Here is a 66,254-nt window from a genome sequence, read left to right on the forward strand (position 1 = left end):
TCTTCTCTCCCTTCCCCCCAAGATGGCATGTAATCCTATATAGGTTCTACATATACCTTCACATTAAACTTATTTACATAATAGTCAAGTTGTAAAGAAGAATGGAATTAATCATGGAATTAATCATGAGAAAGAAGAAACAAAACCAAAAAAGAAGGAAAAAAAAGAGAAAGCAAATAGTTTGCCTCAATCTGCATTCAGACTCCGTAATTCTTTCTCTGGAAGTGGATAGCTTTGTCTGTCATGAGTCTTTTGGAGCTGTCTTTGAACCTTGTTTTGCTGAGAAGAGCCAAGTCTATCAAAGTTTGGTCCTTACAGATACCACGTGTCTGTAATCGTGTATAGTGATCTCCTGGTTCTGCTCCCTTCACTCAGCATCAGTTCATATAAGCCTTTCTAGGTTATTATGAAGTCCATCTGCTCCTCATTTCTTACAGCACAATATTATTCCATTATATTCATATATCACAACTTGTTCAGCCATTCCCCAATTGATGGGCATCCCCATGATTTCCAATTCTTTGCCACCACAAAAAGAGCTGCTATAAATATTTTTGTACGTACTAGTCCATTTCCCACTTGTGTGATCTCTTTGGGATACATCCCTAGAAGTGGTATTGCTGGGTCAAAGGGTAGGCACATTTTTATAGCCCTTTGGACATAGTTCCAAATTGCTCTCCAGCATGGCTGGGTCAGTTCACAACTCCACCAACAATGTAACAATGTTCCAATTTTCCCACATCCTCTCTAGCATTTGTGATTTTCCTGTTTTGTCATGTTAGCCAATCTGACAGGAGAGATGTGGTACCTAAGAGTTGTTTTGATTTGCTTTTCTCTAATCAATAGTGATTTAGAGCATTTTTTCATATGACTACAGATATCTTTAATTTCTTCCTCTGAAAAACTGCCTGTTCATTTCCTTTGACCGTTTCTCAATTGGGGAATGACTTGTATTCCTATAAATTTGACTCAGTTTCCTGTATATTTTAGAGATGAGGCCTTTATCAGAGATACTGGTCGTAAAGATTCTTTCCCAATTTTCTGCTTCCCTCCTAATCTTTGTTGCATTGGCTTTGTTTGTACAAAAACTTTTCAATTTGACATAATCAAAATTATCCATTTTGCATTTTGTAATGTTCTCTATCTGTTGTTTGGTCATGAATTCTTCCCTTCTCCATAAATCTCACAGGTAAACTATTCCTTGCTCTCCCAAATTGCTTATAGTATCAGCCTTTATACCTAAATCATGAACCATTTTGATTTTATTTCGGTATACGGTGTAAGATATTGGTCTATGCCCAGTTTCTGCCATACTACTTTCCAGTTTTCCCAGCAGTTTTTGTGAGATAGTGAATTCTTAATCCAGAAGCTGGACTCTTTGGCTTTATCAAAGAGTAGATTGCTATATCATTGACTACAATGTTTTGTGTACCTAACCTATTCCACTTATCTACCACTCTATTTCTTAGCCAGTACCAAGTAGTTTTGATAACTGCTGCTTTATAATACAGTTTAACATCTGGTATGGCTAGGCTACCTTCCCTAGCATTTCTTTTCATTAATTTCCTTAAAATTCTGGACCTTTTGTTCTTCCAGATGAATTTTGTTATTATTTTATCCAGCTCTGTAAAATATTTTTTTGGTGGTTTGATTGGTATGGCACCAAATAAGTAAGTTAATTTAGGTAAAATGGTCATCTTTATTATACTAGCTCAGCCTAACCATGAGCAACTGATGTTTTCCCCTTTATTTAGATCTGACTTTATTTGTGTGAAAAGTGTTTTGTAATTGTGTTCGTATAGGCCTTGGGTTTGTCTTGGCAGGTAGACTCCCAAATATTTTATAGTGTCTACAGTAACTTTAAATGGCATTTTTCTCTCTGTCTCTTGCTTTGGGGCTTTGTTAGTAATATATAGGAATGCATAGGATTTATGTGGGTTTATTTTATATCCTGCAACTTTGCTAAAGTTATTCACTATTTCAAGTAGTTTTTCACTTGATTCTCTAAGTAAATCATCGTATCATCTGCAAAGAATGACAACTTAGTTTCTTCTTTGCCTGTTCTAATTTCTTCAATTTCTTTTTCTTCTGAGCAATTTAGTCTTTATCATTTAGGTCACGGAAATCAATTAAAGGTTTGTTACCAAACAGATGATATATGCAAAGCAGCATTTTGAGGCAATGAATCTGACAGCATCATGTAAGATAGATTGGAGAGGAGGAAGAGAGATGAGAGTAAGGGAGACCAGTGAGGCTCAGGGTCAATAACATTACAACTAGAAGGAGTCACAAAGATCTAAGTCTGACACCATCATTTTTACAGGTGATTAAACTGAGGCTAAGAGAAATGAAGTGACCTACTAAAGATTACTTCATTGTGACAGAGCCAGGAAGAAAATCCAAGTTGCCCAGCTCTGAGTCCAGTATTCTTTTCAGAATTACCATACTGGCCCTTCAGATAGAAGACAATTGCAACAGTTCAGGAGCGAACTGATGAAGGCCAATGCCAGGGTGGTAGCACTGGAAAAGGAAAGAAGGTAATAAATAAGGAAATGGTAGGAAAGAAGACTAGTCAGTGCTTGATGACTATCTATCTATATTTTGGAGGAAACAGAAAGACAGGGACAGAGCCTTGTGCAGCTTTTCATCTCAGTGCTTAGCAAAGTGTTTTGCATACAATGAGTGGTTAATAAATATTGAATTTAATTTATTGAGTGATCTCCCTGGGTTGAACTCAGTTGTGGATCTGTGGAACAGTGGAAAAAATACTGGATTTTGAATCAGAGGATTTGGATTCAAAACCTACTGCCAACTTCTACTTGTGTGAACTCAGGCAAGGCACATCACTTCCCTAGAGTTCTGATGCCTCATCTGTAAAATGAGAAGGTGATCACTAACGTTCCTTCTGGCTCAAAATCTATGATCCTGTGATAATTCTACTGTGGAAGTTCCCTATGTGATGGAAAGAATAATGGTACCACAGACAGAAACAGGGAAGTCGGGAGTACACCGGAAAGTCTGACATAGAAACACTGAATGATAACCCCTTGAACTAGAGTCTTATTAATAAAAAATATATAGCATTTTTATATCACTTTAATGTTTGCAAAGTGTTTTACATATAAGTCATTTGATCCTCACAATAACCCTATGAGGTAGAGACAATTATAATACTCATTTTACCAATGAGGCAACTGACGCTGAGAGGTTAAGTGATTTGGCAAGAGTCATACAGTTTGTAAGTAACTGAGAAGGATTTGAACTTAGTTCTTCCTTATTTCAAGCCCACTGTTCTATTCACTACAGAATACTTCATTCTTCACTGCCCTTCCCCCCCAATTGAAAAATGCAGATCATGAGATCTAAGGGTCATGCTGCAATGATGGTTAGTTAATCCCAGATGTGGAGGGCTATACAATTTCCTCTTTACTAAACCTGGAAATTATTTTTTTTGCCCCCAAATCACACAGTTCCTTATGTCATTTTGGATACTAGGCAAGAACAAGACAGAAACCAGAAGAAATTGTTGAAACTCTTAGAACAAAGAGTGGCGCCACAGCGGCAAACATTGCTTTGGTTTGGTTTTATCATTCCAGAAAGCTGTTACCATCCTGGTCTTTGGGTGATGGTTGCTATTCCTGGAATGGCTTCCCTGAAGAGCTCCCCTTGATATTCATGGTTTTTTCCCCTTTCAGGGTGCTCAACCCACTTTAGGAGCAAAGGGAATGTCAAGCAAGAAAGAAATTCAGGAAAGGGATGAGAATTTGTCTCCTGTGAATCCTGTTTGGCAGATGATGTGGTAGAGGAGTTGGCCAAACCAACAGAGATGTCGAACCTCTATTGAGTAACAGGGAAAATGTGACATGCACCGTGTCAGAGTGGGAACCTAACCAAGTAGTACTCTTCAAGTGCCAATGATAATAAAGAGCTTGAATCTGTAATGTTATTTGCTGACTGTGGCTCTTCCCCATAGGAAAACACTGGAGTAATTAAAATGTACAGAAACATGAAACACCAACATAGTGGGCTTTCCCCTGGGAAGACTGGAGTGGGAAGTTAATTTTACTTCTTGGTACCAACCTTACAGGAATTTTCGGATTGATTCCCTAAAGACCAATTTGGATACCTTCACTTTTTCTCCAGAGTGGCTAAGATCATAAATCAAACAAGGGAGAAGAATTTGTCTCTCCCTTTACTCTGGGTGGAATCTGGGGGATTCTCCTATTTCCCACTAGTCATAGCCTCTATGTGAGCCCCCTCCTACACCTGGAATTTCCCAGGAACTGAAATGATGGCCCATAAATTTTTTGCTATAGGGAGAAATAAATAGGATAGCTGCAGAACGAGCTTTTTTCTTGAAGCCAGATGAACACAATTCAGAATCTTAGAAGGAAGAAGAAGACTGTTTTCCTTTCTATGATCTATGGTACACAAAGGAAAGATTGAGTAGATTACTAATCCTAAAAGGGGAACTAATATCTTCAACCACATTAAAAAAATTATTCTTCCTACTTGTATGAATAGCTCTTGGGCATCTGAGAGATGAATCGATGGTTTTAACTACTTAAACAGTCAGAAGACAGGGGTTCAAATCCTCCATCTGAAACTTTAATAATAATAGCCAAATTGATATAGCACCTACTACGTGCCAGGCACTGTGCTAAGCACCTTACAATTATTATCTCAGTTGCTCCTCACAACAACCCCGGGAGGTATGTGCTATTATTATCTCCATCTTACCAATGAGGAAACGGAGACAAACCAGGGTTAAATGACTTGCCCAGGGTCATAAAGCTAATAAGTGTTAGATAGCAGATTTAGTGCACTATCCACTTGGCCATCTAACACTTATCTAGCACTTAACTCATCAGTCTAACACTTACCCATGTGCCCTTTGGAAAGACACTTAATTTCTCTGGGCCTTATCTATAAAATGAGGAGGTTGAACTGGCCAGACTCTGAGCTTCCTTCCAGCATTAGGGCTGAGATTTACTTAGGAATAATAGACCCCAGAAGGCGTTCCCTTTTCTGTTCAGATACCTGTAGGATTTTTCCCCCTTTATTCAACTCAGAATCACAGGTGGCTAGAAGCCTACGTGTCCATGTAGCTTCCAAATTAGGGGAAATGGGGAGAAAGGAGGTCATCAGATGGTCACTTATACCTTTAGGGAAGTTTGAGATCCTTAAGAGAAACTACACTCTAACTACAAAGGGCAGTCATAGTCATTTATCTGTCCCTTTGTTCTGTTATCTGCCATCCCTCAGGAAGTCTGGTTTCACTTAATTCTGAAAAGTCAACTTTACTGTTTAATAAATGAAGGCTGTTCATTTTGAGTGATAACTGTTATTGTGGTTTAGAAGGTTGAGATTGCAAAACACATATTTGGATGAAAGCAGATAAAAAGTTCAATCATCTAGATAATGATGTAATCCAGATGTTTGGCATTGTGCAAATCATTCTCAAACCCTTCAATATTACCCCAAACATGCAAACTCACCTATTTCACTGACCCTCTCTTAGTCACTCCTAACTAAAAAACCCCCTTTATCAGAATTGAAGTTTTGAACTCAGTGCTAATGCTTTTGATGGAGGTGCCAGTGGAACTATGGCAAGTAAAGGTGAACCAATAATTGCTTGGACTCATTCGAACAAGTATTGCTAAGTTATATATTTAGTCAATTTCAAGACTTCATCTCAGTAATACAAAATTTATTAGAAAATAAATTAGAAACCTAACACAATTATGAAAGGATCCACACAAAAGGAATTTTTCTTTTTAAAAAAAATTATAAACTATTAACAACCACATGAAAAAATGCTCCAAATCAACAAATAGTAAGAGAAATATAAAATCAAAACAACTCTGAAGCTCTGCCTTATACTCTGGAAATTTATGAACATGACAAAATATAGGTGTAGTCTGTGTTGGAGGGGTTGTGGGAAGACAGACACGCTGGCACATTGTTGGCTGAGCTGTGAATCAGTCTATTCATTTTGGAAAGCCATTTTGAATTATGTGAATAGAATGACTAAAATGCCATATCTTGGCAGAGCCAAGATGGTGGGTGGAAAGCAGGGATTTGTTTAAGCTCTCCCCCAAATCCCTCCAAACATCTGTAAAAAATGGCTCTGAACAAATTCTAGAGCTGTGGAACCCATGAAATAGCAGAGGGAAACAGGTCTCCAGCCCAGGAGAGCCTGGATGGTCACTGGGAAGGGTTTATTGCAAGGTGCTGGGAGCAGAGTGTAACCCAGCAAGGGCTGAGCCAGGTCAGACCAGACCCAAAATCAGCCAGTTGGAACAGGCCTTAGGGCCATGAATCATTGAGCTGCAGCAGTTACCAGACTTCTCAACCCACAAACACCAAAGAACAGGTTAGTGGGAAACCACGGGATCAAGGTGAGAGTAGTCAGGCCCCATTCCTGGGGGTGGCAAAGGTGGTGCCGTGGTGGTGGTGGCAGCAGCAGGAACCTCCTGAGGCTGCTTCCAGAGCTCCAGTGTCAGCTGCTTCCCGAGTCCCTGGCTCACATGGTGGGAGGAATCTAGAAGTGGATCAGAGCAGGAGTGCAATGGACGCTTGGTGGGCACAGAGGCAGGTTCTCTTGCTGTGCCCTGCTTGGATCTAGATTGTAGTTCTGGTTGGCAGCTCTTGGGGGAAGAGGAGAGCTGCTGTGACAGAGCCTGCAGTGACAGTGGAGTAGAAGTAGCTCTGAAAACAGCAGTGTTTGGACCCTAAAGCTTGGGACAAAGTACTCTCTACTCTACAAGCAGTCATACCCTGACAGAAAGCTCAAGCGTCAAGCAGTTGGCTGGGAACATGAACAGGCAGCAAAAATGAACTCAAACTTAAACTCAGACTCAAACTCAAACTAGATTCCTTTTTTGGTGACAAAGATCAAAACATACAGCCAGAAGAAGTCAACAAAGTCAAAGAGTCTACATCAAAAGTCTCCAAGAAAAATATGAATCTGTCTCAGGCCATGGAAGAGCTCAAAAAGGAGTTGGAAAAGCAAGTTAGAGAAGGAGAGGAAAAATTGGGAAGAGAAATGAGAGGGATGCAAGAAAACCATGAAAAACAAATCAGCGACTTGCTGAAGGAAATCCAAAAAATACTGAAGAAAATAACACCTTAAAAAATAGACTAACACAAATGTCAAAAGAGCTCCAAAAAGCCAATGAGGAGAAGAATGCCTTGAAAGGCAGAATTAGCCAAATGGAAAAGGAGGTCCAAAACACCACTGAAGAAAATACCACCTTAAAAATTAGATTGGAGCCAGTGGAAGCTAGTGACTTGATGAGAAATCAAGATATTATAAAACAGAACCAAAGGAATGAAAAAAATGGAAGACAATGTGAAATATCTCATTGGAAAAAACCACTGACCTAGAAAATAGATCCAGGAGAGAGAATTTAAAAATTATTGGACTACCTGAAAGCCATGATCAAAAAAGAGCCTAGACATCATCTTTCAAGAAATTGTCACGGAAAACTGCCCTGATATTCTAGAGCCAGAGGGTAAAATAGAAATTGAAAGAATTCCCTGATCACCTCTCAAAAAAGATCCCCAAAAGAAAACTCCTAGGAATATTGTCACCAAATTCCAGAGTTTCCAGGTCAAGGAGAAAATATTGCAAGCAGCCAGAAAGAAACAATTTGAATATTGTGGAAACACAATCAGGATAATACAAGATCTAGCAGCTTCTACATTAAGAGATCAAAGGGCTCGGCATATGATATTCCAGAGGTCAATGGAGCTAGGATTAAAACCAAGAATCACCTACTCAGCAAAACTGAGTATCATGCTCCAAGGCAAAATATGGATTTTCAATAAAATAGAGGACTTTCGAGCTTTCTCAATAAAAAGACCAGAGCTGAATAGAAAATTTGACTTTTAAATACAAGAATCAAGAGAAGCATGAGAAAGTAAACAAGAAAGAGAATTCATAAGGGATTTACTAAAGTTAAACTGTTTTGTTTACATTCCTACATGGAAAGATGATATGTGTAATTCATGAGACCTTTCTCAGTATTAGGGTAGTTGAAGGGAACATACATATAAATATAGATGGAGGGCACAGGCTGAGTTGAATATGAAGGAATGATATCTAAAAAAATAAAATCAAATTAAGGGATGAGAGATGAATATATTAGAGAGGGAGAAAGGGAGAGATAGAAGGGGGTAAATTATGTCACATAGAAGTGGCAAGAAAAAGCAGTTCTGTTGGAATGAAAGAGGAGGCAGGTGAGAGGGAATGAGTGAATCTTGCTCTCATCAGATTTGACGTGAGGAGGGAATAGCATACACACTCAATTAGGTATCTTTCTCCACAGGAAAGTAAGGGGAAGGGGATAAAAAAGGGGGGACAATAGAAGGGAGGGCAGATAGGGGAAGGAGGTAATCAAAAGCAAATGCTTTTGAAAAGCGACAGGGTCAAGGGAGAAAATTGAATAAAGGGAGACAGGATAGGATGGAAGGAAATATAGTTAGCCTTTCACAACATGATTATTGTGGAAGTATTTTACATAATGATACATGTGTGACCTATGTTGAATTGCTTGCCTTCCTAGGGAGGGTGGGTGGGAAGGGAAGAGGGGAGAGAATTTGAAACTCAAAGTTTTAAAACAGATGCTCAAAAAAAAGTTGTTTTTGCATGCAGCTGGGAAACAAGCTATATAGGGAAAGGGGCATAGAATTCTATCCTGCCCTACAAGAAAGTAAGGGGAAAGGGGACGGGTGGAATGGGATGACAGAAGGAAGGGCTGACTGGGGAATGAGGCAATCAGAATATATGCCATCTTGGAATGGGGGGAGGGTAGAAATGGTGAGAAAATTTGGAACTCAAAATCTTGTGGAAATCAGTGTTGAAAACTAACATATTAAATAAAAATGATAAAATTTTTTTAAAAATGCCATATCTTTAGACCTAGGTTTCCATTACTAGCTTTATACCCCAAGGACATCATTGATAAAAAGGAAGGTCCCCACATACATAAATATACTTATCACATCACTTTTTGTGATGGCAAAGAATTGGAAACAAAGTAGCTGACTACAGACTGGGAAATAAATAATTAAACAAATTTTGGTACTTGAACATAATGGAATATCACTGTGATATAAAAAATGATGCATATGATGAGAGAAGCATGGAAAAATCTACTTGAACTGATGCAGAGTAAAGTAAGCAGAGCCAAGAAAATCAAATACACAATGAATACAATAGTGTAAACAGAAACAATAGGAATTGTTATAAGGAATTATAATATTATAAGGAATCATAAAAAAAATCTAAAGGGATGTATTGGCAACCAAAAATGAGCTCCTTAGCACTTAGTCAACAAGTGCCCTTGACTAGTTTGGCTTTTTCCCCTGAACTGAATGCTGTTTGTATGTTGGACTGGAGTAAGCTTGTCGGCCCCTTCACCTTGCTTCCCTTGCTTAAGCTGATGGAAAGAACCTGTGCTTTCCCGGTCAACCCCTTCACCTTGCTTAAGCAGATTGAAAGAACCTGTGCTTTCCCCGGCGTACCTTACACCCCCCCCCCACCCCCCCCCCCCCCCCCCCCCCCCCCCCCCCCCGCAGAAGCTGGATGGTTAAAAGCAGCTCCCGTTGGAGCCAGAGGCAGCCACAGCCACAGCCACAGCCACAGCCACAGCCACAGCCACAGCTGAAGCAGGAGCTGCCAGTAGCAGAGCTGACCTACGGGAGGAAGCTGAACAAAGACTTCAGGCCAGTGGGTAATCTTTTTACCATAGAGGGGGAAGCATGATTTTGCTTTACGCAATCATGCTTCTCTGTAGCCTCCTGGTTACTCTTTCAAGGCGTACTTATTAGGCCTGGAAGCTTTTGATCAATATATCAAAATGGGGTTGCTGGTTCATGGGTTGGTTACTGTGGAGCCTAAATATATGTTTTGATTCTTCTGCCTTCTACTTTGAGAGTTTCTTATATCCGGTGGTTCCGAACCTTTCAGACATGTTTATGATCCTCTTTGAGATTATAAACTCTGCCCTCCTAATACAAGGGAATATTGCAAAATTATAAAAGATAAGCATGTCTTGAAAGGAAAATTATGAGAAGATTCTCCAATCCCATTGCTGTGTAGAAGTGGGAAGCCTACAAATGTTGTATTTTTATGGACATTTTCAGATGTTCGTCTATGTGTTGATAAATTATTCTGATTTTTTTTTCCTTTTTTTGTCTTTTAAAAATACTATATGCTATATATTGGCTCTCTCAGGGGAGGAAGGAGAAAGATACTGAGGGAAACTATGGTGATATAAAAAACATGTCAATAAGGCATTTTAAAATGAAAAAAAAAATAATCTACTAAACACAAGGAAAGTGTATACCATATCATGTAACCAGAAATCACAGCTATGCCTAATCAATGCTAAACATCTGAATTAAAATTCAAAAATATGAACCAATTGTTTTATCTAAGGGAGTGGTTGTAAAAGTGTGGCTAAGGTCAATTGATGCCTATGAAAAGCATCCTGTACTCCATGGACTATTGTACTGATATTCATAACATATTGTCATAATTGTTTGGAACACGCATGAATAATTTACTTAAGACTTTTTTTTTTTCAAAATTAACTTCATCAAACTCTTCACTGAGATTCTACTCATTGTGGCATCAAGGAGACCCTGAGTTCTCTAAGACTTTAGGACTCAAGTATAAGGTCTACTAGGGCCTACCAAGTTGAAGGATTGAATGTATTGTCTGAGCACCAGCCTTTTTTTTTTCAGGTGCAGGATAATTTTGTTACTTAATTCGTTAAACTTTGCCACTGGAATCATTTTAATGCAGCTAAAGCTTTCAGATGGTGGTATCATCTTGGAGCAATGCATACAATTATAGACTCTTCTCTTCCTCATGCCGACAGAAGGTCTATTCATTTGGGGCAGGGGGTGGGGTGGGGTGGGGTGATAAGAGTTAATGAGAATAGCTCAACTTGGCCTTCCTAGCATTCTGGTTAACTTCAAAGTCCCCTCTGTGTTCTGTTTGACTGCTCTGTGTTCTCTCTTGCCTCCTGGAGGAGAAGGAAGAAAAGCCAGTTTAAGTGGCAATGCAATCCCTTTCAATATACTCACACTTATGTATGGAGCCCTTATCAGTATAGTCTTTTTCCATCATAATCTTCTTGCTGACTAAATCTTTACCCATTTTTGTTTTTTTCTTTTCTAGTGGAAAAACTTTGGTTCCTGACTCCTTCCTAATCAATGGCTTAGGTGTGAAAAGTAGTAGACTAGAAGATCCTAGCCCCTTTCCAGCTACAACTTTTTAAAGATGCTGGATTGTACCTTATGAGTGATTCAATGAACTTTCAAGAGTAATTTTAACTATATGATTTCCCCCTTACATGAGAATTTTAGAACATGCCTATATAAGGTGTGACTCCACTGTACATACATCAATTCTTTGATGGATTTGTGATCTTACTCATATGAACATTGGCAGATTACAATTCATCAAGCTTTCTCATCCTGTGCAATTTTTGTCCATGTGCTGTCATGCATCTTCCATAGTGGTTCTTCCCATGCTCTGGAGACCTTCTAGGTCTTTTTACATTTTGTCAGTATCAGTATAGTATTTAGAATGCTGATCTGTCCTACTTTTCTCTCACTACATAATCAGCCTCCCCCTTTCCTAAACATATTCTCGATGATGCCTTATATACTATATGCCTTCTATACGATTTCTAGGCACATCATCATTAGCAATATACTTCATTCTACTTATCCCCACCAAATATCATTTCATCAGCTATCTGCAATGCTTGTCCAAGGGACAAATTCAGTTAGGTTAATTCAATATGTCACCCGTTCAAAGGTGTGCCACAGTCCACATAATGTACATCCTTCATCCACTTTGCTTTTTTGGTGTGGATTATGAGGCCAATCTCTTTTGAGTGAACATAATTTTCATTGAAGCTTCATTCTGACATGGGTTTGAGGTAATCAGCACAATGTTATCTGTAAAAAGGAACACCTGGAGAACCTCATCAGTTATATACATTAAAAAATTTAGTTGTAGTCAAGTATTGTGACATGGGATGTGTCTAATGTGATAGCTGGTGGGTGCAGATGTTTGGTGCACTGCAGCAAGGCAAGCAGCCCAGGTTAGCTGCCTACTGAAAGGCAAGGTGCTACTATTGAAATTATCCAAAGAAAAAGTGTACTAATTAATGAATAAAAAGCATTCAATTCTATGTGCCCAGAACTGTGTAAAGTGCTGGGGATACAGGGAGAAAAAAGAAGACATTCCTTGGTCCAAAAGTGATCGCAGTCTAATTGAGGAAGAAACACACATAGGAGAGTCCAGCCACATGGTGGATGGAAAGGACAAGATGTCAACAGGGTACTTACTGATGGCAAATGTCATTTTACTAAAGTCTCAGTTTCCCTATCTATAATGGGGAATGGTAACATTTGTGCTGTGAGGCCATGTGGCATAGTGGATAAGGCTTCAAGCCAGGAAGGCTTGCCCTGACTCTGGCTAGCTATGTGACCTGGGAGAATCACAATCTCTCAGGGCTCTAGGCAACTCTCTAAGACTATAAGAAACAGAGAAGGTATCAACCTCTATTGGTGGAGAGAGTTTCCTCACCAGTGTGTATCTCTATCCCTAATACTTATGATACCTATTTTATAGGGTGGTCATGAGGAAAACTCTTTGTAAACTGTAAAGGGCTATATAAACATGAACCATTATCATTATTATTACTTCTAGTAGTAATATTAATAGAATGTGGGAATGACAGGGACTTCTCTCGCTGGAGACTGCTTACTGGTTGAGCATGAGTATTTCTTCTAAGCTATCTACCTTCCCAGATTATCAGATCCATCAATTTTTATTGTCTATACTTCATGATTAAAGGAATTGCATATGCTCCCATTTCCTAAAGGCTTCATCACTTTGCAAAATGGCGCCTTCATACAGTAGCTCCTCTAACATTATTACATGGTGGAAAGATGCCTGGGTTCTAGTCCCAATTCTGCATTGAAACCAGTTAGGTCAGTCAATGAGGCATTTAAATCCCCAGGTGCTGCACTAATCATGCAAAGAAATGCAAAAGACAGACTCTGCTCTAAAGGAGCTCACCATCTTTTGGGAGGAGAGAACATGCAAACAACTATGGTTAACAACAGTGTTGTAGATAACAACAATCTATCTTATTCAAAGGATAAATTGGAGATAATCAACCAAGGGAGGACACTAGCATTAAGGGGGATCCAGAAAGATTTTTCACAGAACATGAGATTTTAGCCTGAACTGAAAGAAATTGGGGAAGCCAATAGGCAGAGATGAGGCAGGAGAGCATTCCAGGCTTGGGGGGCAGCCAGAGAAAATGCTCAGAGCCAAGAGATGGTGTCTTATACAAAGAACAGCAAGATGGACAGTGTCTCTGGATCCCAGAGCACTGTGGAGGGAAAGGGGTGGGACAAAGGTATAAGAAAACTGGAAAGGTAAGAAAAGGACAATTTATAAAGGCCTTAAAATATCCCAAAGAGAATTTTATATTTGGTCGTGGAGGTAAAAAGGAGCACTGACATGGTCAGACATTTGTTTTAGGAAAATTAATTTGATGGCTGAGTGGAAGATGGACTAGAGTGGGGAAAGATGAAATAGGAAAGTCAACCAGAAGGCTACAGTGGAGGTCTAGGAGTGAGGAAATGAGGGCCTGCTGTCATTGTCAGAGGAGAGAAGTGAGCATATATGAGGGATATTATGAAAGTAAAATTGACAGAACTTAGAAACAGATTGGATAAAGGGGGTAAGAGAGAGGAGTTGAGGGTGAGCCCAGGTGACATCAGACCTTCCTAGCTGTGTGGACCTGGCACCTCTCTCTACCTCAGTTCCCTCAACTGTAAAATGGGGATAATAATAGCACCTGCCTTCCAAGGTTTATGTTGAGGATCAAATGAGATAACATTTGTTAAAAAAAAGTGCTTAGTGCAGTGGCTGGCACTTAGTAGGCATTAAATAAATGCTTGTTCCCTTTCCCTCTGCCTACCTTTCCAGTCTGATTTCATATTTTTCTTCTCCCACACTTCTTCTTCCAGTCCAACTGGCCTGATGGTTGTTGCCCCTAAGTAACATTCCATCTCCCTGTTGTTGGTGTAGAACAACCTTATTCTCATCTCCTAAATTAGGAGGACCAAGCAAGAGCAGAGGTGACACTAATCCCATCTCCTCATTTGAAACATGGACCAGTCAAGATCATCTTTCTGTTGTATGAAATTGCTTACTCCTATCTATAAAAAGCAGCACAGAGCTTAATTAGAGGCCAGGTCCACCAGTTTGTGCTGCCTTCCTGTGTTGTTAAATTCCTTTGTCTTCCCGAGCTTGCCTTAACTGATCAGGGCAAGGCTCTAACCTAGATTTCTTTCTTCACTGACGCAAGATTCAACCACAACAAGGTGACATTCCATTTGTCATCCTTATGCCTTTGAGCAAGTGGGCAATGTATTTTTGGAACGCGCTACACTCTAAATTCTAACTCACAGAATCCTTGGCTCCCTTGGAGGCATGGTTTCAATGCCACCACCTGCACAAGGCCTAGCCTAATTCCCTTCTCCCCCTCCACCCCAAGTTCTTATCAGTGTTGAAAGAAATCTAGATTAGGGCCTCACCCTGATCAATTAAGGCAAGCTCTGGAAGTAAAACAAAGGAATTTATTAACACACCTTTGTTGTCTTTCAGTCTGATTCTTGGGTTTTCTTGGCAAAAACACTACAGTGGTTTACCATTTCCTTCTCCAGCTCTTTTTACAGATGAGGAAACTGAGGCAAACAGGGTTAAGTGACTGGCACAGAGTCACACAGCTAGTAAGTGTCTGAGGCAAAATTTGAACCCTTTATGCACTGCTCTATCTAAGCTGCCACAAAATGTAAGCTGCTGTTTTTCCTTTTATATCCCTGGGACTTAAGTCCTGTGTCTGGCTCAATGTAGGTACTTAACATATGATACTAGGATTTGATTGTTGAATACACAAAAATTGGATATCAATATGGCTAAGCACCAAAAATGAAGGCTATGTTTGGGCCATGGCCCATGATATTAGAGAAGGAAGAGGTCCTTGTGAGGGAGAAGAGCTGAGGAGGATTTCATGGAAGAAATGGAATGTGAGCTCACCATAGGAAGATGAATGAGATAGGGTCAAGTAGGGAGAAAGGGGGAGGGCTAAGTAGATAAGAGAAGGAAGAAAAACATGTGCAAAATAAAAGAGGACTCATTTGACTGATGATGAAGCAATATGGTATAATGGAGAGAACAATGAGCAAAGTTAACAGATGGTTCCAATTCCCCCTCAATGCTTATGACCTGTGTAAACTTAGGGAAATCACCTAACCTCCTAGGCTTCCATGCCCTTACTGGAAAAATGAAGGCTCCTGAGGTCCCTTCTGACTCTTGTGCCCATGAGCCTTTGAAGTATCCTCCATCTACAATATTCTGCTACAGAATATTTTATATTTATAAGGACACTTTTAAACAAATAGAATTATTACTCATTTATATAGTCGTTGTATAGTTATATGGTTTTTATATATTATTTATACATACTATGGTATGTATACTATATATGTTATAGTTATTATATATTTCTTCATTAATAGTCTGTGACATGGATAGTATAAGGAATAATATCCCCATTTTACAGAAGAGTAAATAGAGGCTGAGGAAAGCACTCAAATAGGCTTTAAGATTTGCAAAAACTTTGCATATGTTACTTCACTTAAGCCTTACAATAACACTGTGAGGTAGTGATCTACAGATACTAGTATCCCCATTCTCCAGGTGAAAAAACTGAGACTCAAGGAGATTAAATGTTTCACCTGGGGTGGAGCCAAGATGGTGGCTGGAAAGCAGGGACTTGCACAAGCTCCCCGCCAGGTCCCTCTAAAAACCTATAAAAAATGGCTCTGAACAAATTCTAGAACTGCAGAACCCACAAAATAGCAGAGGGAAGCAGGGCTCCAGCCCAGGACAGCCTGGATGGCTGCTGGGTGAGGTCTATCACGCACCGAGCTGGGGGCGGAGGAAAGCAGAGCCCAGCGTGGGTGGCAGCAGGACCAACCAGACTCGGAGCCGGGCAGAACGGGCCCTAGCATCCTGAATCAGTGAGCTGTGGCAGTTACCAGACTTCTCAACCCACAAGCACCAAAGACAACAGAGAAGGTTAGTGGGAAAAGCTGCAGGGGACAGAGTGGAAGGAGTTTGAGGTTTGGCCACTGCCCCAGAGGCAGCAGGGGGTGGTGCAGCTACAGAACTATAGCTGCAGTTTCTTCTGGCCCCAGGCCCACCTGGTGGGAGGAATTAAGTGGCGGATCAGAGCAGGAGTGAAGAGCCTGCTGAAGATCTGAGTCAGGACCAGGCTAGTGGTTCTTGAGGAAGGAGGAGTGCTGCTAGAAATAGCTCTGAAATCAATAGTGCATCCCCTCAAGCTTGGAACAAAGTACTCTTTACTCTACAAGCAGTCATATCCCAACAAAAAACTCAAGGGTCAAGTAAGTTGTCTGGGAACATGGCCAGGCAACAAAAATGCACTCAGATTCAGTCTCAGACTTTGGAATCTTTCTTTGGTGACAAAGAAGACCAAAACATACAGCCATAAGAAGTCAACAAAGTCAAAGAGCCTCCAAGAAAAACATGAAGTGGTCTCAGGCCATGGAAGAGCTCGAAAAGGATTTGGAAAAGCAAGTTAGAGAAGTAGAGGAAAAATTGGGACAAGAAATGAGAATGATGCAAGAAAACTATGAAAAACAAGTCAATGACTTGCTAAAGGAGACCCAAAAAAATACTGAAAAAAAATATTGAAGAAAACAACACCTTAAAAAATAGACTAACTTGGGCAGAGCCAAAATTGCAGCTGGAAAGCAGGGACTAGCGTGAGGTCCCTGCCGAGTCCCTCCAAAAACCTATAAAAAATGGCTCTGAACCAATTCTAGAACTGCAAAACCCACAAAACAGCAGAGGGAAGCAGGGCTCCAGCCCAGGACAGCCTGGATGGTCTCTGGGTGAGGTCTATCCCACACGGAGCTGGGAGCAGAGCGGAGCAGAGCCCAGCATGAGCAGCGTGGACCAACCAGACCAGGAGCTGGGCGGAGCATGCCCTAGTGCCCTGAATCAGTGAGCTTCAGCAGTTACCAGACTTCTCAACCCACAAACACCAAAGACAACAGAGAAGGTTAGTGGGAAAAGCTTCGGGAGTGGAAGGAATTCGAGGTTGGGCTACCGCCCCGGGGGTAGCGGAAGTGAGGCAGCTACAGAAGTACAGCTGCAGTTGCTTCCAGCCCCAGGCCCACCTGGTGGGAAGAATTAAGTGGCGGATCAGAGCAGGAGTGAAGAGCCTGCTGAAGATCTAAGCCTAGTCTAGGTTGGGGGTTCTTGGGGAAGGAGGAGTGCTGGTGTGGCAGAGTTGGCACATCCCCCCAAGCATGGAACATAGAACTCTTTAGTCTACAAGCAGTCATACCCCGCTGAAAAACTCAAGGGTCAAGTTAGTTGGTTGGGAATATGGCCAGGCAGCAAAAACACACCCAGATTCAGTCTCAGACTTTGGATTCGTTCTTTGGTGACAAAGAAGACCAAAACATACAGCCTAAAGAAGTCAACAAAGTGCAAGAGCCTACACCAAAAGCCTCCAAGAAAAACATAAACTGGTCCCAGGCCATGGAAGAGCTCAAAAAGGATTGGGAAAAGCAAGTTAGAGAAGTAGAGGAAAAATTGGGAAGAGAAATGAGAATGCAAGAAAACCATGAAAAACAAGTCAATGACTTGCTAAAGGAGACCCAAAAAAATACTGAAAAAATACACTGAAGACAACAACACCTTAAAAAAGGGGGGGGATGATAGAAGGGAGGGAAGATGGGGGTGGAGGTAATAAAAAACAAACACTTTCAAAAAGGGACAGGGTCAAGGGAGAAAACTCAATAAAAGGGGATAGGTTAGGAAGGAGCAAAATATAGTTAGTCTTTTACAACATGAGTGTTGTGGAAGGGTTATACATAATGACACACATGTGGCCTGTGTTGAATTGCTTGACTTCTTAGGGAGGGTGGGTGGGAAGGGAAAAGGGGAGAGAATCTGGAACTCAAAGTTTTAAAAACAGATGTTCAAAAACAAAAAAAAAATTTTTGCGTGCAACTAGAAAATAAGATACACAGGCAATGGGGGGTAGAAATTTATCTTGCCCTACGAGAAAGGAAGGGAAAAGGGGATGGAAGGGGAGTGGGGTGACAGAAGGGAAGGCTGACTGGGGATCAGGGCAACCAGAATATACTTCATCTTGGAGTGGGGGGGAGGGTAGAAATGGGGAGAAAATTTGTAATTCAAACTCTTGTGAAAATCAACGCTGAAAACTAAATATATTAAATAAAAAAATAGACTAACTCAAATGGCAAAAGAGCTCCAAAAAGCCAATGAGGAGAAGAATGCCTTGAAAAGCAGAATTAGCCAAATGGAAAAGGAGGTTCAAAACACCACTGAAGAAAATACTACCTTAAAAATTAGATTGGAGCAAGTGGAAGCTAGTGACTTGATGAGAAATCAAGATATTATAAAACAGAACCAAAGGAATGAAAAAGTGGAAGAAAATGTGAAATATCTCATTGGAAAAACCACTGACCTGGAAAATAGATCCAGGAGAGATAATTTAAAAATTACTGGACTACCTGAAAGCCATGATCAGAAAAAGAGCCTAGATATCATCTTTCAAGAAATTATCAAGGAGAACTGCCCTGATATTCTAGAGCCAGAGGGTAAAATAGAAATTGAAAGAATCTACCAATCACCTCCTGAAAAATATCCCAAAAAGAAAACTCCTAGGAATATTGTTGCCAAATTCCAGAGCTCCCAGATCAAGGAGAAAATACTGCAAACAGCCAGAAAGAAACGATTTGAGTATTGTGGAAAAACAATTAGGATAACACAGGATCTAGCAGCTTCTACATCAAGGGATCGAAGGGCTTGGAATAAGATATTCCAGAGGTCAATGGAACTAGGATTAAAACCAAGAATCACCTACCCAGCAAAACTGAGTATCATGCTCCAAGGCAAAATATGGATTTTCAATAAAATGGAGGACTTTCAAGCTTTCTCAGTGAAAAGACCAGAGCTGAATAGAAAATTTGACTTTCAAACACAAGAATCAAGAGAAGCATGAAAAGGTAAACAAAAAAGAGAAATCATAAGGGACTTACTAAAGTTGAACTGTTTTGTTTACATTCCTACATGGAAAGATGATGGGTATGATTCATGAGACCTCAGTATTAGAGTACCTGAAAGGAATATGCAAATATATATGTGTATATGTACATATATACATATGTTTGTATATGTATGTATATATGTAGGTGTGTGTGTACATAGATATATATATAGAGAGAGAGAGACAGAGGGCACAGGATGAGTTGAATATGAAGGGATGATATCTAAAAAAAAATCAAATTAAGGGATAAGAGAGGAATATATTGTAAGAGGAAGAAAGGGAGAGATAGAATGGGGCAAATTATCTCACATAAAAGTGGCAAGATAAAGCAGTTCTGTAGGAAGGGAAGAGGGGGCAGGTGAGGAGGAATTAGTAAATCTTGTTCTCATCAGATCTGACCTGAGGAGTGAATGCTATACACACTCAATTGGGTATCTTACCCCACAGGAAAGAAGGAGGAAGAAGATAAAAAAGGGGGGACAATAGAAGGGAGGGCAGATGGGGGGTGGAGGTAATCAAAAACAAACACTTTCGAAAAGGGACAGGGTCAAGGGAGAAAATTCAATAAAGGGGGATAGGTTAGGAAGGAGCAAAACATAGTTAGTCTTTCATAACATGAGTATTATGGAAGGGTTTTACATAATGATACGCATGTGGCCTATGTTGAATTGCTTGCCTTCTTAGGGAGGGTGGGTGGGGAGGGAAGAGGGGAGAGAATTTGGAACTCAAAGTTTTAAAAACAGACGTTCAAAAACAAGCAAACAAAAAAAGGTTTTTGCATGCAACTAGGAAATAAGATACACAGGCAATGGGGTATAGAAATTTATCTTGCCCTACAAGAGAAGAAGGGAAAGGGGGAGGGGAGGGGAGTGGGGTGACAAAAGGGAGGGCTGACTGAGGAATGGGACAACCAGAATATACACCATTTTGGAGTGGGCAGGAGGGTGAAATGGGGAGAAAATTGATAATTCAGACTCTTGGGAAAATCAATGCTGAAAACTAAATATATTAAATAAATAAATAAATAAATAAATAAGAAAAAAAAGTTTTACCCGGTGTCACATAGCTAATAAATATTAGAGAACAGGTTCAAAATCAGGACTCTTTACGTTCAAGTCCAGCATGCTATCCCCTACTCTTCTATGTCTCACTAGGTGATGATTCATGTGTTTTCACAAGGTTTATTCATCCCCTGATAGCCTTGGTATTAAGAAGAAGGAAGGAAGCTTTTCTCCCTTTTTAAAAAGTATATAGTCTCATTGCCGGCCTAGGTTGGAAAATCCCAGCTCTTTTTTTGTTTTCATGAAAGCATGAGTGAGACTTGTAGCTTGGCGGGGGCGGGGAGGGGGGGGGTTGGAGAGGAGGGGTTGTAAATAAAAGGAAGAAACTCCCTTACATGGTAATACAAGGAATTAGCTTCTTCCTTCTCTTGTCTTAGGTGAGGTGACCACACACTGTATACTGAGATATCATCTGCTTTGATTTCCGGTTTTCCCCATAACTTCCAGCGATACTTTTTGCCCCCTCTTTTTCTGTTCTCTTTGGTCTGAAAAAGCAGAAATAGTAGCAACTGATGGAAGTTGTCACATAAGATCAGGTTGTGTGATTCGGAGCAATTTCATTGTGATGGAAGGAAAGGAAAGTGCTTTGTATTTGAAATAAGAGAAACTGGGTCCAAATCATATTATTACCTTATGTGACTTGGGTCACATATGCCCTCTGGGTCTTACTTGCCTCTTCTGTAAAATGAGGGGTTAAGACTTGATGAATTCTGAGGTCCTTTCCAGCTCTAATTATCAATAAAACCAGTCTTCTCTGGGCATCAGTTCTCTTCTCTGGAGGGTTAGACTAACTAACCCTCCAGCTTTTTTGTTTTATTTGCCAAGACATGGTCCCTTATTTCAAGGGTTAGGATAATTGTCTTAACCTTTTTTTTTGGTCACTCTCCTCTTTTTTATCTTTCTCCAGCTTTCTGCTCTACCTCCTCTTCCTCTTTCCAGTCCCTGATGTGATTCACTTTATACAATTTACATTTTGGTTTTAGGGAGGGCTGGACTTCCAAGTAAACTGAGTAGGAGGCTGCCTACGTGATATGAGTTCCAGAATCACAGGAAATGAGGCTATCTAGCTTGACCTGTGCCTGACAAAGTGCTCCCTCTATTCAACATCACTGACAAAGGGTCATCCAACTCCAAGGAAGACTCCATTGCTAGGTAAACCCACTACCTCCTGAGGCAGCCCATTGCACTTAGGGAGAGCTCTATCTAATTAGGAAACTTTTCTTCACATCAAGCACAAATCTATTCTGAAACTTTGCTTATAGTTCTGCCTTCTAGGGACAAGAGGGGAAGGGGGAAGGGAGCAAGCATTTATTAATTACCTACTAAGTGCCAGGTGCTGTGCTAAGCACTCCACAAATATCTCATTTGATCCTCATAGCAACCCTGTAAGGTAGGTGCCATTATGACCTCCATTTTATAGTTGAGGAAATTGAGGCAAATAGTTGTTAAGGGACTTGACCAGGGTCCAGCCACTTAGTGTTTGAGGCTGTATTTGAAATCAAGTCATCCTGACTCCAGGCCACCTAGCTGCCTAGCTGACAGGTAAGTTATAATCTAGTCCCAGGACTATATGACCGCCTTTGAAATACTCAAAGATAGCTACCACATCTCCCCTGAACCCTCTCTCCTTAGGAGTCCCTGAGTAAGAGCTTTCCCAACCACTAAGCCAGAGCACCTAGAATTCCATCGGTAGAAAGAGGTTTCTTTGCATTTGAAATGCCTTTCTCTCTTCTGGAGTTCCCTGTAATACTGCAACTAGGGGAAATATTCTAAACAGGCTATCACCTAATGAGATGTTATATCAGGTCTGACTGAATTAGAGATTGCCCCATCTGCCATCGTCATCCTCACCATCACCGCCACCACTAACTGTATCAATATTATATAGTTTTGGCATTCACCTGGTCTTATCATACACATGAGTGAACATTCCAGGTGTTCACAGGAAGTACTACCAATCAGACACACTGGAATGTCCTGGCCTCTGACTCAGGAAGGGCCGTGTTAGTGATCCCAGCCCCAGCATTAGCATCTAAAGAGGAAGCTCTTATCTATCACCTATGACCTACGAGGAGGATTTGCTGGCAGCCTTCCTGGGATCTTTCGACCTCATTTGCTTTCTGTTTTGTATCTTCCCAGCAGGTGTGAATAAATGCGTCCTTCTTTCCAGGGCAAGATGCCCCTAACTTTGGGGTCTCTACCTGATATTCCACCCCAAGGCCCATGAACCAGACTATAGACCAGAGAGCATAAGATCATAGACCTAGAGGTGGAGTCCCCTAGTCCAGTCTCCTTATTTTACAGATGGGGAAATTGAGGCCGAGGGAGTTTAAGCAACTTATCCAAGGTCACACAAATAGTGCCACTGCTAGCATGGATGGGGGGTCTTCTACTACAGGAGAATGTGGGCATGGAGCAGGGACCAGTCTGCAAGAACCCCTTAAAATGATGCTCTCTGACTGTCACCTCTGTAATATTTGATGAGGCTAGATGGAGAACAGGCAGTGAGATGTGGTATCTTGGAGTCAGAAAACAAGATAGAATCCTGATTCTGCCCCATATTAGCTGTGTGACCTGGGAAAAGTCACTTTGGCTCTCTCAGTTTCCATTCAGGGAAGCTATGAGAATGAAAAGGATTATGTAAGTAAAAGTTTGGCTGGGTTAATGGGAGCCAAGATTAATTTTTAAAATGTCTATTCTTTTTTGTTTTTATATCATGTTTATTTATGAATATATTGTTCCCTCTTCTCTCCTCTCTAGCTAGCCTTAAGGCGTGAATCTTACCCAAAGGAGGAGCCTGTAGGAAGGAAATCTAGTAACGTGTCATGTGGGGTCCCCTTTTGGTGTGTAACACCCACTTCTGAAATCCTTTGCTCCTTTGATTCTATGTATTGCAATTAGAGAGAGTATCAAGCGGTGCCCCGGGCCCATACCAATGTAATCAATTTAGAGATAGTAAGAAACTTCACCTCCATTATTTTTACAGCGAAGGAAACAGAGGCATGGACAAGGAGTGAAATAACATTTCCAAAGCCTCACAGGTAGAAGTGGCATGGCTGGGATCTCTTCCAACTCTCAAATTCTGTGATTCTATCATTCTCCAACTCCAAATCTACCTGATATTCCAATATTATTCCTTTGGACCTTGTGTTTTTTTTCTCTTTTTCAGGCTTCAAGGGCCTCATTGGAGAAGCAAATAGGCCTGGGCAGTATTGAGCCTTATGGAGCAAGCCTTGCAAGAACAGGACTGCGGCTGGGTCCTTGGCATGCTGAGAAGGGAGGTGGTGAAAAAGAAGCCAAAGAGTAACTTTACTTGCCCTTCACTTTTGCCCAGGGCATCTGACTCCTCTCCCCTTGTCCTAATATTGTGGCCACTCAAGCCTGGTTGAGTCACAGGCTGAGGGCCTCTGCAGTCACCCATTCCCAAGAATAGAGTTTCAATATGCCTGAAGCTATGGAAACAGTTCAGTCTATGCATGGTGGCAGAATCAGACTAAAGGAATTTCCAATCTTTTTTTTTTTTGGAGGGGGGGAAGGCAGGGCAATTGGGGTTAAGTGACTTGCCCAAGGTCATACAGTTAGTGTGTCAAGTGTCTGAGGCCAGATTTGAACTCAATTCCTCCTGACTCCAGGGCTGGTGCTCTACTCACTGTGCCACCTAGCTGCCCCAAAAGAATTTAAAGTAAAAAAAAATGATGGAAATACAGCAGTGTAATTAACCTTTCTCTATTGGTTTTGTATGTCCATATTTTCTCCACTATAACCTAGGTTTTCAGGAGTTGAATTATGTGTATGACAGGCACATTTGAACTTTGTCCTATTGATTTTGTTTCTTTAACCATTAAAAGAAGGTAGAGTATCAGAACAAGGGGAGAAAACACAAGCTCTGCCATTTACTAGCTAAGTGACTTGAGGCAAGGTATTTGACTCCTTTGGGACTTAATGTCCTCATTTGAAAAATGAGAGATTTGGACAAGACATCCTCTAAGGTCCTTTCCAGTTCTAGATGTAGGATTCTATGTACAGGATTGAGCAGGGCAGACATTTTATGGAAAAAGATGTTGACGTATAGGCAAAATTATAGCAGTAGACAGACAGTTATGTCCCTGTGGTGTGATGCCATAGGAAAAAAAAAGGCACTGGATTTGACCTCAGGGCACCTGGTTTAACATCCTAGCTCTGATACCTTTGTGATCTTGAGCAAGTCCCAACCCTGGGCTTCAGTAGTTGGGCATGATAGAATGCTGGACTGGGAGTCAGGTGGACCTGGGTTCAAATAGTGCCTCAGATACTTACTATAGGGCTTTAGGTAAGTCACTTAACTTCTCAGGCTTGGTTTCCTCATCTACAATGAGGGGGTTAGAATTGATGGCCTTTAAGGTTTTTTAGTTTGGTATCTATGATCCCATGATCCTTCACTGTAAAATGAAGAGGTTAGATTAAATGATCTCAGAGACTCTTTCTAGGTTTAATTTTTATACTCCTGAAGCATTATATGGAGACTCCAGTGTATTAACCACTTCATAAAATTCTGAGAAGTTGTCTTTATCCATCTGTTAGCATTGCTAACACTGACTTTTTTGTTGTTGTTGTTCAGTTGTTTTCAGTCATATCTGACTCTTTGTGACCCCTTTTGGAGCTTTCTTGGCAAAGATACTGGAGTGGTGTGCCATTTCCTTCTCCAGTTCATTTTATAGAAAAGGAAACTGAGGCAAACAGGGTTAAATGACTTGCCCTGGGTCACACTGCTAGTAAATTTCTGAGGCCAGATTTGAACTCAGAAAGATGAATTTTCCTGACTCCAGACCCAACACTCTATCCACCGCACCACCTAGCTCACTTTCCTAGATAATTTAAATTCAACAAACATTTATGAAGTGTCCGTTCTCAATCAACTAATCCATAAACATTTATTAAGAGCCTACTATGTGCCCAGTATGGTGCTAAGTGCTAAGGATACAAAAAGGCAAAAGACAGTTGCCTTCAGGGAGCTTACAGTCCAATGGGGGAGACAACATGCAAACAAAAGCAAAACAAAATTTTTTATACACACACACACATATATACATACATATACACATACATGTGTATGTATATATGTAGGGATATATGTGTATCTATACACATGTGTATAGATACACACATATCAAGCTATCATTAGGATAAATAGCAAATAATTAACAGAGGGAAAGCAGTAGAATTGAGATGAGTTGGGGAAAGTTTCCAGTAAAAGATGGGATTTTTATTGGAACTTAGAGGAAGCCACTCTGTGCAAGGCACCAGAACATAATTAAGTGTTTTGCAATTGAGCAGATGCCAGAATGCTAACATGTTTTCTAGAGAGCTTCTTAATCTGATTGACCAAGGGAAGACGTTATCAGCTATCTGACTTGTAGATCTCTTTGATTTATCTTAGAGGATACCCATGGGTCTCTTTTCCTTGTCCTGGAAGAGGGTTATACATGTGTTGACAAGCTCTGGTGACAAATCAAAGAGTGATATGAACAAGGAGTGAGTCACTCCAGGCTTGAGGTTAACAAAGCCAGTCCAAGTACTATATAAAGAGGGACCATTAGAGGACCTTGTATAGGAGAGCAAAGAGGTGAACTGGCTTCAGCTAAAAGGCAGAAGAGATTCTCAGAATGAAGAGCTTTCTGCTGATCTTGGCTCTGCATGCCTCTATCTCCTATACTCATCCAGTTACCCATGGCACAGCTCTTGAAAAGCCGCTCTTGTTGGCAAAGGTAAGCTTTCCCATTGCATTAAATCAACAATCATATGGATTTTTTGTATCTAGTGCTTTGGTGGAAAATTGGTCAATGGTATTATTGTCCAATATAGGTGCTTAATAAGTGCTTGCTAATAGTAGATCCTCAATTAATGCTTGTTGGTGGATTTGCTGACTTTATTTTGAAATGCATTAGTTAAAAACTGGCACAGGACAGCATTAGATAATTCACTATATCCATTTGGAAAATTAGAGGAGACGACTTCAAGTCTGTTTTGTATACATAGTTTCCTTTGCCAGGAATTTTTGAAACGAACAGTATTGGTTTTGAAGAAGCATTTTGAGCTGGGGATAGAGAGGAAGCTATATTCCTACTTTGTATGCTTTGAAAAAAGCAGGGGGGGATTGCAAATATGAATTGTAGGTGTGATAATAATTAGAGATATATTTTAACCTTACAATATTTACATTAATCTTTGGCATGCCAGTTAATAAACTGAAACCTGAGCAAGTACTGAGTCAACCCCCTCAGTACTAGTAGCCTATCTGGATAATTCAGGTCACCAACTATTTCCCTATTGAGGGATAACCTCAACAAATAGAGGGAAGAGCAAGAGGAAATAGAGAGAAACCAAGCTTAATAGGAATATGTATATTTATTATCTAAAAATATTTCTGTATTTTCCTCTTTAAGTCACAGGCTGAGGAACATATTTAGATAATGCCTATCTTTTTTAACGTGGATCTGAATTTCCTTGAAGTTACAGATGAAAATTGGTCTAATAGGATGCATAAGCATCAGAGGAAGTATACTAGAAAAAAATGTAACCACCCAGATTGGAGGAATGATAATTTAGTACAAGGGAACCACCACAGTTCAAGTGAGGCCACCGCAGTCAGTACAAGTTTCTGGCTATCTTAATGAGGGAGAGACAGCATGACATAGAAGACTGGCCTTAGAGTCAGAAAGAGCTAGGGTCAGGTTCTACTTTCTGACACTTACAATCTATGGAACCAGGGACAAGTCACTTAATCTGCCAGTGCCCCCAGACAAGTCTTAAAGATTACAAATGGTAGAACAATTGCTGAGATTGAACAAGTTCTCACACTGAGAGTTCTCCACAGCAGTAAAATCACAGGCTGAGACCTCTCATTCTACCCTGCCCCCACCTCCCCAAAAAAGAGAAACTGAGTACCAGTTTATGTCACAGAGTTCACCATTCTGTGATCTTCTTAAGACAGCTGGGATGGGTCAATGGAATCATGGTCAACTTCTCTCAGTCTTATGTCCATAGGTGAAAAGGTTTAAAAACTTTTTAATAGTTTTCTTGTTTTTACATCACCTGCATCATCTTCATTTCTTGACACATCTCTCCCTTCTCACTTACCAAGAGAGTCATCCCTTGTAAGAAAGAATAAAAAAGAAAGAGAAAGGGGGAAAGAAAAACCAATTTAGCAAAACTAACCAACACATCAACCACATCTGAAAGCATATACAATGTTCTGCACCCATAGTCCTGACCTCTGGAATGGAGGGAGGGAGAGAAGGAGCGGGGGAGAAAGGGAGAGAGGCAAGTACATGTTCTCATCTCTTCTTCTGGACCAAACTTAATATAATTACACAAAGTTCAATTTTGTTTGCTTGTTGTTGTCCTGTCCATTTGCATTGATGTATTTGTATATATTATTTTCTTGGTTCTATTTACTTCCTTTGGAACCAGTTCTTATTCATCTTCTGATGCTGATTAAATGAGAGCTGAAAGAAGCTTACAGGTGGAGTAATTTCTTCTTATGTTTATTGCTTTCCTTAGTCTTACCTGACAAAATTTTATGACCTTAAAATGGAAGAAGTGCTTTTGAATAAAGTCAAAGGCAATGACCCTGTAGTGGAGAAGATTGAGGAAATGCAGAGGTTCTTTGGGTTGAAGGTGACAGGAACACTAGACTCTGCTACTTTGGAGATGATGCAAAAACCTCGATGTGGAGTTCCTGATGTGCACTCGTTTAGTGTATTTCCAAATCGACCAACATGGAAGAAACACGATCTGACCTACAGGTAACATATTACTCAGGTATTTTTTATGCATAGTAACACTTGCCTTATCTGGAAATATGGAACCATCAACAATTTAGGGCACAGAGCTCCAAGTGCTTAAAGCTTCAAATCTGGAGGTTGAAAATGCCCTTCGTTTAACCAAATTAATCTCATAAAACCATGATCAGTGTTTATGATCCCTGTAGGAAAAGATCTTGAGCCTTATTCAGAGCCTGTTGATTCTTCTTGTTGCTCACTCATTTCAGTTGTATCTGGTTCTTCACAACTCCATTTGGGGTTTTCTTGGCAAAGGCACTGGAGTGGTTTGCCATTTCCTTCTCCAGCTCATTTTACAGACGAGGAGACTGAGGCAAACAGGGTTAAGTGACTTGCCCAGGGTCATAGAGCTAGCAAGTGCCTAAGGTCAGATTTGAACGCAGGAAGATGAGGCTTCCTGACTCCAGGCCCCGCACTCTATCCACTGCTCCACTTTACACTGTTCTAATCTTAAATAGTTTACTGCTATATAGTAGATTCTAAGTAATTGACAGCAATTCCACTTCCTCACTAACCGTTTACTCTCCAACCCTGGGCAATCTGGTTTCTGTCTCCGCTATTCTATTTATACTGTTCTCTGGAAGGCTGACAATATCTCTGAACCATCAGATCCAATGGATGTTTTTTCCAGTCTTCATCTTCTTTTACCTCTCTGCAATATTTGACATTGTTGACAAGCTCCTCCTTCTACAAATGCTATCTTTGTGACATTGACCCCCTTCTTTAGCTTGAGAACAGTATATACTGTTTCCTCAAATTTTAGAAAAGCATTTGATAATGTTTCTCATACTTGTGGAAAAGATGGAGAGACATGGGCTAGATGAGGGAATAATTGACTAGGTTCATGGTTGGCTCAAAGAGTGATTTTAATTTAATTTAATTAATGATTTTATGTTGACCTGGAAGGATGGCTATAGCGGAGTGGTCCAGCAATTTGTGCTTAGCCCTGTACTATAGAACATTTTTTAAAATCAATAACTTGGATAAAGGAATAGACATCATGCTTATCAAATGTGCAGATGACACAAGGCTGGGAAGAGATAGCTAGTAGCATGGATGACAGAATAAGATTTCTGAAAGTTCTTGACAGACTAGAATGTTGGGACAAATCTAGCAAGATGACCTTTATGAGGACACATATGAAGTCTAACAAAAAGCAATTCGACAGATAGAAGATGAGAGATTCATGGTTAGACAGCACTTTGTCTGAAAAGATCTGGAGATTTTAGTGAAACTGTGAACTGCATATGAGTCAAATGTATGAGGTGGATCCCAAGAAAGCTTATGCAATCTTAGACTGCTTTAAGAGAGTAAGAACATCCAGGAATAAGGGGATGATAGTTCCACTTGTATTCTACCTTGGTCAGACAATATTTGGTATATTATATTTAGTTCTTTCTGCCACGTTTTGAAAAGGATGTTGATATGATAGTTGTCACCAAGAATATGAAGGTTAGCACATGAAAGAAAGACTAGTCTAGTTATATTTTACTTCATTGGGTAGAAGTTGCAAGAAATAAATTGAGGTTTGAGGTAAGGATGCCTTTTCTAACAATTGGAGCTCCTTGAAAGTGTATTGGGCTGCCTTGGAAGATAGTGATTGTCGTCTGACTGGAGGCCACCAAGTGAAGACTAGATACCACTTGTCAGGGTCACACAGCTAGATGAGGGAAATACAAAGACAAAAATGAGTTATTCCCTCGCTTAAGAAGTGTACATTTATTAGGAGGATTAGACATGTACACTAGTAAGTAATAATATAATATATACAAAGAAATACAGATTAATTTCAAGAGTGACTAAATGCTAATAACTGAGAACATGAGGAAAGTCCTTGTCTAGCCTATTGCATTAAAAAGATTTCCTTTTAAAATAGCTAAAGGAAGCAAAGCTTCAATTATCTGTAAAATTCATTGCTATCAAATGCCTTATCCCTCCCCACTGCAATAATGGTAAAAAATGAAATACTCTATTCCAAAATCAACCAATAACTTCCATTATTTTTCCTCATTGTTTTTGATAAAGAATAATGAACTATACCCCTGACATGACCACAGCTGAAGTGGACTATGCCATCGAGAAAGCTTTTAAAGTATGGAGCAATGTAACCCCCCTGACATTCAAAAGGATTTACACAGAAGAAGCAGATATAATGATATCTTTTGCATCTGGAGGTAAATAGCCTTTAAGATGTAACATTTACTTTACCTAGATAGTTCTCAGTATACCTGATAATGCAAAGAGAACTAATTTTTGTTTTTATCTTCCAAGTTCATGGTGACTTTTATCCTTTTGATGGCCCTGATGGCACCTTGGCTCATGCCTATGCTCCTGGCTCTGGTGTGGGAGGAGATGCTCACTTTGATGAGGATGAATTTTGGACAGCAGGCACAAGAGGTAGGCTAAAAAAACCTCTTCTCTTATTGTGTCTATCCTACCAATGATTCCAGAGAACTAACTTCCTTCCTTCCTTCCTTCCTTCCTTCCTTCCTTCCTTCCTTCCTTCCTTCCTTCCTTCCTTCCTTCCTTCTTTCCTTCCTTCCTTTTTCCTCTTTTTCTTCCACAATCAATTGTTGAGTGTCTACTATGGAGCAGACATTGTGCTAGACTTAGGAGAAAAAAGCTAAAAATGAAATAAACTATGCCCTCACTGAGAGAGTAGAGAGAGACAAGGAGACCCAGGACAGAGCTCTGGGGCACAGCCACACATAGGAGTCAGGATTAGATGACTAGATGATAACCTAGCAATTGAGGCTGAAGAGTGGCCAGATATGGAGGAGGAAAATCAGAAGAAAGTGGTATCACAAAAAACCAAGGAAGAAAGAGTATCAAGGAGGAAGGCTTAGTCAACATAATTAAATGTCACAGAGAGGTTGAGAAGGAAAAGGACCAGAAGAGGCCATAGGATTAGTTAATTAAGATTATCAGTAACCTTAGGGAGAGCAGTCTCAATGGTGTGATGAGATTGGATACCAAATTACAAGGGCTTGAGAAATGAATGAAAGGTAAAGAAGTAGAAGTAATGAGTATAGGCCTTTTAAATTTTCCCCCCTTGAAGTTTGGTTTTGATAGAAGAAAGATATGGAATGATAACTTGAGGGTATAACGGGATCAAAGGAAAGGATTTTTCTTGTTTGTTTTTAGAACAGGGAAGAGTATCTTCTAGGAATTTGAAATAGGGAACGTCTGGCATAAATCTCCTAGTCCTTCAAGCAAGATGAAATTTAAGCTGATTCAGATCTCCAACTACTTAGAGACTAGAGCTTCTTTGGGATGATTCAGAGTCTATCACACTAGGGAGCTGGACATACTTTTCTATAAGGCCTATACTTTTATGTATTTTCACTAAAAAAGGACAAGCAAGCTGAGGGAGAAGCCATCAAGGAAATGTGCCCAACCCAACCTCGTTGAGTTTGCTCCAAAGGAATTCCAGCATTTTTACAGGGGCCAGATCTTCCCAAGAGTATGTCCGGAGAATTCATTCAGCTTTGATCTGAAACTCATGAAATTCTTCTTAATGAGAAGATTTGCCCTTTTTTTAAAAAGGAAAAATAAAAACAAAAACAAAAACAAGCCCTGATCCAGGATTAGGCCTTAGCTGAGCTGTAAATAACCAACCCAATGTGTTCAACAAGATTGTTTGGAGTTTGTGATGTGCACAGTATAATGGGAGCCATGTGTTAGATTGCTTCATAGAATATATTTTGGAGCTGGAAAAGACTGTAGGATGATCTGCTCCAAGACTCTCATTTTACAGATCAGAAAACTGAGGCACAAAGAGAGAAACCTGCCCAGGGTCACACAGCTAGCTAGTGGCTTAATATGGTCTACAACCCAGGTCTCCTGAGTTCTATTCCAATATACTTTCCTCTATAATCTGTCATCTCCTTGCTTTCAGTAGGCTGAAGTAAAAAGCAGGTATTCCTATATTTTGTCAATGATAATCTTTAATGGAAAAAACATCATCTTTTAAAAACAACAGGCTATAATATAATCTCACTTGTTTTATTTGAGTAAAAGAAGGTTTTTTGAATATTGATGTCCAAATTTGGATTTGGGATACTTAATGAACATGATTTTTTGACCTAAAGTCTCCAAATTTATCCAATGTAGAGATGATCACTGTCTTGTTCTCCTGACCCAACATGAGGACAATGTCCATATCACTCCCATGTCCCATCCCTATGCTCCTTGGCTTCCTTCAGGGCTTAGGGAATATGTTGATGTCCCCTAAGTCTGTTCTCCTAACACTTAGCAATCTTTTTCAAAGAAGCCAAAAGAGTGTCAGGGTCAGAGGCTGAGACTAGGCTGTTGGAAGTAGGAGAGGATATTTGAGAAGCAATCATATGCTATGAGTAACAGAGACTCTTTCTTCTCTCCTCCACACTCAGGGAAGGCATACTGTCTAGCAGGGAGAAAGGAGACAGTGGGAAGCAAATATTGTAACCTGGTAGTGCATTGATACTCAAATTTTGTGTCTACTTGAATTTGTTAAAATCACTGAAATTATACTTTATATGAGGAACTGGGATCATTGGGTCTGGAAAAGAGGAGACTTAATAACAGTTTACAAAATACAAATGCAAGGGTTCTCAAATATATGAGAGTAACCAAATATTTTCCATCTCCCTTGAGTACCAAACAAAAGGAAAAGGCTTAAGTTGAAGCAAAAGGCATTTAAAATTAGGAAGAATTTTGATTCGATTCAATTAAATAAATATTTATTACATGCCTAATGTATGCAAGGTACTGAATTCAGTGCTGGAGATACAAAGATAGCAATGACACTGTCTCCGACCTCAAGTAGCTTACATTCTACTGAGAACATGGAATACTGCTATTCATGGGTATGGGTTATCCAGGGAGCTTCTAGTGAAGCTCTTTCACTAGCTTTCTTTACCAAGAAAATATATCCTTATCTTTCTGGTTTAAATATGGTTTTGCTAGAGAGTGAAGGAATGGGCTAGATGAACCCAACCACTGATTAGAATATTTTCACTGAAAAATTTCATAGAAAAGCTTTTATTATCAGAGATCTTTACTTTTTAAAACCCGCAAACCTAAATAAAACATAAAAAACTTGGCTCCTCCTCTTTCTTGTATCCAGTTTCTCTTCTCCCAGCCTCCTCTTTCTTGCTGACTTCTGGTCCCTGAGCTACTAGAAATAGCTGGACAGAGCCAGGAGGGCAGAAAGGTTCAAAGGAGATAATTTAGCTAGGTCATTGGCAATTTGCAATGGGAATAGAAGACCTCGTAGAGTTGTGCTCAATGGATAGGCCCATTTATTTGTATAACTGTATCCTTTATTTAATACTTGCCTATGAGTATCACTGATTTTTAACCCACATTGTTTCCTTTTCAGGATATAACTTGTTCCTTGTTGCTGCTCATGAATTTGGCCATTCTCTGGGTCTTGATCATTCTAGGGATCCACAAGCCTTAATGTATCCCAACTACAAGAGCGTTGACCCTAGGGAATTCCAACTTTCTCAGGATGATATCAAAGGCATTCAGACCCTTTATGGTAGGCACCAATGACTTATCTTTTAATATCATCTAATATCTCTTATGAACATGAGGAAACGAGTTCATGAAATCACAAGATGTTGGAGTTAGAAGACACTTTAGAAATCACCTAGTCCAGCCCTCTGATTTTATAGATGAATCAAACTAAGTAAGGCGTAGAGAGGTGAATTGAGTTTATGAAGGTCTTCCAGTCAACTAGCCAGGCCTAGAACCCAGGGCTCCTGGCTCTGAGGCTGGTACACTTCCTACTGCACCAAATGAATTCTCCATTTTGAAAAGAGTGTCAAACAGAGGAGTAACTCCATTGGAAAAGTTGCAAGAGAATCATGAAAGTAAAATCCAGATGAAGTAGATGAAAGTAGAGCTTCCTATTTCTTAGCCAGGGGAAACTATTACATAGAATAATGCTAAATAGTTTTTTTTTTAAATCACCAATCCATTAACTTTTTCGAGGCAGAACACAGAATGCTCAAGTCTTTTCTATTCATTATTGTTCAAGAAAATGTGTCATGTCTTAAAAGAATTCCATAGATTCCATAGTATAGTGTTCCTCATACGATAGCATACAAAATTTTTCAAATATTTCTGGGACTTTTTCAGGAGGTCCAGTGATTCATCCTTCTAAGTCACCAGAATCACCCTCCAAACCCACCACAAAGCCAAACATCTGCAGTCCCTACATGACGTTTGATGCTGTTACTACACTCCGGGGAGAAATCATTTTCTTTAAAGACAGGTAGGCCAACTTTCAAACTAAACTTGTAGGATTGTAGAATTATAAAATTTGGATCTGGAAGGGACTTTAGAGGGAACTGGGAGAGAGACAGTAGGGCATGGTGCTAGGCTTGGAGTCCTAGATTCAAGCATGCCTTAGACACCAAGTTGTGCTACCCTGGACAAGTCATTTAACCTCCCTCAAACTCAGTTATCTCTTCTATAAAATCAGTACAATGATAGCACCTGCCTCATAGGGTTGTTGTGAGATCAAATGAGATAATGCCTGTAATTTGCTTTGCAAACTTTCAAATGCTACAGAAATGTTAATTGTTATTACTTAGCCCAACCCTGTACACAGCTTATTCTTGTATATGGCGTGTTTGCACATATTTGTTAGCTCCTTGGTGTCCCTCATTAGATTGTAAGCTCTTTGAGGACAGGGACTATTTTTGGGGTATCCCTAGTGCTTAGTACAATACCTGGCACATAGTAGGCTCTTAATAAATTTTGTTGACTGACCCTTTCATTTTACAAATGAGAAAACCGAGGCTCAGAGTGGTGAGTCAACTGCTGTGAACTCAGTGGCAGTACATGGTAAAGGCTAGATTAGAACCCAAGTCTTCTGACTCTGAATCAGCACTCTTTTCACTAAACCATATCCCTTTACCAGTTTGTAACTCATGACCTAAAACCTCCATCATACAGATAAGGAAACATCTCCAGAAAGATGGAGAAACTTGAAAAAGTTTATACAGCCAGCTACCTACTGGCAACTGTGTCAGTGGAATGCTGAGGTCTATCTATATGGTCCCAAATAAACAATTTGAAAAAAAAAGAAAATGATAATTAGCTGATTATTTCATTTAATGATAATCAGCTTAACTGAGTTTTTTTTAATTAAATGGACTAGAAGTTTTAATATTAGATGACATGAGGTCTGTGTAACATAAGAAGAAAGCTTGCCTGTAAAGCATGAAAATAATACTCAAAGTTACTTAAAGGAAGAGGTATGAGGGGTGGGGAGGTCTGGGGCTTGTGTCTCACAGGAACAAAACCAAATGGACAATAGAAATATTGGAAACTAGGAAGAACTTTTACCATTGGACCCCAGAAACAGTACCTTATATGATCCATTATTTCTGGGAACATACCCATTGTCCTCGAATATTTATCTAGTACATTTTATTTTCTCACATCTATTGTTCCATTTTATCCTTTCAACTCTGTGAGCTAGGTCTGCTCTTCTGACAGATGAGGAAACTGAGGCCCGTACTTGATTAACATTACATACATATCATACACTCTGTGGCTGGGCCAATATTAGAACCTGAGTCTCCCATCCTAGGCCTAGGCTCTGTCCGTTATTGAATGCTCCCACTCATCACCATCGTTGCCATAGCCTGATTCCACACTGTGGTAAGAATTCAGGTGCTGTTGAAAGAATTGTATAGACTGACCCTTATGGTCAAAAAGATCAGAATCCAAGACAAAAGCTGTCATGGTCACAAATGCACAGAATGAAAAGACAAGCACAAAAGGAACTTTAACCAGCACATGCATGGAAGCAAATGCATGTGCTTTAATAGTAGGTCAGCAGTAGGCCTCTGGAGAAGGATTATAGGATTATTTACAATACATGATACAATCTCAAAGGACTCAATACATGAGATCTGCTGCTGCTGGGGTCTGCTGGAAGGAAGGAAAGAAACATTTTTAAAGGACCTATGATGTGCTAAGTACTTTACAAATGTTAGCCCATTTGATGCTCACAACAACCATGGAAAGTGGGTACAATTATTATCTCCATCTTACAGTTGAGGAGGTTGAGGCAGATAGAAGTTAAGTGACATTCCCAGGTAACTGTCTGAGGACAGATTTGAGCTCAGGTCTTTCTGATACCAGAACTCAACCTCTTGAATATAGAATGAGCTGTTTCTTCCATCTATGCACTGTCTTTCCATCAGGTTCCTAGGACGGAAACATCCCCAGATCCCACAAGCGAGCGTTGATTTGCTTTCCTTATTCTGGCCATCCCTACCATCTGGTATTCAGGCTGCCTATGAAGTCGAATCTAAGGATCAAGTTTTCCTTTTTAAAGGTGACTACGTATATTTGTTCTTTCCTCTCGACTGTTTTTGGTGGTGAATACACTTGAAGGAATTCAAAGTGAAGTAACATTAAGAGCTTTTACATGGTATGATATTTTTGACTCATATATCTTTTGTATATACCAAACTGTTTAAGACACTGCAACTTCTCTGCGGTGAACTAGCACCCAGAGTAACCCCAATACCTATGTCATTAACACAAAATCATAATCATAGAATTGGAAAGGACTTCAGCAACCATCTAGTCCAACTCATACAACATACTCAGTAATCAGCCATCCTTTTCCCATTTGAAGACCTTGAATGAAAGGGATCCTAGTACCTAACACAAATACAAATGTAATATATGAAAAAGTAAGATGGTCACATTAATGAAGGAACATATAGGGAGATGAGAAGTAGCGCATTTGCAAGGATAGCCTTATTTGATCAAGAACACTTTTCTGTTAATACAAGCAGGTTTCTTAATTTTCAGTGCATTTATAGGTCTAAAATAAGTTTAAAGTATACATACTTCTACTTTCCAATCTGTTCATCAAAAAGATAACTTCAGCTTTGTTTTTATTATGATTTGTGTATAATATTAATGTAGCCCTGCAAATGAATACAACATGAATGTATGACTGGAAATACTGGGCAAGGCCTTAAAAAATGAGACTATGTCAAGTAGTAACTGAATTTTTTTTAGTTGCACATGCTACCCTTCTAATTCTTAAATTTCTTCAAGCTTCTTATTGTGGAAAAGGTGGACAATATTTGGGTGAATTTGTGTAATGGATTGTGGGCTAAATGTTGTAGGGTTGTTACTTTTTAAAATCCATATGTCAGATTTTATTAATGTTTCCATTATATGCCCCACTTGGATCTTGTACAAAGAGAAAAGCAACATTTTAAAATTAAGTTATTTTTCTTCACAGACAACAAGTACTGGATAGTCAGTGGAGTGGACCTCCTAACACCATACCCCAGGAACATCTATACTCTGGGCTTCCCAAACTACGTGAAAAAAGTTGATGCAGCTGTTCATAACCCCTTTACTGGAAAAACTTATTTCTTTGTAGATAATAATTACTGGAGGTAAGGTTCATTGTTTAATACCTTTGTTTAAAGAATAGAAAGGCAGAAGTGAGGTGGGAAGAGCATCCTGGTCTGTGGTTAGCTCCCCTTCCCTATGTTAGAGACTGAGAACATAGATATGGGCAGCCTTTTTATTCTTTTTAATGCTTAAGACCAGCATCAAATCTAATCATTTTAAAGGAAACTAGTCTAGATTTAGTGATGGAATATTATGCATTTGGGGTTCAGCTACACTTGAAATGTTCCTAGAAACATTAAAACAAAGTCAGGTCATTTAAGCAGCTGGCAAAGGAGGAAGGATCCTAGTGAGTGGGAATCCTGTGACTCCAGGGAGGGGCACCTGACAGTGAACAGAGGACCAGAGCAGTTTAGAAGGCAGAAGGGTCCCATCATTTTGCCATGCAGCGTTTAAGCATAAGTGTTTCTTGAATGAGAACAAATCTGTCATGACAAGACAGAATGGGCCCAAGTACCAGAGAGCCTTTGAGGGATGTGGGGATAGATGGAAGACTGACTACTATCCAAATTTCTGATAAAGCATTTCTTGATGATTTCTTTGCTCAGATATGATGAGAGAAGTCAATCAATGGACAAGGGTTATCCAAGACAGACTGCTAAAGCATTTCCAGGAATTGGACCTAAAGTGGACGCTGCCATTTACCACAACGGTAAGTATTTTGAAACTGTTTAAGAAACAAGAAACCTCTTTGAGATTCTCCAGCTGAAGGGGCTTCTCTATAGTGTTAAGGGATAAACATGGAAATAAACTGGCAAAAATAACACAAGCCCCCAGTCCTCTCCAGGGTTCCCATAGCCAGACTTAGGTAGGGAGTGGAGATCAGGATGAGCTGTGGATCTACTGTAGCATTCTCTGGGATACGCTGTTGCTGTCTCTCAAATTCCTAAGGAGATTTCAGTGAGACTGTGCCCTCAGTTCCCTGTCATCTGCTCTCAGCTAAATTCCCATCTGTACAGTGGCCAAGAGGGTATCCAATTATGTGAGACATTAGTGGGAAGACTTCTACTCCCTGATGGGGGAACAAGGGAGCATGTCCTGGACAATCCCTAAAACCCTTTCCCTTTCCCTCAAAAGTGCTGGCATTGACTCAAGGATCTGCAAAGCTAGCATTATTCCTTGGGGCCTGTGAGTAGACTTAAGTCAGCCCTAAATAAGATGGAGAAGAGCTGGGGTTGGTTTTGCTGTATGTGGTCTATAGGAAGGATGTTATAATAGTAACATAAGAGGTTCCACTGATATTTGGCAGCAAGGGTCCAGACAGAAGTAGAATAGCCTTAGATCAAAACACACCATCATCACCCGGGGACCTAAAGCTCCATTTTCCATTGCAAATTGCATTGTAAATAATGACTACACATGTGGAGAAGCTCCCTAGTTCACTTACCAGCAAAGTCTCCTAATTAGCTACTCAATGACCATTATGACTGGGTAACCTCAGGGCTCCACTTGTTCTTTTTTTTACTGTTGTTTAAAATTTCCAAACACAGACATCAACAAGTCTGACAAGTTTCACACCCATAATTTCCCATCTCTGTAAAAAGGGAGGGAGGTGCAGTTTTTCCTTCCTTATCTTCTTCCAAGTTTGATCATTACAATTTCTGTCCTGCCTTTTCGTAATTATTCTATCCTGCCGACGGGGGCATGTCCAATCCCTCTTCCCATGATAACTGCTTGAAGGGCTAGACTTACCTGTGAATATTTGTATTCTGTAGCTACCCCATCTCCAGCCCAGCAAGAGAAACATCACAGCCATTCTCATTAAGTAACCCTAGGATGCTAAATGGTCTCCAGAACTCTCAGAAATAGATAAGTCCTATCCTCTTTAAGATCTAGGATAACAGAAAGGGATGTCTATTGGATTTACAGATGACACAAAGCTGGGAGGGACCACTAATAGAAAAAGTCAAGGTACAAAATGACCTAGATAGGCTAAAACAATGGTCTGAATATAAGAAGATAACATTTAATAAGAATAAATGTGGAATTGCCTCCTCCTTGAATTTTAAAATCTATGTCAAAGGTACAGGATGGGACAGGAAAGGAAGACAACATTGGAAAAGTGGTATGGGTTTTGTGGATGGCAAACTCAATATGAGTCAACAGAGAGGCCAAGAGAGTGAATGTAATGTTACAGTGCATCAATAGGTGCATGGGGTTTAACACAAAGACACTGATAGTCTCAACTGTGATCAGCTCTGGCTCTGCCCAGCCCAGTCTATATTTGTAGCATTGTATTCAGGTCTGTGCATCACATTTTAGGAAGGTCATTGATAAGTTAAAAATTTCCCAAAGAAGCTTAAGCAGGAAAGTGAAGAGTTATCTTTGGGATTTCTAATGCCTTCCTGATTTCTAACTATAAGCCTATCTGCTCCCTGCCTCCCTCCCCATCAAGATAGGGAAGGATTTGAGTCATCAGCTCTGTGAATCAGTTTGGAGGAACTAAAGATGTTTAACCTAGAAGAGATAAGATCTTAGGGGGGAAAGTGAACTGTCTTCAAGTACTTTAAGACTGTCCCATGAATGGTTGAATGAATGAATGAAAACGTATATATCAAGTACTTATTATGAGCCAGGTACTGCGCTAAGCTGGGGATACCAAAATAAACAATCAAGGCCATTTTTTGCCTTCAAGGAACTCATATTCTAATAGGGGAATGCAGCCCATGAAGGGAAGTTAGAGTTGGACAAAGTAAGGAGAGAGAAGGGTAGGCAGTCTGTGATAGGATTTGGAAAAAGCTAAGGAATGGGGTGGCCTGGTTTGGGGCAAAATAAGGTGACTCTTCACCTTTAAGAAGCCAGGCTCTCAGGGGTCAGAGTCCAAGTTCTTGTGGTAGGAGGAGGCAGAGCGTATGCAGCATGGTTTGGAAATTGGAAAAAGATTTTCATTTGATGTATATAAAACTTACTAACAATTAATTAATCAGTTAGTTAACAAATACCTACAATAAAATGGGTTTGGGGGAGGAGGGCCCTCCTGAGTTCCCTAACACTGGCTTAGGTTGGGTGGGCACTAGCTGAAGATGTTATAGATGGACTTCCTGTTCAACTGCAGGCTGGGCTTCCATCATACATGAGGTTCCTTCCAGCTCTTAAGAGTCTATGATTCTAAAGAATATAACTGTTTAAATTTGTTTTTCATTTGTAGGACACTACTATTTTTTCCAAGGAGCCAAGCAACTTGAATATGATGTCTTTTTGAACCGTGTTACTCAAGTTCTGAAGAGCAACAGCTGGTTTGGTTGTTAGAAGCAGAACCCGTGGGCTGATGGCCTGATCCAATTAATTTATTTCATTAATTTATTGAACATAAACTCTTTGCCCAGAATTGTGCTGGGCTTTTCCTACTTTGATAGATCCATGATTTATTTCATCTATATATAGGGATGAAGAGGGATACATCTACCAATGTATCTGATAGGATTCTTGTCCTTTTCGTGATGTAAAATGCAGTCTATGTTCAAAACATAGACATATTTATCTATTATTAACTAATACCCAAATAATTTAGTGAATAAAAAGTGAAGATCATTTTAAAAGCTAACTTAGAAAATAACAAATGGAAGCCTATTTTTGATACTTTGTCCTTTCAAAAAGCCTTTATAATATAATAGAATATAATTTTCTTGGGTTCCATGTTTTTACCCCTCTGTATTTGTAACTTAACCATTTTAAGAGGAGAAACCCCTGCAGGCCAGGAGAAACTCCAACCTGCCACTATAGGCTTTTGTTCTTGAACAGTGATTTTTTTTTTAGTGTGGAGAGTTTTTAGTGTGGAAATTCCCTCCCCTGATACAGCGCCTTTCCCTGTAATTTATCATCCTAGAGAGTTGCATGGTGGCACTGGGAGGTTAAGCAATTTGTCCAAGATCATAGAGCCAGTAGGTGTCATAGATAGATCTTGAACTTGAGTCTTCTTAACTCCAAGGCTGGCCTTTGGCCCCTGTGCTCATTATTCCATGGTATTTCTCTGGCTAAGCAAAGGACTTAATTAAATACAACCGTTCTACCTTTAACCTCAGACATGAACTGTTTTTGTGACAATTCAAACTTATTTATAGTTGGACTAAGTGCATACTTTGAAAGTGAGGACAGAAGAAACCCAGACTTTCTCTTCAAGATCAAAATGTCACCCTTGAACATGTAATTAAAATGAAAAAACTGAATGTGTAATTTAACTATGTAACTTATTGCTCATTACAGTACTTACAATACTGTCTTAATTATTTTTGGTGTGTAATATCTTTCTTAATTATTTTTGTCTTTTAACTATATTTGCAAAGTGTTATTGTTATTATATGTTTTGCTCAGAAATAAATTTTTTTAAGAAATCATACTTTGCTGGAATGATGTTTGATCTGCTTAACACATCAGACTGTGTTTCAAAATCCCTGTATTGCTCTCTCTCTGAGCTGTCTACATAAAACAGGTTTCTTTATTTTTAGACTCAATTGTCTGAGGGTCAATCTATGTGGGACAATCCTTCTAAGGTGGGAGGCTGGGAAAGTTCAGGCCTGATTTGGCCCCTGCCTTGAGTTGCCATCTCCCTTGGTCTATATCAGAACTTCACCAAGGCTGTTAGAATTCACCAGCTCTCATTCACAGGCCCAGCAGCAGATTGGAGTGAGATGAAACTGTTGCTTCTAATCTGGCTTGTTCTCAAAGCCAAGGCCATAATAATAACAACAACTCACTAATATATAGGACTGAAGGCTTTCCAACTGTTTTCCTCAGAACAATACTGCAAGGTAGCTACTGAAAATATAATTATATTACACATTTTACTGGAGAAGAAATTTAGGCTCTCAGGAATTAAGTGACTTTCTCATCGTCACACAAAGAACATGTCTCTGAGCCATGTTTTGCCAACTCCTGATGGCAAATCCAGGTTACATCCCTGTAACTACCATAATGTTGCAACCAATTAAGGGGTTTAAGAAGAAAACTGGCTTTTTGGTTCCCAAAGGAGCGTTGATTTCATCTATAGGAAACCTCCTTCTTGTTTAACTTCCCTTCACTAAAAAACACTTACTAAACCCTTAATGTAAAAGGCAAAAATAAAAAGAGGTATCTTTGAGATTTCTAATGCCTTCCTGATTTCTAACTATAACACTATCCACTCCCTACCTCCCTCCCCATCAAAATAGGGAAGGATTTGAGTCATCAGCTCTGTGAATCAGTCTGGAGGAACTAAAGATGTTTAACTTAAAAGAGATAAGATCTTAGGGGGGAAAGTGAACTGTCTTCAAGTACTTTAAGACTGTCCCATGAATCATTGAATGAATGAAAGAAAAAGCATATATCAAGTGCCTATTATGATCCAGGCACTAAGGAACGGGAGAGAGAAGCATCCCTGACTTCTAGAAGCTTAAATTCTACTGGGTGTGGGTGTTTTGGAAGGGGGAGGGGTAAGGGTAACACATATACACAGATATGTGAAATGCAAAGAGGAATATGATGGAAGCAAAAAGGAGAGATGGAATCTCAATATTAATATGATCTTTGAGGTCTAAGTCATGATATTCTCCAATGGTGAGATGAGATTCTAACGTGATTCTTTGGAGAGCTCACATAATACAAATAAATATAGCAACTTTATATTTGACAAGTGTAAAGACTTAAAACTTTGGGATAAGAATTCATTATTTGGTAAAAATTGTTGGGAAAGTTGGAAAGCATTGTGGCAGAAACTGGTATAGATCAATATCTCACACCATTTACCAAGATAAAGTCAAAATGGATACATGAACTAGATATAGAGATAGAAAAAGAAAATTTGAAGAACATGGAACATATTACTGATTAAACTTATGAACAGGCAAACTATGAATAATCAGGAGATGGAGAGCAGAATGAGGTGTAAAACAGATAATTCTGATTATATCAAATTAAATGTTGTGCAAATAAAATAAATGCCAAAAAACCAAAAAACCAAAAAACAAAAAACCAAGATCAGATGGAAAGCAGAAAATTGGGGGAAAATTTTATAGACAATTTCTCACATAAAAGTCTCATATTTCAAATATATAAAGAGCTTTGTCAAATCTATAAGAGTATGAGTCATTTACCAATTGATAAATGGTCAAAGGATATGAACACACAGTTTTTACATAAAGAAATCAAAACAATTTATAGTCATATGAAAAAATGCTCCAGATCATTATTGGTCAGAGAAATGCAAATTAAAACAACCTTGAGGTATCATTTTATACTCATCAGATTGGCTAAAATGATTGAAGGGGAAAGTGACAAATGTTGGAGGGGATGCGGAAAAATTGGGACAGTAATTCATTGTTGGTGGAATTGCAAACTGATCCAATCATTTTGGAGAGCAATCTGGAATTATGTCCTAAAAGTTGTTAAACTGCCTATACCTTTGACCCAGCAATGCCACTGCTAAGTCTATTTCCAAAGATGATTTGGGAAAAAGAAAAAAAAATGTTCTAAAATATTTAAAGCAGCTCTTTTCACGACAGCAAAGAACTGTCAATTTGGAATGGCTGAACAAGTTGTGGCATATGACTGTGATGGAATGCTACTGTACTATAAGGAATGATGAGCTCAATGATCTTAGAAAAATATTAATAGACTGGCATGAAATAATGAAGAGTGAAATGAGCAGAACCAAAAGAACATTGCATACAGTAACAACAATATTGTTTTAAGAACAACTTTGAGCAAATAAGTAATTTTGAGTATTATAAATACCCAAATTAACGACAAAGGACCTATGAAGGAAGACACTATTTGGATCCAGAGAAAGAAATGATAAATAGAAGTATGCCTAGAATGATTTTACACACATGTATGTATATATAAGTATGCATATAGACATACATACATAATTGTGTCTAATGGTAGCCACCTCTAGGACAAAGGTGGATGATGGAAGAAAAAAATGAAAAAAATAGAAATTTACGTGGTAACTTTATTATATATTTAAAAGGAATAGCAAGTTGTACATAATAGATTTGCAGTTTCATGTGAAATCATCTTTTTAAATTATACTATGTTATGGAAATGCTGGTTCTATTCAGTAAATTTAAAAAAATAATTTTTTTTAAAAAAAAGTACCTCTACTAGGTCTGTATTCCAAAGAGACTGAAGAAAAAGGAAAAGGAACCTATGTATATAAAAATATTTATAGTAACTTTCTTGGTTGGGGAGAGGTGCAAAGAACTAGAAACTGAAAGGACACCCATAAATTAGGGAATGCTTGAATAAGTTATGGTATGTGATTGTGATGGAATATTATTATGCTATAAGAAATGATGAGGGGTAGCTGTAGAAATGCCTAGGAAGACTTATTTGAACCGATGCAAAGTGAAATGAGCAGAACCAGAAAAACATTGTGCACAATAATAGCAACATTGTAATGATGATCAATTATGAAAGACTTATCTGCTCTGATCAGTACAATCATACAAGATAATTCTCAAGGACTCATGATGAAAAATGCTATCCACCTCCAGAGAGAGAACTAATGAATCCTCAAGTGTAAATAGCAAATAAATAAAAAGTAAAGGAAAAAATAAGGCGCAAATTTTCACTTTATTTTTCTTACTTTTTAAAATAACATGGCTAATATTGAAATATGTTTTGCATGATTTCACACATATAATTGATAGCATATTGCTTGTCTTCTTACTGGTGGGGGAATAGATTGGAGAAAGGGAAAAACTACAGAACTCAATTTAAAAAAAAGAATGTTAAAAATTAAACAAATAAAAATTCACTGAAAGAAAAAAATACACAAGAGAACAGAAGAAAGTTGAGAAAGGAACACAGATAAGAAGAAAATGTTGCTACTGTGCTAAATTTAATATATACTTAAGAAAATATAAGATGAACAGAATAAATGGTCATGGTTTCAAATACAAAAAAAAGTCCTATGATCCTTTGCTTTGAGATTCAGCTAAATACTTTTTGGATCCTGACTGTCATCTTACATATTAGCAATTCTTCCCAGTTTTAATCATCACAAGTTTGATATGTATGCCATCTATGCCTCTATCCAAGTCATTAATGGAAAACAAATTAAATAGCAGTAGGTCAAGCACTTCCCTGGAAGGCATTGATTGATTTTGAACCCTTAAAAAATCATTATTTATTTCTTTTAAACTTTTTTTCTTTCTACATTTTAGTTCCAAATTCCCTCCTACCCCCTCCCCCATTGATAAGGTAAACAGAGAGATATCAATTATACATATAAAATCATGTAAAACATTTCTGTATTAGCCATATCACAAGAAAAATAAAGAAAGCAAGAAAATTATATTTCAATTTGTACTCAGAGTTCATGCTCTCACTGGAGGGAAATAGAATTTTTTCATTATGAGTCCTTGGGAATTGTCTTGGGTCACTGTATTGATTAGAGTAGCCAGTCTTTCACAGTTCATCATCATTACAGCATTGCTTTTACTGTGCACAATGATCATATGGTTCTTCTCACTTCATTTTGTATCAGTTCATATAGTTCTTTCCATTTTTTTTCTAAAACCACCACCCTCATTATTTCTAATAGCACAACGGTACTCCTTCACAATCATATGCCACAACTTGTTCAGCCATTCCTCAATTGATTAGCATCCCTTCAATTTCCTAATCTTTGCCAGCATAAAAAAAGCTGATATAAATATTTTTTGCACATACAGATCATTTTCCTTTTTTAAAAATCTCTTTGGGATGCAGACCTAGTAATGATATTGCTGGGTCAAAAGGTTTATACAGTTTTATAGCCCTTTGGGCATAGTTCCAAACTTCTCCAGAATGGTTGGATCGTTCTACAACTCTACCAACAGTTCATTAGTGTACTTTCCCTCAGCTTCTCCAACATTTTTCATTTCTGATATGTGTGAATTGTTTTAATTTGCATTTCTCTAATTATTACTGATTTAGAGCATTTTTCATATGACTATAGATAGCTTTAATTTCTTCTGAAAACATACCCTTTAACCATTTATCAACTGGGGAATGGCTGTTATTTTTATAACCTTGACTCAGTTCACCATATATTTGAGAAATAAGGTCTTTATTAGAGAAATTTGCCCATAATTTTTAAAATATCACTTTGCTTTATGGTACCTTTTAGCAAAATGTAGTTTTCCAGATTATCTCTTTTAATTAGGTCTATTTTTGCTTCTACTTTGTCTGACGTGATAATTGCTACTCCTGCCTTTTTAACTTCAGCTGAAGCACAGTAGATTCTTCTCTAGCTCTTTGTTTTATCTCTCTGTGTGTGTTCTAAGTATATCTTTCGCAAACAACATATTGTTGGATTTGGTTTCTAATTCATTCCGTTATCTGTTTCTGTTTTATGGCTAAGCACATCCCATTCACATTCACAGTTATGACTATTAACTAAGTATTTCCCTCCATCTTATTTTCTTCTGTTTATCCTTCATTCTCTCTTTTTATCCAGTCCCTCCTAAAAAGTATATTTTGCTTCTGACCACTACCTCCCTTAATCCAGTCTCCCTTTTTAATCCTCTTTCCTCCCATATTTTTTATCTTCTTCCCCTACTACTTCCCTATTGAATAAGATAGATTTTTATACACAACTAAGTGTATATATACATATACATACATACATATATACATATGTATACATACACACACACCTATATACACATATAAATACACACACACACATATATATATACACACACATATATAAACACACAAACATACATAGACACCCAACTGAATATATATATATAACTCAGTTGGGTATATGTACTCAGAAGGATCTATCTTTCCATCTATTTATGCTCAGTTGAATATCTATATCTATAGATACATTCTTTTCTTTTTTGCACCAATTCTGATGAAAGTGAGGTTCAAGCATTGCCTGCCACTCTCCCATTTTCTTCTCCATTATAAAAGTTCTTCCTTGTGTGCTTCCTTTATGTGTGAAAATTTTCCCCATTCTACCTCCCCCTTCCCCCTTCTCCCAGTGCATTCCTTTCTCACCCGTACATTCTCTTTTTTGGAGAACATCCCAACGTAATCAACTCCCACTAGTTTGCTCTGTCTTTGTAGACTCCTATTAATAATAAAGTTCTTAGATGTTATATGTATCATCTTCCCATATAAGAATGTAAACAGTTAACTTAATTGAGTCTCATGATTATTCTTTCATGTTTACCATTTTATGCTTCTCTTGAGTCTTGTGCTTGAATGTCAAATTTTCTATTTGACTCTGGTCTTTTCATTCAGGAATGCTTAAAGGTCCTCTATTTCATTAAATATCTATTCCCATCCCCTGCCCCCCCCCCCCCCACCAAAGACTTAAACTCAGTTCTGCTGGGTAGGTTATTCTTAGTTAGCTCCTTTGCCTTCTGGTATAGCATATTACAAGTCCTCCACTCCTTTAATATAGAAGCTGCTAAATCTTGTGCGATCCTGACTATGTCTCTGTGATATTTGAATTGTTTCTTTCTGGATGTTTGCAATATTTTTTCCTTGACCTGGGAGCTCTGGAATTTAGTTATAGTATCCTTGGGAGTTTTCATTTTGGAATCTCTGGAGCTGATTGGTGGATTCTTTCCATTTCTATTTTACCATCTGGATCTAAGATATCCAGGCAACCACAAGTGTTAGTATCGCTCTCTGCCTTGGAACTGAGACCAGGGCCCCTACTCCCTTGTGACCAACCACAAATGTTCCTCTCAACCCTGTAACTGTGAACCAAAACTGCTTATGGGCAATAGAGTTGCCAGTCAGTGCCAGCAAAAGGTCCTCTGTAATCTTTTTCTGATTAACTGTCCAACCCCTTACTGTGTCTGGACTGAGAGCTCCCAAATACACACTGCCACTGTTGCAGCCACCTCCAAGGCCTGCCACTGGTATTGCTGCCATGCTCCAGGCTAGGTTGCACCCCAGTATCACAGACCTCTCCTGCCAACCTCCTAAGTTGTCTTAGGCTAGAAAAATGTCTCACTCTAACTTTTTGTGGGCTCTGACACTTCAAAATTTGATTTGAAGAGTTATTTTAAAGTTGTTTGGAGGGGAATAATGAGAGTCAAGCTAGGTTGTTGCCTATAATCCACCATCTTTGATTTTGAGCCATTGATAACCACTCTTTATAACCACTGATCATTCACCAATTTCAGATCCATCTATCTATTTTACCATTTAGTCCGTATAGCTCTGTCATTTCCATAAGAGTAGTATGAGATTTTTTCAAATACTTTGCTAAAGTCTAGATATACCATAATTTGACCATTCCCCTGAAATACCAGTTTAGTAACCTTGTCAAAAAAGGAAATAAGGTTAGTTTGAACTGAATCTTGATAAAGCGGTGCTATTTCTTTGTAATTTGTGCTTCCTTTCCTTGTTCTCACAATATAGCTAAAAATATCAAACATTTATTGTTGTCCTTAGTTTCTCTTCCCAGTCTCAGTTCATTGTGGACTTTCATGCTCCTGACCCTATTTGTCTATTACTGTGTGTGTTTTTGTACTTATCCTTCATTACTTGCACTACCTCTGAATTCTGTATACATTTTAAAAATATAAGTCAGTTGATGAGTTTCCTATATATTTATATTGTTTTCTTCAGACAACTCGTTTTTTTCTTCCTTTTGGGGCTGTCACCTATTTTGTCTTCAGAATTTTATTCTTGAGTTTTTCTATATGGCTTCTTCTGTAGCATTTTAGTCCACAGGATCCTGCCTGTCTTCCTCTGAACCTTTTCAAATCTGTTTTCTAAAATCTGGAATACATGTCAGACTATGTCTAGCTTTCTTCTCTTTTTCTGTCACAAATTACAAGGGAAAATGGTAACTTCCTTTCAAAGTTCCCATCATTTTTACCCTTGTAACTAGTTCCTTCCTATTAGTATCAGATCCAATATAGAATTTCCCTATGTTAATTCTTCCACTTTTGGGGGGCTGAATTATTGTTCAGTCAAGTTAAAAATTGTTATGTACTTTGCTTTGGCAGAGAAAGAGAGAGAGAGAGAGCGCTTTGGCAGACATCTGGATAATCGCAGTTTCCCATCATTACAATAGCATGTCTCTGGTTCAGGCTTGTGATCTTTTTTCCTAATTCCTCAACTGTTTCCTCTCAAAAGGAATGGATATTTTAGATGCCCCCACCCCATCATTCAAAGTGTTATAATGAACGGTAGAACCAATACATAGCTTCACCTGTGTGTTTGTCAAAGCAGGGATTTAGCCACAATATTTAAGAAGACAGCAGGGCAATAACTATTGCTGATTGATGAGAGACTGGCTGCAATCTTGTTGCCTCTGGTAATACTTAGATTAGCAATAGAGAGGTTGTTGTGTTTGTCCTTCGTTCTTGAAGAGGACCATGACATCAGGGAAGTGAAAACATGACTTGCAGCTGACTTGGATTTGAGTGAGGGAGTGCTGTGCGAGGTCACCAGCCTTACTTTCTCCTCCAGAGCCATCTGGGTCCAGTGGCCTGATATTCACCAGGACTACTGGAAATGGCCCATTGTTGGGGTCCCTGACCAGCAAAGACCCCAATCTCAGTACGCAATGATGAGGCGGGAGTCAGGAAACATGCAACTCTGATTTATTGGGAGACATTATCCGGTTTTATAGGGCTTTGCACTACATGAGCAGAAGCAGGTGTTGAAGGGGTAAGGGAATGACAGCATGGGAAGATCAATATCAGGTGGGAAGAATCTGGATTGTAGCAAACTATGATTCCTACAGGCATATGGGAAAATTAGGGCTGTTGCAAGATAGTTTCTATGGGAGTATGGGAACAAAGAGGGGTGCTATCCTACAGTATCTACGGAGGCATGGGAAGGCTCAGGCATGATATCAGCTGATATCAGAGCTATATGAGCTATGTGAGGCATGGGGCAGGATGCCCTTGTAAAGTATCAAAGATGTTCCAGTAAGTAAAGTATCAAAGCATTGTTGTGTTAGGCACTGGTTCAAGAGCATTACGTAGTGGCCATCTGGGTTCCTCCTTCTGGGCTTGTGAGTCCCTAGTGGATGGACTCTGCCTGCATGAGAAGGAAGACTACGAGGGGGGGAGTGGGGCTGTTAAGGATGGAAGTCCTTCCTTCGGAGGCCTTGCCATTCCAACTCCTACTCAGCCTGTCTGGTTTTACCCAGGAAACAGGCCAAGCGCTAGGGTCCTAGCAGCTCTGGGGTCGGCACCAACCCCTTACAGCCCATGATGCATTGTGAGACCTTGGCCCTTTCAGGCTAAGGTCTTTATTCTTCCTTTGAGTGAAGTAATGCCCATTTAGTGAATAGGTCTCTTTAAGAAGTTAATCCAGGGATGGCCCCTTTAATAAAAACTCAAAAAAAATCGAACTGGCAATAAAGAACTGACTGAAGTAAGCCTTAGGGGTACAGAATTAGATAGATAGATAAATAGATAGATAGAGATAAATATAGTGTGTGCATGTGTGTGTGTGTGTGTGTGCGCGCGCTTGTACTTTACCTCGCCTAGGCTGCAAGTGCACTGGATACTCATGAGCCTGACCTCACTACTGATTAGCATAGAAGCTTTGACCTGCTCCCTTTCTCCTCCTCGGGCAGCCTGCTGTGGGGGGAGGACCTGGCTTTAGTACAGACACCCATCAGCTTTAGCCCTACTGCTTGTCAGAACTCCTAGGCTCCAGTGATCCTGACTCAGTCTCCCTAGTGAAAGGGATTACGAGCATGTACCACCAAGCCTGGGTGGAGTACAGAAATAACCCGGAGCATTCTCTTTTCTAGATGGTCTCTGTGCGGTGCTCTGTTGTTCTACTGACTTGCTGAAAAAGTAGAGGCTGAGGTAGGTAGGAGGCAGGAGTTCATTGATGTATGTTTATGTGCTCTTCTTCGCGAGGCTTCTTTTACTCTGGTTTTGCTTGGTATCTAGCCTGGAAATGAATCACCTCACCAGAATGGTGAGTTGGTGATGATTTGGTCATTCAGATACTCCCTTTATAACTGACAAAGTGAATTTGACCACCTCCATAGGCTACTGTGATAAAGTATAGAGTGATTGACAGAAAAGGGCTCAATTATCTGGAGTTTCATTGGGTTAGATGCTTTTTAGAACTGCAGTGGATGACTACTTAAAGATGACTACTTTTTAGTTTGATAAAATAGTACCACTCTTACATCAAAGCAAATATGACATTTCATAGGTTGGGACACCTTCTCTGTTCCCCCCACTCCCATATGATTTCTACCCCTACCTCATATTCAATCCTTGATGATTCCTAAAATTTATTTAATAGGAAATTAAGCCTTTCATTCATGACTAGAGATAAAGTTTAAAACGTTTCACATGAAAATTTACCAGAGATGTAATATATTGACTAATATCCACAAGAGGGTACAAATGGATGATATAAGGAAACTTTTCTAAAAGCTATAGTTAAGGGAGAACAAAGCATGCTGGTGATGGAGGTGGTATAGATAAGGAAAATGAGGAATAAAAGAGAAATTGGGGAAGGTGGGTACTTCACATTTTTACTCATGGAAGAGTTTGTCTGTGAGTTCTTGAAAGCCAGATTTCTTTAGAATTGATCTAGCCAATGGATGATAAAGTGTTGACATAGAACTAATCTCAGACTAAACAGTCTAGATGTGGGGATCTAGAAAACAAGTCATTTTCTCCTGGAGCCCCCGTGGTGAAAATCATTTTTGTTTTGCCTAGTGACAGAACTATGCCTCAGATGAGAAAACGGTGTTTGTGCCCTGTGAAATCTAATCATACTCAGAAACTATACTCAGAATACTCAGAATGCTATACTTTGTCTTATAGAGGGTCTTTGAAAGTTTCCTCACATGGAACTACCTAGTTGGAGGCTGGGGGCAAACTAATTCTGCCTCCCTGGTTGAGATCCAGCCAGGAATTTGCAACAGAAGGCAGGTGGTTTCCACCTCTTCAAGGTGGATGGGAGCATTCTGTCAGCTAATGAAACTATTCGTCATGGAGAACAGAAACTACTGCTGGGTCAACTTGAGAAGTCTCCGTTCCTCTTTCTCCCTTTCATCATGTAAGCAGATTCCTAGATGCATATAGACAGGCTTCAGGATGGCTTACTTTAAAAATAATCACCCTGAGTATCTGTAAAAAAGGGAAATCAGGATGGTGAAGGGGTATCTAGCCTGGAGAAGAAAAAGATTGCTGGGGGTATTTATGATAGTATACTTCATTTCTTCAATGAATCTGCAATCTTGTCTATGTGGACATTCCCTTCAACGGTCTAGATTGCAACCCATCTGGGTCTCTCACCCATATCTCTAAATCATCCATAGGTGGTCTTCCTCCCAATGTGCTGGGGGCCTTCCTCTAGGTTTCCTGATTCTGTGGGGTGGGAGTATCAATCCCTTGTTCTCCTTTGACACCAGGCCATTACCTTTTCTGGTCATTTGGACATTTTTAGTGGTTTTTTTAATGGGAATATTACCATATTCACTGGTAATATGTTACATGGAGCAGCTAGGTGGTGTAGTGGATAGAGCACCAGGCTTAGAGTCAAGAAGGCTTGAGTTCAAATCTAGCCTCAGACACTTAGCTGTGTGACCCTGGGCAAATCACTCAACTTCATTTGCCTCAATTTCTTCATCTGTAAAATGAGCTGGACTCCAGAAAATGGCAAACCACTCCAGTATCTTTGCCAAGAAAACCCCAAATGGGATCAGGAAGAGTTGGACACAACTGAAATGACTGAACAACAACAAAAAATATGTTACAGCCTATCTATGCCCATCATGCTTTCTTCCATTGCCCCTGGGCAACTAGAAATTTTGATTCTTCAGAGACTGTGGTGTTCCATAATTTGTAGCCATATAGTATCACAGAAGAATATTAGAAGGAAAACATGTTTAGAGTGTTTAGAAAATATTTTTTAGAGTGATAAACTTAGGGTCATTTAAAGCAGAGGTGTTAAACAAAAGGTCTGAGGGTCACATGAGGCCCCCAACATTCGTGAGTGTGGATCAAACTAGATTAAAATGGAATTGGGAAATATTTAACAAATTAAATAAAAATAAAATAAAATATAGATAATATTACTTTAAAAAACTAAATCAACATATGGCCTACAGGGACCCTTATGTATAATTTGTTGTTAATAATTTCTATTTGAGTTTGACACCATTGATTTAAAGCCATGCACAATTTCCTAAAGCAATCCAGACTTCTCTCTTACTGTTATTGAATTCTGGGTCCTGTTCATTGTCCATCTTCAGTGGCTGTGCAAATATAAATATATGTATGTAGCTTGATATAAATATGTGCATATATTGTTATATACATATATCTATATGTCTATACCTATATAGATAATATAATGTATATATATGTATACATATACATACATATATAAGTATGTATGTATATGTGTGTTTATGTATGTGCATATACATACATACATGCATACATACAGATATATTCTGATGAACCAGGTCAATGGGTTGTTTATCCATTTGCATATCATAGTCTGCGAAATAGGACCTCTATATCCACTTGTTTCCTCTTGGGTAGAAATAATTCTTTTAAAAAAACTTTAAGGATTGTCGTAAGGAATAGAATCAGAGATAGAAAGTTAGAATGGATGTCAGAAGGCATCTATCCAACTCCTTCTGATTCAAAGTACAAATAAAATGCCCAAGAAAGAGTATTCAACCTCTAATTGAAGAACTAGGTTCATACCCTGACTTTGATACTCACTACTGTGTGACCCTGGGCAAGTCACCACTCCAAGGTTCCTTCTAGGTTCTTGAGCCTATGAACTCCAGGGACTGTGAACTCACTGCCAGAGGGAGATGCACTACATGTTTGTAAAGTTTTAATTGGTAGAAACTTTTTCTTTGTGTTGAAGTTAATAAATCTGCCCCTCCTCTACCCACTGACACTAGTTCTGTGCTTTGGAATAAAACAAGATATTTCATTACAATCCTGGATCACAACTTGCTCAGCCATTCCCCAATAGATGGGCATCCCTGCAATTTCCAGTTCTTTACCACCACAAAGAGAGCTGCTATAAACATTTTAGAATATATCAATTCCTTTCCTTTTTCTCTAATCATCTTTGGAAATAGACCTAGTAGTTTAAACTACTAGTATTATAGTACTAGTATATATAGTACTAGTATATATTATAGTACCAGTATTGCTGGAAATAGCAAATTGTACATAATAGGTTTTAGTTTCATTTGTAATCTTTTTTTATTATACTATGTTATGGATACACTTGTTTTATTGCACAAATTTAAAATAAAATAAATCAATTGTGAAAAAAGGAATAAACAAAATAATGTAGAACTCAGCTCCTCGAAGGCAGGGACTGTTTCAGTGGCCCTGTACCCCCAGTGTCTAGCATAGTGCCTTGCATTTGGTAGGTGCCTAATAAATGTTTATTGTACTGTTATACCAGAAGCAAGTGAGACACGCCACAGAGTATAAGTTTTGAATGGAGAAGTTTATTAGCCCGCGGCCATTGGGGTCTTCCCAATGGCCCCGTTTAAAGGGAGAGGGTAGTTTTTATAGAGAATACAGGATTCAGTGCTTAATTATCTCTTGAAATGTCATTTTGCAGACTCGGCACGCCTGTACCTTTTATGACCATGATCAAAGGAAACTCCTTAATAGATTGTAGATACAACATATCAGACAGCTGACTAAGTGTCAACTGAATTACAACCCAGAATCTCTGTGTCCAGTTTGCCATACATCCCACAACATGACTCATGAGATAAGAGCTAGGAACAGTCATCCTTCAAGGCCATATTCCATACTCCCAGAACAGTCATGGGAGGGGGGGGTGTCAAGGACACCCACTGAACGCCAAACGGCAGGAACTAAGTCTGATTTTCTTACACAAACTGGGGTTTGCAGTTAGGGGCTGGGGGCAGGGTTTTTTAGCAATAGCTGGCTACTCAGGTATCACAGTACTAAACCAAAGCAAACAAAATGAAATCTAAGCTGCTCTCAACTTTTTAAGACAGAAATTGTGTCTCTTTTTAAGTTTTCTCTTTTCCAGGATGAACCCTCTCCCTCCCAGCCCTCCACCCCCAGCTTCCAAATTCCTTAAATATGTTTTATGCTAACCACCTTTTTGTGTTTCCTCTATCAGAGGTTCTTAACCTGGGGTCTATACATTTATACACACACACACACACACACACACACACACACACACCCCACAATTTTCATATATTCGTTTCCTTGGTAATCCTCTGTATTTTATTTTATATACCTAAAGGCATTCTTCTAAGAAGAGATCTATAGACTGCCAATGGGTCTGGTGACACACAAAAAAATTAAGAACTCCTGTTTAGATGTACCCATGCTTGTCAAAGTTCCTTCTAAAATGTGGGAACCAGAAATGCATTCAATAGTTATATTCTGACTAGAACTAGGACTTTCTTCATTCTGGATTCTGTGCTTAGATGAATGTAGCTCAAGAAGTAATTCCTTTTTTGAGGAGGTGCCAAATCATATGGCTGACTTGTATTGAATTGCAGTCTGCTAAGATTTCCAGGTTGTTGTTCCCTCCCACCGCAACCATATCAAAGAAGAACTAGACTGATTCAGTGTGGTTTCAGTATGCAGAACTAAGACACAAAGGCAGAAGCTGCAGGGTAGGGGAAGATTTTAACTCGATACGAGGAAGAACTTTCTGATAATCAGAGCTATCTAAAAATGAAAGGGTCTGCTTCAGGAAGTAGTGAATTCTCTGCCACAGGGAGAGTGTAATGTGGTGCTGCCCAAGGATATTGTAGTAAGAATTTGTGTATACCTTACAAGTATCCTCCAGCTCTGGGTCCCCTTGCTCCGATTGGATATCTCTTCCCAACCTCCGTTTAAGAAGGGACAGCCTTCTTTTCCGGTTGCATTCCTCTAGCCTCCATCATTCCCTTTCTCCTGATACCTTCTCTACTCCACCCCACCCCCACCCCACCTAATGATTTATCAATGCCCTCCTTTTTCTTTCTTCTTCCATTTTTCTTTCTCTCCTTCATGCCTGTCTCCTTGACCTCATCCTCCGTGTGCCTCACCCTATCCCATACTGGCTGGTTGGAAATAGAGTCATAGCATCATACAGAAAGTGGAAAGAGGATGAGACTTAGAGCCTGAAGGCCTAATTTTGAGACTTATCTTCCGTATTTCCCAATTACATGTCCCTGGAAAAATCTTTGAACCTCTCTGAGGCTCAGTTTCTTTATTTAAAACAGGAAAGTAATTAATGTATTATTTTCCTTACAAGATTGTTAAGATGATCAAACATGATAGCACATGTCAAGCACCTTGTAAACTTTGAAGTGCTATAGAAATGACTCATATTACCATTCTTTTATACCACATTAATTTTTAGACTTATTACTTAATTAGTATAAGGAATTTCAATGCAGTTCCAATGGTGCAACAGGTCAGTTATTCATCTATAACTTATACTCCTAGAAAGTTTCCTGAAGAAACTGAGGAGTTTTGACATGTTACAGTAATACAGATCAGAGGCTAGGCTTTGTCCCAGGTCTTCACAACAAGACTGGCCCTCTATGCACTATACTATGTATGCTTTCTCTCACCACCCTGCTACATGTGCCCAAATCATATAATGTAGTGGTTTATTGATAATTTGTTGATAAATTAGTAATTTATCAATCACAAATACGTTATTTTAATGGGCAGAGATGTGCTTAAAATTGTACAATAAAGGGTTTTTTCTCCATAAATTAAAATGACTAGTCATTATAAAATTAACCAAGTTCCTGTGCTGCTCTTTCTCAGACGAATTTTATTGAAGCAAGAAGACAGAGATTCTGGGGAAAATGCAGATTAAATATGAGCAGAAAATATTTTTTTCTTATAGGGTTGGCCACTTGCTGATGATTTTTTCTGGCCAAAGCTCTACTGAGAGAAGGTATAGTCACAGACCTTTGAAATGCCTGTTATTGGATTTTAGATGGATTATTTAGCAAAGAATGTTCCCTTGTGACGGTAGAATTAAAATAATGTGGGCTTCCAATAGAAGAATGTGTTGATGTTTCATATTATTATGAAATAATAAGTGTCATGCTGAAGTTATTTCTCAGCCCTGGCAGTAACTGCTTCTATTGGCAAATACAGAAGAACAATGGTTACTCTTCACCTAACCTCAAGGTTTTATTGCTCCTGAATGATTTCCCCAGTAGTTGGAAGGATGACAGCGGTAAATGAGGAATCTCTTCACATCCGCACATTGAAGGGTATGACTGCTCATGGAAATTACTCCAATAGATCCAAAAGAGTCATCTGCAGCTTGAAAGGATACAAATGCATGAAAATATAGGCTCTGTTCCCCTGATTTTCAATACTGTGAGTTTTAATTATTCTTTTTGTAATGTTTTCTAGTGGAGAAGCAGTTTGGTGCTATGGAAAGAGCCCTGGATTTGGAGTCAGGGGATCTAAGCTCGAATCCCAGCTTTTCCTCTCACTATCTGTGGCACATGAGAGTGTTGGACCTGATGATCTCTAAGGTACCTTCCAGTTCAGTGGCTACGAGAGAAGTAAACAGGCCCATCAATCAATATCACCCTGTGATGCCAACATTAGCCCTACTTTGATGCCTAACTCCAAGAGTATTTATTACTGCAACACAAGCTTTCATTCCATCATCACAGTGCCATGATCCATCACAAGGATGGTCTAATAGCAATTAAAGAGTGACTCAAAAGAAGATGATGTTCTTTTGAGCCCAGAATTACATCTCTTGATCCAGAAAGTTTCCCTGTTCTAGCTACAAAGAGCCAAATGTGAGGAAAAGATTGACTTGAACTCAGAAGGTGGTACATCTTTTCTATAAGATGTGGACAAAAAGATAGGCCAGTAATGACCCGAGTCCCCACAAAAAGAAAACAAGACATCGATAAATTAATTGATTGGCTAAATGGCAACAATTTATTATTTTTGTCTGCATTAAGCAAATATCAAAACAGGACATTTCCATATACAAGACAAAACAGACACAGAGGAGTTTAGGGAAAATACAAATTTCTATTATTTACAGCTTGCTTTTTTAAAAAAGTACATAGGAAATTCCACAAATTACTTTCAAAGACATCCTGCTTCCTTGTCTATGTTTTCTTCAGAACTTTTTCTCCTCATTGCAAATGCTTTCAAGACCTTTTTTTTGGTGGAGGGGGGGGTGGTTACCCTATCACTGGTTCCTCTGTCCCTCCTAAGACTCTTCCCTCCAGTTAAAAAAAAAGGAAAGAAAAACACAATCTTTGTAATGAATAAGCATAGTCAAGGAAAATAAATCCACAAATTTTCCATGTCTAAAAATGCATACTTAATTCTGTATCTTGAGTCCATCACATCTTTCTGAAGATAAGTGTAATGTACTTCCTCATTGGTCCTCTGGAGTTATGGTTGGCCATCACATTTATCAGAGTTCTTAAGTTTTTCCAACTTACATTTCTTTACAATGTTGTTATTACTGAACAAATTGGTCCTGCTCACTATGCTCGATGTCAGTTCATACAAGTTTTCCCAGGTTTCTCTGAAGTAGTCCTGTTTGTCATTTCTTACAGAACAATGGTATTCTTTTGCATTCATAGAACATAATATGTATTCATTTATTCCCAAATAATGAGAACTTCCCCCTTTGTTTCCAGGTCTTTGTAACTATAAAAATAGCTGCTATATGTATTTTTGTACATACAGATTTTTTTTCCCTCTTTCTTTAACCGTTTTGAACTAAAGGCTTAGTAGTGGTATTGTTGGGTACTCCTAGAAGAAGGGTGCTTCCTAATCTAGGAGTTGAGGTAATCTGGTTTTCAGCCAAGACACACAGAGACTTTAATTGGGTCTAAACTTGAATATCTAATAGAACCTGCCACAGCTCACACTTTGGTGGGAAGACCTATAAGAACCCCAAATCATCTGTATTTCATGAAGGGCCATCAGAGGAGCATTTTGGTAGAAGATGGTGGTGATAATAATATAACAAGTAGGTGACATCAGGAACAGAGTTCTGGACTTGGAATCAAGAAGAACTAAGTTCAGGTTCTGCCTCGATATTAATTAGCTACTTGGCCCTGGGCAGGTCACATAACCTCTGTCAGCCTCAGTTCCTCATCTATAAGGTGGGAATAGTAATAACACCTACCTCACAGGATTGCTGTGAGGTCAAATGACATAACACATGTAAAAACCAATAAACTTCAAAGCACTATATAAATACTATTGATAATTCCTTTTTAATTTGAATACTCAGCCAATGGCTAACTATAAAATATGTTAATATGAGTGCACAATCTAATACATATGTCTAGATCATTAAAAGAAACTTAATTTAATTAAAAGAAACTTGATTTCATTATTCTATTTTCCAAATTTATGACCTTTCTCAATTTCATCTAGAAACTACAAGGTTGGGTTGCTGTTTAATAGTAAGCGGTTCTGCAGCTTTATTGGTAGCAGACTATAGAAAGTGGTACCCAAGATCCTTTGATTGTTCAGTCATTTCAGTTGTGTCTGACTCTTCGTGACCCCATTTGGGGTTTTCTTGGCAAAGGTACTGGAGTGGTTTGCCATTTCCTTCTCTGGCTCATTTTACAGATTAGGAAACGGAGGTGAATAGGATTAAGTGACTTGCCCAGGGTCACAAAGTGAGTAAGTATCTGAAGCCAGATTTGAACTCAGGAAAAATGATCCTTTCTAACTTCAGGCTCAGCACTCTATGCATTGCTCCACCTAGATTATCAACCACCAGTGCTGCCTCCTACCTGCCTCTCAGTTCTAGGTGTCACATACAATTACAAATCCACATCATGAGGAGAAATTATGTTTACATCAGGGAAATAATTCTCCCCACCCCCAAATTGCAAAATTGCCTGTATTCAAAATAGAACTCATTAGCTGTCCCCTCAAATCCAGTACTCTTTTAAAATTCTCTATTGATTTTGAAAGTATGGATGGGTTTCATACATGTTAAGTTTGAGATGTCTATGGGACATTCCTATTCAAAAGAATTTCTTCCCCATTTCTCCCATACCCTGAAATCCAGCCAAACCGATCTTCTCAGTTCCTCATATACTGTAATACTCCATCTCTTATATCTGTCCTGTTGTGTTGGCTGCTCCCAGGCCTGTAGTGCAGTTCCCTACATACCTTCATCTCTGAGAGTCCCTCTCTTCTTTTAAGAGACATCTCAGACATCTTCTACATGAAGTCTTTCTTGATTCCCCCCAACTGCTAGAGTCCTCCTTGCAAATTACTTTGTATTTAACTATTTTGTATACATTCTCATTTATCGACTTTATATTTATACTAAATAAATATTTTTATATGTACTTGTTGTTCCCCATTAGAATATAAGTTTATTGCTAGTAAGAATTGTTTCACTTTTTGCATTATATCTTCACTTTCTAGCACAGTGCCTAGCACATATAAGACGCTTCATAAATATTTGATTGAGTGAAAACTAGATTTTAGAAGGGAATATTTCAGAGGTCAAAGAAAGTCAAGGTATGAGCCCATAGTCTGAAATTCTGCAGGAATCAACTTTAGATCTGAATAATGAAATTCTGATACAACAAACAAAAAAAAGGGTGAAATTATCTAAAGAGATCATAGCACAATTCATTGGCACCCATGGAACTCATGAACCAATTTAAATGTTTAAAAGATTAAAAATAACAGGTAACATTTGTATAGCACTTAGTGCTAGGTACTGTGCTAATAACTTTATAATTATTATCTCATTTGATTTTTACAACCAGATAGGAGATATTATTTCCATTTTGTAGATGAGGAAACTGAAGCAAACAGGTTAAGTGACTTGCCCAGGGTAACACAGACAGTAAATATCTGAGGTCAGATTTGAACTGAAGCCTTCCCTGACTCCAGGCCCAGGGTACAATCCCATGAGAAGACTAAAGCCTAGAATGAGTAGGGACTGGTGATAAATGCTAAGGCTAACAAAAAGGTTGGTTTATATATATATATATATATATATATATATATATACACACATATATGTGTGTGTGTGTGTATATATATATATGTATATATATATATATTTGTTGCAGGAGGAAGATAAAGAAGTAAAAGGACTGCAACTCAGAGATGAAAAATATATGGAAAGAAGATGGAACTATTTAACTTTGATTTTGTTTCTATTTTCTCTATCTTTGAGCCAGAAAGAATGGAACAAAAATGATCATCTTTCAGAAGAAACTTTTTCTAAGGGAACTAATAAAATCAATGGAAAAAGAAACAAAACAAAAACCAGAACAAAACACAAAACAGAAAATTTAAAAAAATTCAAATCAATTTTTCAGACCAAAGATTCCTTAGTTAATATCTAGCTACAAAGTGGCCCATATTACTTGGTACACAGTATCATGGGCACACAGCCCCCCTTCCTATTCCTTGCTTAAGTATAGTACTTATATCCCCAGTATAGTACTGGGGATTTCTGGGACTTCAGACTTCTGAAATTCTTGCCTTCGATTTCCTTCCCAGTTGTTCTAAACTCCATCTGAGTCACCTTAGTATCCCCTGTCACACTAGAGGCTATGGGACCTGAAAGGCAGGTATTATCCTCCCCTCCAGATGTTGGCATTATACCACCTCCTTTGATGGCCAGAAGCCGATTTGTGACTCTTATTATTTGAAAGCTCACCTGCAAAGAGCTGTCCTTAATTACCTCTTTCCTCGCAAAATCAAGGAATTTTTGAGTTGTAAGAGACATCAGAGGCCGCTATCTGGTCCAATACATGTGACAAGGGGTCATCCAGCCTTTGCTTGAACACCATGAGTGAAGAGAAGCCTATTACCTCCAGAAGCAGTCCATCCCATTTGTGAATGGTTCTCATTGTTAGAAAGTTTTTCCTGACCCATTTAAATGTGTCTGTTTGCAGCTTCTCATTACTCCTGGTTTTGCCCTCCGGGACTATAAAGAACAAGTCTACTCCCTTGTTGATGTCACTTCCCTTCAAGTAGTTATAAACAGCAATCATGTCCATGCAAGCCTACTCTCCTCCAGGCAAAATATTCCCAGTTCCTTTGACTGAACCTATATGACATGAACTCAAAGTCCTTACCATCAAGGTACCCTGATCTGGATGCTCTGCAGCTTATTAATATCCTCTCTAAAATGTGGCAGTCAGAATTAAACACAATAATCCAAATTTGGTCTGACCAGGGTAGAGCAAAGTAGGACTATTCCTGAACACAGTGCTTTTCAATGAAGCCACGATAGCCTTAGCTCTTTTGGCTCCCACATCCTGTTGGCTCTCAATGAGCTTGCGATCACTAAACCCTTTGTCTTTTCAAAGATGTGCAATTTAGCTCTGCCTCCCACCACCTTGTCCTGTCTGAGGAAGATCTGCCTTTAGCTCTCAAGTCATTGGCAGAGCAACGATGACTGACATACCCTGAGGTCAGTGAACAATCACACTTTTCTGACTCAGGAGACCAGCTTCACTGACTTCCACAGATTCATTTTGATGATCACTTACCTGCTCCTGGGCAAATTTTCCAGCATCCTATCCTGAATGGTTTATGACACAAAAATTACTATGCACATATAGTCACAGACAAGACCACATATGATTGTTAGTTACATATCCTATAATTTGGAAAATAAGTGATTCAAATGTGGTCAGTATAATTCATATTAATCCATATCGCTCCCTGCCTCCAAAAAAAGTAAAGTAATTGCTCCCTACGGGCAGCTAGGTGACACATGGATCTAATGTCAGGCCTGAGGTCGGGAAGACTCCTCTTCTTGAGTTCAATCTGGCCTCAGATATTTACTAACTGTGTGACCCTGGACAACTCATGTAACCCTATTTGCCTCAGTTTCCTGATCTGTAAAATGAGCTAGAGAAGGAAATGGCAAGCCACTCGATTATCTTTGCCAAGAAAATCCTAAAATGGGGTCATGAAGTGTTGGATATAACTGAAATGACTGAACAACAACAATTTCTGCCTCCATGGAGCTGGAGTGGTGTGGCTTTATTTGTTTGGGTGAATTTTTTCACCTTTCATATTTCAGCTGAACAAGATAACCTCTAAACTAGATGAACCTCCAAACTGACCGTCCCCATACATCCTTCTATGTCACTTTGGACTTCAGAGAAAAGGGAAAGAAAATGGCTGGGGAAAGGAAAGGAATGAAAACCAACAAAAGGAATCTGAGGAATTGAATTTTCTCATTCCACACCTGGCCCTCTCATCTGGTCCTCTCCTCTGTCCCAGGGCAACCAGATCCAATCTAAAATTCATAGTAGCTTTTTGAAGTCCAGGGCTCTATTAATTAGGGACTGAGAATGTTGTCCTCAAGAAAAGAAAATCTGGGGAGAAAACCACCATCTTCGAATCTTTGAAGGTAGGGTGGTGTAGTGGGTAGTCTGCCAGAGTCAGGAAAACCTGGGTTCAGATCCTGGCTATGCTCACTTGCTCCCTCCCCCTCCCTCCCTCTCTCTCCCCCTCCCTCTCCCTCCCTCACCCTCCCATACAAAAGTTGCTTCTCATCTCTGGGCTTCAGTTTTTTCATCTGTAAAATGTATTGGTCTAGATGCTCTCCAAAGTCCTATCCTACTCTAAAGTTATGGCCTACAACCAGGGGTGTGCTGAAGCTAGTTTCTGCCAGTTCCCAAGAGCTGATTATTAAATTTTTAGTGTGAGTATTTATGCCTTGGAAATGGGCAAATGCTACAAATTAGGACTTAGCTTATTATTTTGTTGATTAATGACAATGTAACGGAGAAAATGTTAAGAATGCAGGTTAAACTTAAAGGTATATTGTGAGTACTTTTTTTTAAAGCAAGCTGGTTGTTAAACATTTACTAATATACCCTGTCTATAGTCCTTTGTTGTGATTCCTTCTGTTTTGCCCCAGAAGGCAGAAATTCAACTAGTAGGAAGCACCTAATGACAAATAATTTTGACTCAGAAGGGAGTTTTTATCTTATGAGACAGAAAGATGTGGGAGTGAGGAAGAAGAGTCAAAGACCTTAGGGCCATTGCTGCAGGGAGTTACAGATAAGAGCCTGACAGACATCTGGATAGAGACACCTGCAGGAGCTACGGAAAACTGCAAGACGAACTAGAATGGAGAACAGCTCTGTTTATTCTCAGAACCGATTCTGATGATGCCCCACTGACCTGAGTGCCCTTGCCACCAAGCAAGAGCAGTTCCTGGAGACACCTACTGGGAGCAGAAGGGACCTGCCCAGGGAGAGGGACCCGCCTTCCTCTTCTAGACTGAGACTGAGTGGGAACTTGTGCAAATATTCCGAAAAGGGTTGCTCATTGGTGGACTTCCATTTGTTACCCAGGATTTCTGTTTTCAGTCAATCAAAAAGCATTTATTAAGCACCTAGTATTTGCCAGGTACTGTAGTAAGCACTAGAGATATAAAGAAAAGCAAAAACCATCTATCAAGGATATCACAGTCTAATGGGGGAGACTAAGGAAATACAGTGTAAGAGGGAAGTAATTAGAGGGAAGGAGGACAAGCTAGGAAGGCCTCTTGAAGAAGGTAGAATTTGAATTAAGTCTTGATGGAAGCCAGAAGGCAAAGGCAAGGAGAGAGAATATTTCCGGCTTTGGGGATAGTAAATATAAATATAAAGGAATCAAAGAAGCAAGAAAGCCAGTATCACTAGATCATACAGCATGCCAAGTTGGGGTAAAGTGTAAGAAGACTAGAAAAGTCTGAAGGGACCAGGTTGTAAAGGGCTTCAAAAACCAGAAGCTCTTATATTTAATCCTGGAGGTAATAGGGAGCCATTGGAGTTTATTGGGAAGGGGAATGATATGGTTAGATCTGGTTTTGTTTTATATGTCCTTTTAACTTAAAATAGCAAAACAATAACTTTCCTTCTTTAATGTTTATTGATTTATTAATAATATTTACTGTAATCTCAGTATATTGGAGTTGCCAGGCATATATTTCCCCAGGTCTCCTACATAGGACTTATAAGCCAGAGAAATAAAGAATCCACCCATATGCATTGAGACTCTTTGTGTGCTGGACTCTTACACAAAGGTTCACTTTGAAACAACTTTCTATCAAAATGACAGTTCAAAAGTAGAATGGCTTGCCTCATCATGTAATGAGTCTCCCATCCCTGGAAGTCTCAAGTAGTGGCTGAATAACCATATACTGACCACAAAATATAGAGTGAAATCATGCCTTGGATAAGAGCTAGGCTAAATTAGTTTTTATGTTCTTTCCAACTCTGTGAATGATTGAATTTTGTTCAGTTGTTCCCAACTCTTCATGACCTTATTTGGAGGTTCGGTTTTTTTCTGGCAAAAATACGGAAATGGTTTGCCACTTTCTTCTCCAGCTCATTTTATAGACAAGAAACTGAGGCAAACAGGACTAAGTGACTCGTTCAGGGTCACATGGCTAAATTAGTTTTAATGTCCTTTTCAAGACTATGAATGAATGAATTTTGTTCAGCTGTTTCCAACTCTTTATGACACCATCTGGAGTTTTCTTGGCAAAGATTCTGGGGTTGTTTGCCTTTCCTTCTTCAGATCTTTTTACAGATAAAGAAACTGAGGCAAACAAGGTTAAGGAACTTGCCCAGGGTCACACATCTAGTAAGTGTCTGAGGCCAGATTTGAACTCAGAAAGATCAGGCTTCCTAACTTGGTCTGGCACTCTATCCACTGAGCCACCCAGCTGCCCTTTCAACTCTAAAATTCTGTGAATTGATTATCTGGTGCTCATTGTAATGATCATTAGTCAGTTGTCCTGCAATT

At 39.1% G+C, this 66,254-nt stretch overlaps 1 protein-coding gene across 1 annotated transcript; it reads left to right on the forward strand.

Moving 5' to 3' along the window:
* The first annotated feature begins 25,923 nt into the window (after positions 1-25,923).
* On the forward strand, positions 25,924-40,794 carry LOC118837822 (macrophage metalloelastase-like). Its single transcript, XM_036744923.1, has 10 exons — positions 25,924-26,025; positions 27,821-28,065; positions 30,127-30,275; positions 30,373-30,498; positions 33,464-33,625; positions 34,228-34,363; positions 36,309-36,442; positions 37,370-37,529; positions 38,094-38,197; positions 40,694-40,794. Exons 1-10 carry the CDS (start codon positions 25,924-25,926, stop codon positions 40,792-40,794), a joined length of 1,419 nt encoding a protein of 472 aa, XP_036600818.1.
* The last annotated feature ends 25,460 nt before the right edge of the window (positions 40,795-66,254 follow it).

Source organism: Trichosurus vulpecula, chromosome 2, assembly GCF_011100635.1.
Source record: "Trichosurus vulpecula isolate mTriVul1 chromosome 2, mTriVul1.pri, whole genome shotgun sequence".
Taxonomy (NCBI): domain Eukaryota; kingdom Metazoa; phylum Chordata; class Mammalia; order Diprotodontia; family Phalangeridae; genus Trichosurus; species Trichosurus vulpecula.

Bases quoted from the DNA above. Each gene is read 5' to 3' on its own strand.
- LOC118837822 (XM_036744923.1), top strand. From the start codon at position 25,924: ATGAAGAGCTTTCTGCTGATCTTGGCTCTGCATGCCTCTATCTCCTAT. The intron at 30,276-30,372 runs GTAAATAGCCTT...TTATCTTCCAAG, and splicing joins GATATCTTTTGCATCTGGAG to TTCATGGTGACTTTTATCCT. The intron at 37,530-38,093 runs GTAAGGTTCATT...TTCTTTGCTCAG, and splicing joins GTAGATAATAATTACTGGAG to ATATGATGAGAGAAGTCAAT.